Source organism: Nicotiana tabacum, chromosome 13, assembly GCF_000715075.1.
Source record: "Nicotiana tabacum cultivar K326 chromosome 13, ASM71507v2, whole genome shotgun sequence".
NCBI classification, from domain to species: Eukaryota; Viridiplantae; Streptophyta; class Magnoliopsida; order Solanales; family Solanaceae; genus Nicotiana; species Nicotiana tabacum.
Window position 1 is genome coordinate 92,343,274 of NC_134092.1, and position 72,089 is coordinate 92,415,362.

A 72,089-nucleotide genomic window follows, 5' to 3' on the forward strand; every position below is an offset into this window, starting at 1 on the left:
AAAATCTAGCCGTTTGGGCTGAAAATATGACCGTTTTTTAAGTTAAAAAAATGGCCATTTGGCCCCCAAACTTTATTTTAACCCCAAACTTTATATAATTACACTTTTCCCCATTTCTCAACTATAAATACCCCCTCATTCTTTCATTTTTATTCACCAATTCATCAATATCTCTCAATATCTCTCAATCTCTCTCAATCTCTCTACTACAATTACTTAATTTATTGTTGAAATTTCGTGAAAAATTGTGAAGTTGTTGAATTGAAGTTTTCAAGTGTTCAACGATTTTCAATTTTCAAGAAGTTGTTCGGCAATCCGGTAAACTCGTTTCAACTCTTACGTTTTTATAATATATTTTTGTGTGGTTTAGTTTGCATAATTATAATTAATATGGCATTTACTTTGAAAAAAATGTTTGGTAAAGGAAAAGATAAAACCGGTGAAAGTAGTGGCCAACCAACTACCCTTCCCCGGCTCCCCGACCTAGAAAAGATAAGCAAGTTGAAAGTAGTCGCCAACCTAGACGTCCTCCTCCTTCCGTAATTCTTGATAGTGATCACCCTTGTTTTCAATTTACCGATAGTGAATTTTATCATAATGTTGCACCAGGTGATAGATTAGATGATGAAATTATGAATGCTCTTTATCCTAATGAAACCATCTTAGAAAATAATGAGGAAAATGAGGATGATGATGAAACTCAAGCACCGGATTTAGATGATACACCTACTAGTCCTCTTAATAACCCAAGTGATGCACCGGTCGACCCACCTGTAGAAACTCCTACTTTTAATAGAGAACCTGCTAAACGCTTAGAAACATCATTAGTTTGGAATTTTTTTACTCAAGTAAGAGAAAAAAATAAGGCTAAGTGTAAAACTTGTGGGAAATTAATGTCGCATAAATATGTAGGAGACCGTAGCGGCACAGGTAGTTTGACTAGGCACATAAAAACACACCCTAGAGATAAGGCTAGATTTTTTCAAATGAAAGCGCATCTAGAGGGGACAAGTGTAGATTCTGCGATTAACCCTAGTACAGGTTCAAATCTAGTTCAACCAGGAATTAACACTGTCACTGGAGGTATTTTATATTACGATCCAAATAGAGATCGTGAAGAATTAGCAAAGATGATTACTGTTATGTGCTTACCTTATACTTTTGCTTCTAATCCTAATTGGGTTCATTATATTAGAAGAGTGTTTAATCCTACTTATAAAGGTTGGCCTCGCGCAACAGTTAAGAGTGATATTTATAAATTCAAACATGAATATGAACAATATTTGCGTTATTTATTTACTCATATACCTAATCGGATTTCTATTACTACTGATATTGGTAGAAGTGGTAATGATTGTGATTACCTAACTGTTACAAGTCATTGGATAGATGAAGAATGGATAATGCAAAAACGCATAATTGCATATAGAATAATTAATTCGCGTCACACAGGTAAATTTATAGCTAACACTGTTGCAGATATTTGTAGATATTTTTGCTTTAGCGATAAAATAATGGCAATTTCAATGGATAATGCTTCTAGTAACACCAGTGCTATAGGCATGCTTACAACAACACTAAATCCTGCATTTACTAATATTTTCCATGTTAGATGTATTTGTCATATTTATCATTTAATTGTCGGTGATGGTATGCGAATATTAAACATAGAAATTGAAAAGGTTAGAATGGCTCTTAATTGGCTTTTTTATTCAAACCGTAGAAGTAGACTTAGAGAGTATTTTAAAAAATGTGATGAATATGGCCTTAGAGAAAGAAAGGTTCCTAAACCTTGCCCGACTAGATGGAATTGTATGTACGAAAGTTTAGTAGTAGCATATGAATATAGAAACCCAATTAATGCAACGTTTAATTCTCGGGTAGGTGGTGAAGATGATGATGAAATGCTTACCACTCAAGATTGGACTAATGTTAAAATTCTTTTAGATTTTTTAGAACATTTTCAAATTGCAACAAATGCATTTTCTGGGCAATATTATCCTACTATTTCAAACTGTTTAGTTTATATTGCAGCACTATCTGATTTGTTTGTTGAATTTAGTGAGGGTGGGGATATTTATGAACTTGCTATAAATGAAATGAAACAAAAGTTTAAAAAATATTTTTTTCCTATCCCTCCTATTTATGGTCTTGCTGCAATGCTAAATCCTACAATGAAATTGGGAGGTCCTCATTTTTGGTATTCAAATATTTATAAGGCTTTAGATCTTTCAAATGAGGAAATTGCGACACTTGCAGATGCAAAAGCTTCAATTAAGATTAACGCTCAAACAGTTTATAATGCTTATCAACTTGCCTTAGAGCATGCTAGGCCAACTATTCCAACCCCTACTTCGTCTAGCTCACAATCCTCTAAAAGAGTTGCGGGCTTAAAAGCTCTTAAATCTTGGACGGAGTTCAGGGGGTCTCAAGGTGAAAATTATGATGAAACTTCACATCTAAATGAGCTTCAAGTTTATTTGTCTCAGGGACTTGAAAAGGAGAATCCAGACGGCTCTTTTGATCTTTTGGAATGGTGGAAGGCAAGGGAAAAACATTTTCCTGTTCTTGCAAGGATGGCTCGGGATATTTTATCAATTCAAGCTTCAACTGTTGCATCAGAGAGCGCTTTCAGTCAAGCAAGACTGCAAATAGGTGATCATAGAGCGTCTATGAGGGATAGCTTGGAAAAATCAGTATTGTTTAGAGATTGGATCCGCTCGGAAAGAAGAAACTTTGGAATTGCAGAAGCACAACCGGCGATAGATGAAGCTTATGAAGAAATGATAGCGGAACTTACGGAGGATTCGGCTTCGCCCGGAAGTGGTGATGAACAAGCTTCTTTTCCACCACCACCAACGCAACCTCCTCCGAACCTTGAAGGATTTATGAGATTTGTTAGAGATAATACATAGAATAATATGTAACTTGTATTTTGGCACATCTTCCTTAGTTTTTTTCCTTCTAATGGTGGTATTAGTACCTTGTTGTGCTCATTCCATTGGGGGAAGGATGACTAAGAAAGATATGTCATTTTTTGGTAATAAAATTTATTGCTTCTACCCATGAGCTTCTTTTCGCAATATTTCTTTGTCTATACTTAGAATTATTTATATGCTACAATATATACATAATATACAATATATATACTACAAGAAAATATATTTATAAGATACAATATATACATAAGATACAATATATATACTACAAGAAAATATATAAGAGAATATATATACATAAGATACAATATAATATACTACAAGAAAATATATTATGCTACAATATATACATAATATACAATATATATACTACAAGAAAATATATAAGAGAATATATATACATAAGATACAATATAATATACTACAAGAAAATATATTATGCTACAATATATACATAATATACAATATATATACTACAAGAAAATATATTTATAAGCTACAATATATACATAAGATACAATATATATACTACAAGAAAATATATAAGAGAATATATATACATAAGATACAATATAATATACTACAAGCAAATATATAAGAGAATATATATACATAAGATACAATATAATATACTACAAGCAAATATATTATGCTACAATATATACATAATATACAATATATATACTACAAGAAAATATATTTATAAGCTACAATATATACATAATATACAATATATATACTACAAGAAAATATATAAGAGAATATATATACATAAGATACAATATATATACTACAAGAAAATATATTATGCTACAATATATACATAATATACAATATATATACTACAAGAAAATATATAAGAGAATATATATACATAAGATACAATATAATATACTACAAGAAAATATATTATGCTACAATATATACATAATATACAATATATATACTACAAGAAAATATATTTATAAGCTACAATATATACATAAGATACAATATATATACTAAAAGAAAATATATAAGAGAATATATATACATAAGATACAATATAATATCAAGAAGTGATATTTATGCATGACAATTTAGTGTTTTACTATTGTTTTGTTATTTTCTTTTTCGTCAAGCACTTTAATAATTAGATATACATATATACTACATATTAATATAGCCATGATACTACAAGAAATTGTCTTTAAAAAAAAAAAAAAAACCCGCTAGGCCCGCGAAGCCCACGAGCCCGGCCCGTTAAGCACAGGACCATGTGGGCTTAGGCCCGTCACGGGCCGGTTCCACCCATTAGGCCCACGAAGACCGGGACCGCCAGGCCCGGGACCGCCAGAGCCCGGGACCACGAAGCCCGGGACCGCGAGGCCCGGCCCGTTAGGCCCACTAAGGCCCGGGCCCGGGACAAAATACAGCCCTATTAGCTAATGACCCAAAACCTCATTATTGTTTTTCTTCAACCTAAATCTCCATTACGTGGGCCATCAGGAAAATAAATATGGGCCTTGTCCACTTCTTCAATAATACTAATTGTCTCATTTATTTTAGGAAATTTTATTACCCAATTAACACATGTAATGATAAATTAGGCACACTAAGGACTCATTTATTTGCACTTAATGGAGGTCTGAATCTTAATCATTCAGATCTCGGACATTAAGTACGTTTATTTTTATAGTCTGAATCTTAATTATTCAGATCTTAATCATTAAGTGTGTTTGTTTTTCTTACTTCACAACCACTTAATGAGTCTAAATAAGTCTGTATGATTAAGATCTATAACAGAGACTTACTGCCACCGCCTATCATTATCAACTACCACCATGACACCCACCACCACCACTCCCACCACCATCATTCACAACAACATCCAACACTCATTCACCCTCAACTATCACAACTAACCGCCCCGTCATCATCAACAACCATAGTCGGCACTGCCCATCATTATAAACTACATTCACCACCTTCCTCAATCACAACTGCCACCACCACCCGCCATTATAAACTATCACCACCCACCACCACCACTACCAATCACCACTAGCTACTACCCTAACCACCAACATCAACCAAAACTATCACCAACCACCGTCTCTTGTCGGCATTCACAAGTACTACCGTTAGCCATCACCACCAGCAACTATTATATTTTTTAAAATTATATATTTTATTGATAGAATATTAGATTAAAAAGTATTTCATTTGAATTTTATGTTTATTAATTTTCAAATAAAGATAAATTATATATATTTAGATGTTAAAAATCAAATAGTCTTAATTATTTAGTATTCAGATCTTAATACATATCTTAATATTCTGATGTGTATTCAGATTCAAATGTCTTAATCTTAATACACATCTTGATATTCAGATGTGTATTCAGATTCAGACGTCTTAATCTTAAAAAAAACAAATGAGGTCTAAGTATTTATTTAGTGCATTATCTTATAAATTATAATAAATTATTTTCTACTAGCTTAGTACTTTTTCAATAGCTACAAAATAAATTAAATTTCTAGTCTCACAATTTAATAAGTATATAGAAAACAAATTCGAGTTATTACAGTTTCATTTCATATAACACCAGTTTATTTAAATGAAATATAACTACAAAATTTTTCATAAAATTTGAAAAGTTTTTATCATAAATATTTTGACTTAGAAAAGTTTTTACTTAATGTTCAAATACGAAATATGTAAATTTCTAGATGATGAACGAATGAGTATGTATGGTGAGTATTTTAATATTTATGCACTCAAAGAGATTAAGAGCCCGTTTGGCCAAGCTACCAAAAACTGCTTATTTTTGAAAAGTACTTTTTTCAGAAGTGTTTTTGTCAAAAATACTTTTGAAAAAAAATAGTTTGTGTTTGGCCAATTCATTTAAGAAGTGCTTTTTACAATATTTGGTAAACAAATTGTGTTTGGCCAATCTTTCTAAAAAGCGTTTTTGAGTGTCAAATTACCAAAAGGATAGTACCAAGGTCTTATAATTATTTAAAAGAGAAAAATAAACTTAAATATTTATCGTAAGAGACTTTTATTATTTTTTAATTTATTTAATTAAAATATAAAATATAAAATATAAATTAAACATACATATTAAAGATTTAAATCAATATAACATATATAGTTATACCAAAGCATATAATATTATCTAGTATAATTACTTATTTTCATCATTCAGTATAAATTAGAAGTCCATTCCATAAATTACTATATATTGACAATCCACCATGAAATAATAAGCAAAGTCACTCACACATGATAATATTTCTCAACAATTTCATCTCGTTGTATCACACAACGCCTCCATATTAGTAGAAGACTTGCCTTGCATTTCTAAAGGAATACCAGATGACCCATCTCCTTCCTCAATCTCTGCAGTAATATCTTCATTAGCATAACAGTTGAATTCCTTATTGGTAGAAGAATATCGTCGGATGAAATTATGTATAGCTATTTTAATTGTAACAAGATGATTCTGAGTGTCAAACTTGAAAGATGGCATTGAACGTAAAATATAAATAAATTTAAATATATGAAAATTTATTGTTTTCGTAAAAAAATAGTTAATTATGTTTAAATTCAAATTCAAAAAGAGTAACTAATTATTAACAACACATAATGCATATTTTTTTTTAAAAAAAAATTAAATTTAAAAAAAAATTAATTATTACCTAACCTAACTAACTTTGTCCTAAATTGCCAGGTGACCTATTGTGAGACTGTCACTTAGTTTAATGTGGAGACTTTTTCTTCTTATGTTAAAAATATATAGATTATGCGATGCAATTGTAAATCTATTACCAATTTGTATGCAATTTCACAAATTAGATTTGATAATTGTTTTAAAGATTCGGGAATTAATAGCACTATAACATAAGAAATTATAAATGATTATTTGTAGGAAGAGAACTGATAATCCAAAAAGGATATAGATAATTTACTTTAATATAAAAATAGAAGAAGATAATTTGGAAAGTTACAAGACATTACACAAAGAAAAAATCAAAAAACAAGAAAAGTCAAAAAAGAATATGGGAAGTTACAATATATTCAAATATATGATATCTCTAATTTTAAAAGAATGGTAGAAACTAGAAACAAAAAAAGAAAAGTAAAAGCTTAAATTAATAAGGGATAATTTGGAAAATATGAATTTATGGTGAGGATAGTTTTGTCTTGAATAAATTAATTTTCTACTTCTACTTCTCGGAAGAAGTTGTGAGTTCTGCTCTAGTGGTGAACACCCTCCACTTCCAACCAAGAGGTTGTGAGTTCGAGTCACCCCAAGAGCAAGGCTGAGAGTTTTTGGAGGGAGGGAGTCGAGGGTCTATCGGAAACTCCCCAGACTCCACTAGTGGGATTATATTGTGTTGTTGTTGCTTCTTGAAAGAACTTCTACTGCAGGCCAAAAGTACTTCTCTGTCTTGACCAAACAAAAATTTTTTAAGTACTTTTTAGAAAAAAAGGTACTTTTGACCTCCCAAAACTTGGCCAAACAAGCTCCAAGCCTAACACATATGATATGTAAATATAAACACAATATGATACAATGTGGTTATTAAATGGTCGTAAACCCGCTTCTAATGATGACTTGCATAATTCTTATGTGCTGGACTGCTGGTAGTTCACAAAAGAAAGAAGATTCTACGTTCATATAAGCAAATGAGCATGTTATACAAAAATTAAATATTGGATTTTATATACTAAGAAGTAGATACACAAGCAACTGCATCTCCCAACTTGTCTTTGATGAGTTTTAAGATGTCAAACACCTGCATAATTGAAAAAAAATAAAAAGTAAGGAAATAGATAAAATTCAAAACAAGGAATATAAATATGAAATACATCTAATAAATTTTGAAGGAAGAAGAAGAAAAAGAGCCTTAACTCATAAATCACAAATTCGTACTAAAAATAATATAACCATGTTATGTTTGGTAATTGCTGACCTGAAAATGGCAAGATAAAACAGTTGAATTTTGGTCCAGTATCACGTATATTTTCTCAAGCAGATGCAAAAGTGCTTCTACCTGATCCCCCAGCAAATCCACCTTTAAAAACACCAATCTTATCAATAAATAATCTAATATTAAATGCTAAATATCTTACTCCATGTTTCTTATTTTAGCAATAAATAAAATTGTCCTTCAACAAATATTACATAGTAATAAATAAATAAATAATGCGAAGGAGAGAAAAAAATCTAATCAGAATCTCAAATATTGTACACAGATAAAATTGAGTTGTATAAGTTTCAATTTTCACTCCGATCCTTCACCATCTTTTCCAAAAAATATTTTTTTTTTCGTTTTCGTGTGGATGAAAGGGGAAACAATAAAGAAACCTAACTCGAAACTCTTAAATGCACGAATCTTATAGTAACAGGAAAAAGAAAAAGGCTAAAAAATATAGCAAGATGCTTAAGCATGCTAATTAATTTTTCAATGAAATTCAATATAATGTACCTCAGTTTCAGCCAATTTTAGATTCTGACATCTTGCTAAGAAAGCCTTCTTGTAAAGCAGTTTCCTTTTCTTTATTAAAGCAACTGGTTTAACAATTAAGTTGTGGAATTGGTGTTTCAGTTCCTCTACCCTGGAAAATATGTAATGTAACATTCCCATTAGTCCCTATTATATATGAGGTTGTTCTTTATCTGAAATACCAAATGAACTGAGGCTTAAGAAAAAAAAATGATAAAAACTGAATACCTCGACGATTTAGCGTCTAGATTGTGAACTACATTGACCTCAAATTTTTGAATCACTTGATCAAAATCTGCTAGCTGTGCTAAGACCAAAACATCAGATGGATTAATAACTGACATTTTATCATCCTCTACTTCACCAATATTGAGCTCTTTTGGTTCTTCAGTTTGAGACACAACACTTCTGTTTGTGTGTAGGCAATCATCAGTACTTTTTGCTAACAAATCAGGTGAAATTCCAAGACTTTGTTCCAAATCAAACAACAATTCTTTGCTTGTAGACAATTGTCTCATCGCGATCTCTAGTTTTTCGTTCACACAAGTGAAAGTGCACTCATCATCATTCAACAGCCATTCAATAGTCTCGCGCTCCTCAACCTCTTCACATTCCAAGATTTCTTGTTCATGACGCACATTGTGTTCTTCTATCTCAGAACTTGCTTTCGCCATTAGATCTTCCTCTGACTCGAGACATTTTAACAAAGAATCAAGCTTTTGAATCAGGCTTTCCTCAGTTCCATCAATTTCCACCTTCTTATAAGCAGGATTCAAATATTCTGAAATTTTGGTATGTACATCTTTCACAGCCTCAACCATGATAAACTTGTATATATCTTCTCTTATTTGAATTTCCATATAAAAATCATCTTTTTCCTCCTTCCATTCCTTAACCATTTCAAAGAAGAATACCATGTAGACATCCTCTTTCAATGTGCTCCCTATAGTCTCTGGTAAGATGTTGCCATCTTTTAAGCCCTTAATAAATGTTTCTGCATTTTCATCTTTTGCATCAAATTGGTTTAGCAAGAAAGTAATAGTACTTTTAGTGTTTTTAATTGACTCAAAATAAGCAACATTCTGGTCTTTCAACAAACCTTCATAAAGGATCAAATGAATCTCTTCCAAGATTGATATCTGCAAATTTAAATTATCCACCTCTTCATTTAGTAATTTCACCTCATCTCTCAAAATTTCACAAGCACAATCACTACTTTCCACTTTATCTCCAATGAAAGAATTGGATAAATTTTCCTTACGAAAGTTTTCTTCCTCTTTCACATGTTTTTTAGCGACTGACTTAACGTTCAGGGAGCTTATTATAGCATCCAATCTTGTGATGACATCTTTTATCATTCTGTCCAAGATATCAAGTTCCATGTCTTTCTTGTGTAAGATGGATTTACAATTTCGATCTTCGAACTGCTTCTTTTTAATTGACTCATGATTCTTAATCTTAGCAACGTAATTACTTCCACCAGCCTCTTGGTCCTCCTGATCAGGCAGTTGATGAGCAACTTTTGGCAAAGGCTCACTACACGTTCGACGAACCTTGGGCAACTTTTGGCCTAAGATATCTTTCTTGTTCATTGTTTTCCTTTCCTCCTCATGTCTACGATAGAAGGTCTCTAGTTCATGGCGCAACGCTGTTATCTCACAGATAGATTCTGATAAGTTCTCATTTGAAAATTCAAGTGGAATTTGATCACCCCTCTTCCTCAACTCTGATTCAAATCTTTGTTGGATATCATTTATGAATCCTTTTATCAAGACAGATAATGTATCTTTCTCAATGGTACACCTCCATTGCTTCTCTAAAGGAACCATCTCACCATTATCCCTTCTCCCAAATGCAAAATCCAAGGTTTCTTTTAAAATGTCTATATCAGAACTCATCTGTTGAATCACATTGTTCTTTTCAGGCCTTAATGAATGATCAGTCATTGGCTTTATTTCAGGAATATGGTAACGTCCATACAAGTCATTTTGACAACTTCCCTCATTTAGAAGCTCTGAATCAGATTTCGAGTCACTAGTTTCACCTTCTTTAGCTCCATTCTTTAGCACTAATCGCAAATCTTGGGACCCTTCACTCTTTGTTCTCTGAAGCTCAAGTTTCTCGCGAATAAAAACAAGTTCTCTTTCTTTGGATTCCAAAATCTGTCTGAGCTTTAACTCATTTTCAGTCCTCTCTGTTAATTCTCTATCTTTCTCAGTGATTAAGAGTTTCATTACCTTAATCCTTCCCAAGAGCCAATGCCTCATTTCTGTTAAGTCTGAGATGACCTTTTCGCGGTTGCTTTCAAGAATATCAGTTTCTTCTTGAACAATGCTTAGACCTGATTCTACAAGGATCACTGCTAATTCATAGAACTTTGATCTCTCGTGAAGAAACTCAATGGATCCAGCTTCAGATTGGACCTTTTCATGTGCTTTGTCCATGGCAGATCTTAGAATTCCCATCACTATTCCATCTGACTTTGATCTACAATCTATTTCACCAAACAGGTTGTCCATTTCTTAATTTCCAAAGTAAATGGAGAAATTAAATACTTCTTCTTTTTCCTTGAATGTGAATAAACAGAGAAAAGAAGTGTTAAAAAACATTGAAATTTCCATAATCTCTTAAAGACATAATCCTAAAGATCTGCAAGAAAGTTGCATGGTTTCATGTGACTTGTTCTAAACTGTCAAAACGCCCAAGTAATTCCCATGGATGCGCTAGAAGCATTATTTTGATTAAACTCAATCACATAAGTTATTCGGATAAACACTGTTTACACCAAATTAAGTAATTTAGCTATACCAATTAAAAGTTAAATAGAGTATATACCACTTAACTATACCACTTAACTATAATTATGTGATAAATGTATATATAAAAGACACGTGTCTGATACTCATTCATTTTATAAAAGACATGTGTCCTGTATTCATTCATTAGTCAAAGCTGAAAAAGTTTTTCTAATTGTAAAAGTTAATTATATCCGAGATTATTTTAAAAGGAGAAATCACGTTCAATTAGCTACATTTGATTTTATTTGAAGGTAAACATGTTTTTTCCACTCTATCAATTAAACTATTCGATATAAAGAGAGATACTACATACTCAGTATATATTACAGAAGCGGATCCATGATTTTGGCAGGGCGGGTGCACTATTAAGAAGAGGTGAATCCAGAATATAAATTTTATGGGTTCAACCTTTAATTCTTACGATTGCGTACCCATTACACTTTTGGAATTATAAGTTCAATTTTTTTTTAAAATAGTAATTTTCTTACATCTATATCTATTTTTCATGTTGAAAATATTGAGATCAGTTGAACCCATTGACTATATGTTACATCATACATTGCTACTAGTTTTAATATACACATTTTATTTAATCATATAAGATTTTACGGTGGCAAAAGAAGAATAGGAATTTTAATGTACGACAATTTTGAAAGAATAAATCAAAAAAAAAAGAAATAAAAAGAAAAAATAGTTAATTAATACGCAAAAAATAACACCATACACGCCCATCTCCCCTCTCCCGTGATCGTTTACTTTTAGAAAAAAGAAAAAAATAACAAGATTGACATAAGATTTGAACTCACAATCTCACTTAGAGAGGTACACTCAATAACCATCACATTATATAATACTTTGAGTATAAGTGCACACATATATATTTAAATATTTAAAAAAAAAAATAATATTACTTTAAGACGGGGAGCCTGAGTTCACGTACCTCATGGAACCCTAGGCCCTGGATAAGGGCCCCTGATATCTTATAGGACTTGTATTTCATCTTATTATTTTTATTTAATCAAATACTCAAAAAAGAAATATAGTATATTGTCCCCAGCTCGTACAGTTTTTTGGACCTATTACCCCGTGCAATAATATCCTTGATTCCTTGACCACCCTTAAATTCAGTACTATATGACCAATAATAATCCAACTACTCCTCAACTACAAACCTCCAACTACCTTCCAGTCACAAGCTCTTCACCACTTTTTCTACGCGCCGCCGTCCTCTGCCGCTTTCTTCTCGGCGGCACGCTCTGCTCTGGTTGTCAGCCACTCCAAAACATCGCTGAACACTTGTTCCACATTCTCCTCCGGTTCGCCTACCAACTGGTGCCACATTCCCGGGTAAACATTCAGAGTTTTGTCTTCACTAGACGCTCGCCGGTAAAGGTCCTCGACGCAAGCCAGATCGCAGACGACGTCCCCGCCGCCGTGTATGATCAGAAACGGCACCTTCACTTCTTCGAATCTCCTCTGCAGATCCCCGCATACTCTCACCAGTTCACGCGCCGTCGCCGCTCGTGGTCTCCCCAATGGCCTCCTAGGGCTTGCCACTGCCAGTTTCCTCTTCCACTCCATCTTCGTGATTCACCAATTAAAAAAAAAAACAGTTTTAAAAAAGTGAATAAAAATAGAATATAATTCAACTCCCTTACCTTGAATGAGACTTCAGGAATAGAGCCGCGAGTGGGAACAACGCGCCATGTGGGAATGAGAAATGCTGCAATGTCCAGAAGATGCTCCAAAGGCCACGGCGGTTTGAACTTAGCGCTGATACCGCACATGGCCCCGTTCAAAACGACGCCGTCAAAAGGCTTATTAAGAGCAGAATTTCCCTGCCGGAGAGTGATGAGAAGAGCAATTGCGCCGCCGAGAGATTCAGCGTAGAGAAACGACGGGAGATACGGCGGCGCGTGGCGCCGACGGAAAGAATCGAAGAAGGCGATGCAGTCATCGACAACGGGGTTAATGTCGGGTATATGAGCCACGAGGCCATCGGAGAAGCCATGGCCCTGATGATCGATTGCGCAGACGGAGAAACCGTGCTTGGCGAAGTGAACGGCGGTGAGTTGAACGAACCAGCTGGACTCGCCGGTGAATCCGTGAACGACGCAGACGACGCCGATGGGGTTAGAGGGAGGGAGTGGGGTCCACCACTGAGTGAAGAGTTTGAGACCTCGAGAATTGGTGATGAACTCGGAGCCGTGACTCACTGAGTGGCGATAATAGAACTCGTCAGGGCTTAATGACCCGAATGGGCTCACTTCGTTTGCCTCTGCAACTGGATGCTTCATTCTTTTCGTTACTTCAAAGGAAAATCACTGAAAACCTTTATAAAGAAAATAAAACTCACTTGATACATTAAATGTTATGAAAATTAGATGCTTGCTTTTCACTAAATATATGAAAATAGTACATTGCATTATAATGTTTAATGTATGAGTATGAATAGTCTATCTGAAAATTCCATTATGATATATATAATCGTGTAATTATTATTAATTAATATTTATGGCAAAATCATGGTAAAATATTAAATTTGGTATCATACACCTTGTTCTGGTTAAGTTTTTCCTCCCAAGCAGCTCAACTGCCCCTCACAAACACATTATGTATTATTGTACATCTAATCGTCAATAGGCTAATTGATAAAACAATTTTCGGCTAAAAAGATTTAAGTGAGATTGCAGGGTTAATTGGCCATCATTATTTCAAAAATCGCCAAGACTCATAAGGGAATATCTAGAGAATTTTATCTAGTTATGCAAAATTGGAATCCTAATTATTATTATTATTAGGGATATTTGTACTTAATTACTTAACATAGCAAGATTTTAGGCTCTAATTTTTTCCATTTTTCACTCCCTCTCACCCTAACATACTATCACGTGTTGGACTAACACCATACAAAATTAAAGCAAGCTCAACTTAATATGCTGCCGTCCTTAAATACGAATTGTTCCCTGTTATTATGATACATATCGCATCAAATTAAAACAATCAGTGTAGGATCTTAAAATCTTTAGTGGAATTCAATGGGAAACTTTGACAACAAAATCGGGCGTCTATCGATGGTACTAGACAAGTCGACCTTTCAAAATACTTCAATATTTTATAAAAAGGATAATTCAAAGCTTTTTTATACCAGAAATATTTTTACAAAAGAACCGGAGTTGAATTCAAAATAAAATGCGTAAAAATAGCCCAAAACATCGGAGTGTCACTAAGTCATGAGCATCTAGATATCCAGTTTAATAAAAATAGTGTCTAAGTATCAATACAGGAAAGAAAGAAAATATAGAAGGAGAGACAAGGTCTGCGGACGCCGGCAGCTACCTCGTAGTCTCCGGTACTCGATCGCGCACGAACTCAACGACCTCCGTGATCAAACACACCTGGATCTGCACATGAAGTACAGGGTGTAGCATGAATATAACCAACTCAGCAAGTAACAGAAATAAATAAGGAACTGAGAAGCAGTGACGAGCTATACAATTACAGTTCATTTTCAATAATTCCAGCAAAGAATAGACATGCTTTCACATCCGGCAGTTTAAGTCCAATCAGTTTTATACAGTTAAAGTTCAGGTAATCCAGATATAGGATATATGATCTTTCAGGAATTTCACAACAATGACAGATAGCAACTAAGTGCACCAACAAATGAAAAGGCAAGTACAGCCTCTCAGGGCAACAGTCACTCAACTAGTCATAACAGCTCAAATCACTCGGCTCTCAGCCCTCAGTACTCACACTCAATAGGTACCTGCGCTCACTGGGGGTGTGCAGACTCCGGATGGGCTCCTTTCAGTCCAAGTGCTATATCCGCACGGACAACTCACATGTTGCACGGACAACTCACGTGCTATAGTATCAATATGTGAAATCGCACGGACAACTCACGCGTTGCACGGACAACTTACGTGCCATAGTATCAATACCTCACAAACAGGCCCTTGGCCTCACTCAGTCATCAACCTCTCTAGTCTCTCGGGCTCTCGGAAATCACAAAGATCGACCCAAACAAAGATAACATAGTATATTAACAAGAATCAAGAAGAGGTTGAGATATGATACGCAAGAAAAACCATGACTGAGTACAAGACAACAATTAGCAAGTAATTCAACAAGTACGCGACCTCCGCGGGTCCCAACAATACCATCACAGAGCCTAAGCATGATTTGCAGTCAAATTTCTATAACACAGGGAGAGCATATAGCTAGTAATAAGTTATTTCAACTTTACAGTTTCACGGAATGGACCAAGTCCCAATTCCTACGGTGCACGCCCACACGCCTGTCACCTAGCATGTGTGTCACCTCCAAAATACTCACATAATCCAATAATCCGGGGTTTCATACCCTCAGGACCATATTTAAAACTGTTACTTACCTTAAACCGTGCAAAATCCTACTCCGCAATTCCTTTGCCCCTCGAATCAATCTCCAAACGCCCCAAATCTAATCACAAGTAGTACAATATAATTAATATAGGCTAAAAGAATCAATTTCACAAGAAAAATACGAAATTATAAGCCAAAATCCAAAATAGGCTCAACCCGGCCCCCGGGCCCATGCCTCGAAATCCGATAAAAGTCACAAAATCCGAAAGCTCATTCACTCACGAGTCTAACCATACTAAATTCATCAAAATCTGACATCATTTGGTCGTCCAAATCGCCAAAATCCACTCTCCAATTCTCAAGCCCTAAACCCCCAAATTTCACTTCAAAATCTCGATAATTAGGTAAGAAAATCAGTGGAGAATCAAGATTTATGATTAAAAAATGAGTACAAGAAGCTTACCTCAATAATTCCCTCGAAAATCTTCTCCAAAATCGCCTAAGTCTGAGTCTCAAATAGTGAAATAAGACTAAAATCGCGAACCCTTGCTTTTAAACCTTCTGCCCACATTTTTCGCATCTACAGACCCACTGTCGCATATGCGACGCCGCACCTGCGAAAAATTCATCACAGGTTCGGATTCCACTTGAAATCCTAGATTCCGCTACTGCGGCTACAAGACCACATCTGCGCCTATCGTAGGTGCGGAAGCCCATCGCACCTGCGCCCAGCTGCCCGCTTTTGCGACCATCGCAGGTGCGGGAAAATCTTCGCACCTGCGACCTCTGCTCAACTCATCTTTGGCCGCTTCTGCGGTTCCTTCCCTGCTTCTGCGGGCTCGCACCTGCGGTGCCCACTCCGCAAGTGTGGTCACACCAGTAGCAACATCACTTCAGTTGTTTCATCAACTCAAAAATCAAGTCCGTTAACCAACCGAAATCAACCCGAGGCCCCCAGTACCTCAACCAAACGTACCAACTAGTCATATAACCCAATGCGAACTTAGTCGAACCTTCAAATCACCCAAAATAACATCAAAACACAGATTACACCCGGATTCAAGCCTAAAGAACTTTTAAACTTTCAAATTCCACAAACGACGCTAAAACCTATCAAACCACGTCCGATTGACCTCAAATTTTGCACACAAGTCATATCCAACATTACGGACCTACTCCAACTTCCGAAATCGGAATCCGACCCCAATATCAAAAAGTCAACCCCCCGGTCAAACTTTCCAAAAAATTGACTTTCGCCATTTTAAGCCTAAATTAGCTACAGACCTCAAATTCGCAGCCCGTACATGCTCCTAAGTCCAAAATCACCCAAACAGAGCTACCGGAATCGACGTAACTCCATTCCGGAGTCGTTTTCACACAATTACGACTACAGTAAAAAATTCTAAGACTTAAACTTCCGCTTTAGGGACTAAGTATCCCAAAGCACTCCGAAAACAAAAACTAGACCTCCCGGCAAGTTACATAAGCAGAAACAGATACGGGAAAAGCAGTAAATAGGGGGTCGGGGCTAATACACTCAAAACAACCGTCCGGATCATTACAGTAGTTTGCAATTCATCTTCTTTTCCAATCTACTTGTTAGGATCCGGAACCGAGGTAGTGCTAAATGTAGCCAAACAACGTTATAATGACAATAACAAAGACAATGCGAGTTGATAATAATGATAATTAAAGCATATAAAAGAGGCACAAATTTAATGTGGTTCGGTCAAGGTGACCTACGTCCACAAGCGGAGAAAAATAATTTCACTATAACAACCGGCACACAAAAGAGAGTACAAAATTAGAGATGAACTCTAATTATCCCAAAATATATCCCCCAAAAAAAACCTCGCAACAATCACTCACAAAGAAGAAGTTCACTTAAAAGTGTTTCCCAGCACTAACTGTATAGAATATAATAAAACTCTCTATTACAAGAATACTCAAAGTGAATTTCTAATCAAAATATGGAATGATTCAAATGAAGTAAGATGACATATATTTATAGGGCAAAGTTCTTGGTCCCCAAGCAAAGAAAAAAGAATAAAAGAAAATACTTTTTTTTCTTTGGCTCCAAGCTAGAATTCTTTGGCTCCAAGTTTGAATAATTTGGCTCCAAGTTTGCTATGGACAAATTTAGGCCATATCTTACACTACTCTTTAGCTTTACATTCAAGACTACTAACCTGTATTGGGTGGTTATCAATTCTCCGGGAATAACCTTATCTTGTATGCTTCTATCTCATTTCTTGTAAAGGATAAATCTATTTGACCATGGTTACCCTTACTCTTATAAGCTATTAGGTGAGAATCTTTTTTTAAAATATGTGTTAGCTACCACTAAATCATAAGCTAAATCAATTCTAAGATCCCTCTTCTTCCCATTCAGGTTGGTTTGACCCAGAAGTACAGTAAGAAGGAATGAAACCACTAAATCATAAGCTAAATCAATTCTAAGATCCCTCTTTTTCCCATTCGGGTTGGTTTGACCCATAAATACAGTATAAGAAGGAATGAAATCACTGCCTTTCCTTCGTTATTATCATAATAACTATAAGCTCCATGTACTTATTTAAAACCATTGCTATCTTTACCTCCATGACCATTTAGATCTCCCCCTATAAAGATTTGTTGATATCCTAGAATTTCTTGAACCAAAGAATTCATATCCTCCCAACACTTAACTTTAGCTTTTGCATCTAATCCTATTTATGGAGCATAAGAACTTATAACATGGATTGTCTCCTTCCTTAATACACCCAGTGCCGCTACCCACTTCTACTAAGACTGAGCTTAATAGGAGCAAGAGACTTGGAGGAACAATCAGAATGAAATATTACTTAATCGTGGAAATGTCAAACCTTGCTCCAATAATATCTCCAATCTATTTTATCTCTACAACCTTATCTTTAAGTCATTATATAATAATAATTCTCACTCTGTTCATATTTTTATCTATCCCACAGTACTATAATTTATAACATGTGTTACCTATCTTTCTAGCCTTTTGCCATGTCCACTTAATTTATTGAAGGCACACGTATCAACTCTCCTTCTTTTTAAGGTATCCACTAATTTCATTGACTTTCCTGTCAAAGTTCCTATATTTCAGTTATCTACCCAAATCCATCTCTCTTAGACTAGCTTTTTAATCCTATTCTGTCCATGATGCGGAACCCTTTTTGCACAATATCTGAGTACAAATGTGCAAAACTCCTTACCTTCTTTAAAAAAAAAAAAGTTACCCCATTGTTTGATATCTGGCAATCTCATACATGCTATTAATTGATTATTTGGCCTAATTGAAATAACCCAGGATAGGTTATATATATTAGTATATTTTTACCGAATTGTATATATTTTATTAAAAAAATGTTGCCACTTCTTAAAGATCCAATTCTCCCGTTAAAGCAGATAACAAGTGTCCTATTTTTGTATCTTTAGAAAAAAATCCCGAATATTTACCAATGCCAAAAGCTCCATAAATTTGCTAAAAGCTTCACAACTGGACCTTTTTCAAAGTTACTACATTAGAAATAGGAGTATCATTCAAGATAAGCAAGTAACTCCTTTTTTCTTCGTTCAATTTTCTTTCAATTTGATCCGCTTTCCCTTTTGAGCCCCTCGGAAATGTTTAACTGAATTCGAAAAATATTTTTTCATTATTTTTTGGTACATTTGCAAGATATTTAATGACGATACATATTTCACTTTGAACCCCTCAAGAATATTTAATTAATGTCAAAAGATAGCTTGTAAAGATGGCAAAATAGGTGCCAGTTATTGAGATCTGCCAGTAAAGATGTAACTTAAATCATTCCCTAATCTATGGTTCTAAAGGATTAGTCTAATATAATTATAAATAGAGGATAAACAATAGTAATTAACTTAGCCCATAGCTCAGAACAGTTGCGAAGCTTAAATTGCAGTTGTCCTTTTTCATTAAACTCCAAACTTTTCTTTACATTTAATTCCATAATGGATTCTCTTTCTTCCAATAGCTGTCGTGTCTTTAGTCTTCTTCATCAGCAACACAGGCTGTAAGAGAGACGCAATTATCAGATAACTAAAGGCTTGTCGAGTAGAAATATAATCACAGTTCACAAATGCAAACAACATAACATTAATCTGCAAATGGTAAATAGTTGTTTTTTTAAGATAGACACAAACAAAAACAAAGAATTACTACTATAAATTATAATAGGCAGAAAACAATAACTGATTACAATTCAGGATACATCTTAGCTCATATAAATCGAGTAATAGTTATGAACGTTTACAGAATAAAGTAAACGTTCAGAAAATTTCATAATAGCCTGCCTGCCTGCCATCGTTCTTTATAAGTTCGGGAAACCAGACACTCCCTCTGATAAAATTGTATATCTTGATTCTTGAACAAGATAATTAGGTTTTCTAGCACCAGATGCTAGTATAATAAAAGCTAAAAGCAGGGATTCCATCCAATTAAGAGGAAATTATCTCTATCAGCCAACGGCTAGAGAGGTACAATCGCTAGTAGAAACTCTGAAAAGCGTAAATGGTACAAAGGTAAAATGCAAAGGCTTAGGATTCATCTTCAGCTGTTTCAGGACATGATATCGTAATAGCCCATTACATTGTTAGAATTGAATTGGAAAATTTATCAGACATAGCCTACATCACGAAATTGAGGTGCCTTTACATTAATATTTTTAACTAATAGTAACACATCTATCTGTTTCCAATTTCCAAATACATTCTGGTAGAAGATAATAGACAAACCAGAAAGAAGAGAACACAAACCCCCACCCCCAGCCCAGTGCCACTATTAAGATTGCAAAAGAGGGTAAATCCTTAAAGTCAAGCACCAAACAGAAAGCATGACACATAATAGAAGAGAAAATATATTAACAAAACAAGAAACAAGTATGCTTTCTTTATACTGCATACAGTGAACTTGGATTGTCACTAAAATTTATGGACAATATTGCTATGTTCTCCAAATATTTGGAAAACACACAAACAGACTTATGTTTGTACACTTCAATAATGTTCAAGATTGCTTTGCTGCTAAAACTTAAAACACAAGTAATTACTCTTAGCAAGCGTGATTGTACGGTAAAAGAGAAAAATTCTCAAGAAAAGCCCAGAGAAGACACTCAATGCCTCAGTATCATTGACAACTCCCTCTAATGTTGGATACCCACTAATCCTGCCATCTCCTCCACTCTCCACCGTTCTAAACATCTCATTACCACATTTCACTCTTTGCATATTCTTCCTGGACCTAATTTGACCCACTTGTACAGCTCGCATGTGGTCCACACCACTCCCTTATCACATGAACCACCCAAAAGCCTACTACAAAAACTAGTGATGTTCTTGTCAGACCTGGCACACTCTGGTCATCATTGGACATCAGCTAGAGCTACCCCCGTAAACTTTCCAGCACCACCTTAAAAATCCCAGATGTGAAGGTCTACTACCCATGAAAATACAAATGACCAATAGAACTAGACCCGTAACCTCATATCTGCAGATCTTCCACCTTCAAACACCTCTCTTTTTTAAAAAGTGAACTTGCTATGCTATGCACGATTCTCAGATTCCTTACATCATCAATTATCAGTGTCACCAAAACAAGTGCAAATCTATCAATTAGTTCCTGCCTCACACTATATCACTCACGATCTCAAGTCAACCAGCAAGTGCTCCATTATAGAGCACAACCAAGAATCACATTCACACCATATTAAAGTATCTGAAAATATAAAGTTGGAATACAAACCCTATCACCTTAACAGCATGATCATTGCTGGAGCTCCACAAGAAGAGGAAACAAACCCTAAGGTCATTGTTGTCTGCTAAGGTGTGTGCTATAGGTTCTAGCAAAAAGTAATATGACTTTGTGCCTTCGTAAAAAATGTCCATTCTTGTAATATTTATTTACTCTAATTTGACAATTTGCAGTGTACTCTTTCATTATGTTTCAAAAATATAGTCCTTGCTCAACGTGTATTAAGAACTTTGGTTTTCCTGGAAAGAACTTACTATTGTAGCTCTACATAGTTTCAGCTCAATGAGAAATGAGCTTATAAAATATGAGACCTGTGACCTTTGTTAGACAGTGTATGGTGGTAGTTATCTACTTCAACATGCTGTTGAAAGATCAGACAACAGGATCCAACTGCAGCTTTTCATATCAAGAATTATCAGTTGTCATGAAAAAGCTGCAGCTTTTGCAACTTTAAAGGCACTATGCATAGTTAACTGATCATAACTTAAAGAAAACGCATATTACTATAAAATATGAGCAATTAATACTGATTTTCTGATTACGTGAATATTGATTTATACACTGCGGAAATAAGGCAGAGAGGAGTGATGTGGGAATGACCTCTTGCCATTTCATCACACAAATTCCCTTAGTAAGTTCCTTCTCAAAAAAAAAAAAAAAAAAAAAGTTTTACCCCTTAAATCTATTTTTTGCTTTTTATCTGTTTAATTGTTGTTGGTCTAATATATAAGCTCAATCGATGAGCCAATTTAGTACCTGATTTAGTTTACCAGTATATCCAGTAACTTCTCAAATCACATCTTTTGCTTTCTCATGGGTTGACCTTCACAGGTAGGGGGGCTACTGGACTATGAACTCAACAATGAGTAATGTTAAAAAAGCATCTCTATTTAGCTCTGAACTGAATCCCTAATAGAGAAGCAAACTCAACTTGGGAAGTGAATACGGTGAAATAGAAAAAGTCAATGGAAGACAGTTTCAACCCTATTTGTGAGCCAAAGATTCAATTTTAAACTAAAAGAAAGCACAAACCCCAAACTAAATTATAATTGCAGAAAACCCAGAAGCAAGAAGTACCTCCACAGCAGAAACAGCAGTAGCAACAAGAAAGGATCATGAGTAAGTCCCTACAAATGACAACCAATTTCCCTCCTCCTCCACCGCTGGTATTAGAACTGCTTGGTTCATCATCCAGAAGCTTCTGATCATTATTGGCACAGTTCTGGGACTTGTTACGTTTCTTCTGACTGTCCATTCTGTGAAGATTCCACTCTAGATTCTTCAAGTAACCCAATTTGAATGAGTCCCTTAATCTCATTGATGGCCATAGATGCATCTCTCTCACTTTGGTGTGAACACTTTCTAAGAATCAACAAAATGATTTTCTTGAATGGAATAACAAGGTTGGGTGTAGACTGTGTGTACAAATATTAAATCACTACGTGTGACATGTGATTTGATATGTATATAATAATAATACTCATCTCTTATTGCCTTCCCGGAGCCCACCATTTCAACAACCAATTGCAGTTACTCTTCAAACTTTACTTACCTAATTTATCTTTTCAAAAACTTTTAAATTTGAAAACTAAAAACCAAAAAGCATAAAGAAAAATTGTTATAAATATATTATATTATCGATGTTCATTTAGTACTCCATTGTAAATAAAATTCCGGGAGAAACTTATTCATATGAGACTCCGCCGTAAATATGTTTATCTATTTAGTACTCCATTGGAAATAAGCCTCGTGAAAAAGCTTATCCTTTCGGTACTCCGTTATGGATAAATATTACCTATGGTAGAAGATTATCTATATCTAGTACAACAGCTTAGAGTAGCAGTTTACACAACAGCTTTCAGTAGCAACACAACAGTTTCCTTTCTTCTATAAATAGAGCAGAATTCAGTTCATTATGTACATAAAATTAAAGTTTGAATAATATATCAGTTTCTCTCTATACCTGTCTTTACTTTACTATTTTTATTTTATAACAAAAAGCAAAAAATAGGCTATTAATTATAGGCGAAGGGATCACAAGAAAATATAGACCTCAAATTCAAAAGTCTAATTAAAGGTTAACGGATCACCTAAAAACTTATATGAATTTTATTTGGCCATTAATGAAATGCTCATATATGAGTTAGATATGATTCTTGTGAACACCTGCTAGAAAGTATTATGCTAGATATTTATGCAAATTGAAAGAGGGGGAGTACTCCTTTAATTCTTTTCGCTTTAGTGACAATACCTATTGCAATTCTAAACTAATTGAGGTTTGACTATAGTATGCTTATTTCATTTCAATACTCTTCCTTTAGGTACCTTCAAATGATTTTGGATATTAAATTGGTAGGTTTGAGAGCGATAGTAATGCAGAAAATTGTCAGTTTGTATTGAATTCATTTCAGACAAATATTAATTTCTTATGTTCGTGAAAGGAATGCCCTTGTGAATTGTGGTACACGAGAGATGTGTAAACATAAAGTTCAAACAAATAGAGTATTAAATATTCACCATTCGTTGATCAATATTTTATTATCGAAAAGACAATAATATTTCTAAATGGTGCTAACAGTGTATTACATAATCCAAAACGGTATCATGAAATGTTCATATGAGAGTAAAAATCATTTATTAAAGATTGAAATGTTGAGACGTAACAAATTTTCTCGGACAAATTATATTGAGAAGGCAACAGTTGAAACTGATTGAAAATGGAAGGCATAATAAGGTGATCATAAAAATTGAAGGAATTTGTACCTCTGCACTTTTGCAATGGATGATGAAGATACAAAGAGCGAAATAATGAATTTGTAATTAACGTAATTTACTACTCGATCTGCGTCAATAGGGTTTTAATCTCATTTATGTTCCTTCTTTTTATCTTTTTCTTTCCCAACCTTATTTATTTAGATTTGTGACACTTGTCCTTATTAAACATTAAAGGTTCAGATTTATTAACTAAAAAAATAGTCTTAATGATGGTTAATAAAGTAATTATACCTATTATTCCAGGGGACTACTAAAGTATTTTCCCTAAAAATACAAAAACATATTTGGTTATTGACAAGTGCGTACAATAACAATAATGAATTCACTATAATTACATACAATATCCGAGGATGATAGTGTGTGCGTATATCTTATTCCTATCTTGAGAAAATAGAGTATATTCCGATAAACCCTTGGCTAAAAAAAAGACGAAAATAAAAAAAATAATAGCAACAAACAGTAACAATAAGATAGTAAGAAAATTGAAGTGAAAGAAACAATACGTAGTAATAGAAATCTAAAAATAAGCAAATACAAGACTACACTAATAGTACTAGTATGAAAAAGAAAGACGCTCCACCACTTTTCTATCGATGATCATATCGACAGAATAAAATAATGACATGTCTTGTCTAATCACCTATTCCCAATATTTTTTAAGCCAACGTATTACACCTCCTCCATTGACAAGTGCATATAAAATTAAATAATTTGAACATCCATCGAGTATTCTGCACCGAGTATGTGTGTCATTCACACACATAATGACAAAATGACACATCCGAGACATTTTCGATTATTCCCAGGTTGAGCAGACAATTCGCTGGTTGTTACAGTAATTTTTTTTCTTGTACGGTTCTCAACACTTATCCAAAACAATCACCTAATTGACTTGGAAATCCCAAGTAGGGAAAAGGAAGAGAGGAAAGGACTTTGAGATTGTGATGCATGTATGTTTTGCAAGTTGAGACTGATCAAAAGGGAAAAGATGTGGCTCCCAAACAATAAGGGAAGCCCTGCAAACAGAAGGGGAAATGGGACTGGAGTTGTTGCAATTGCTATTGACAAAGACAAAGGCAGCCAATATGCTATCAAATGGGCCACTGACAATTTGGTTAACAGAGGCCAAACTCTTGTCCTTGTCCATGTTGTCACCAAGCCTACTTCTTCCTCCTGTATGCCCCCCTCCCCCTCTCTCTCTCTATATATATATGTGTTTGAAATGAGCTAAAAAATGAACAAATTGAACATAATAACGTAAGTGGTAATTATAATTGAAATTTGGGTAATTAACCGCCGTTAGGAAACAATCTAGTTTTTCCCCTTGACCTGCGATGAATTTTCAACTGAGGGTAATTTTAAACCATATTCAGAAGTTGAAGGCAAATTTGAACTTTTTTTGTCAAAGAATTTGGACACGTGTAGTCTATTCATTTCACAATTAATGGCAATACGAGACAATTTGCTAACGCAAAGTATGAATAGACCAAAAGTGTAACGGATGGCAAAATTGAGCAATTTTCAAATATTACCAAGGCAAATTTGGACCTTTTAGTAACCTACGTTAAACATTTGATTGTGGAACATATAGGTGCTGAGCTTCCAAGATCAAGAAATTTGTGATCATCGTACTTTCTGTAGATCTTTCTTTCCCATTCATTTTTGCCCATAATGCTCCTAAGTGGCTGGCCTTGATATTGCTGTATTTGCTCTTGTAATTTCACCAATTAGAGCTAGTGGTTTGATTCAAACTCTAGGTTGAGCTAGAAATGGTAGAGTATAATTTCTGCTTTTGTATGTGATCTAATTTTCCACATTTATTTCATTGCGATGGTTGGTATATCGTTGGTACATCCATGTCCATTGTTTTCTTGGTGTTTGGACAACAATGTGAAATTGTGGTCTAGAGTAAGTTCCAAGGAGGAACAGCTTGAATTCCTTATGATGTATACTGACGTTAGCAAACAAACATCAAATTTAATATGCAGACGGAAACTGTGGTGGAGTTCACGTCGTAGATGGAAATTTATCTGCACATGGGCAAAATCTTGAGAAACAAACCAAAGAATTGTTTCTTACCTTTCATTGTTTTTGTACACGTAAAGATGTAAGCATTACTTCAACTCTTTCCAATATCCACTAGAATGCCTAGCATTTAACATATTATTCATGGAATAAGTAAAATGAGAACATCAACTTGTGTTTCCTCCAACACATGATTGAACGACAATTTTAAGCATTTTTTTAAGCTCTTCTCTTCTTTATCTGTTTTGTCTTGAACAGGTTCGTTGCTTAGATGTTATACTTGAAGACTCAGATGTAACAAAAGCACTGACAGAATATGTGTCTAGTGCAGCGATCCAGAACTTGGTCCTTGGAGCATCTAGGCATGGCTTTATCAGGTCCGATCTTTTAATTTTTCACCTAAGTTTCTCCATATTTACTTACAGATTGAATACAATAACCAAAGTAACAATGCATTCCCCTCCCCTTTCCAGCATGAGAAAACGATATCAAAGTAAACATTGTATTTGACAATTGTTCAGTCTTTACTTTTCCTAGCTCGGTCAAGGATCTGATATGAACACTAATGCTAATATCTGCCACAGACGGTTGAAGGTTACGGATATACCTAGCACTGTATCAAAGGGAGCACCAGATTTCTGCACTGTTTATGTCATCTCAAAGTCAAAGATTTCTTCTGTGAAAAATGCTTCTCGCCCAGCCCCTATGGCTTCCCCTCTTTATAAACAAATACAGCAATTGGAAGAGCAAGTTAATAGTGGTGGAATTACCCCTACTGCTCGTACCAGGGCGATCCATGGTATGAGATGTTTTTTTCCACAATGACTTTTTTTTGTACGTCAACAAAAAAACATTTCTATTTAACTTACCTCGTCAAACTACTTGTGCAGCTGGATCAGTTGTGGACAGGTCACAACGCAGGTCATTCATATCGGATGAGAGCAAAAAAATTGGGTTAGTTCCATGAAACCTGTTATTTCATTGGGGGGAGGAAAGTGGTGTTTGTGTATTGTGAATCTTTAATGATATTTCAGATTGTGTTTGTATTCTGAAGTCAAAACTTGAGAAGTTTGGTTGGACGATAGGAGCATCTGTTAGGATCGAAATAATCAGGTGTCATGCGGAAGCTAACAAAACAAACCTTGAACGACGATAAATCAAACAACAAAAGAGAAATACACTAAAAGACACACAAATAATTAATGTGGTTCGGTAAGTTGACCTACATCTATAGGCAGAGATGAGCAATTCACTATAAAAAAAAAAGAGTACAAAACATCGAGACAACAACCTCACCCAGAGTCAAACACAAGTGGCACGCTAACACTTGTCCCGAAATTCTCCCCATAAACAAGACTCTCAAACCTCATATAACTACATTGTGGATGCTACTAAATTAGAAGGAAGGATCCTCAATTTATAGAAGTCAAAAACTTTTTACTCCAAGAAAAGGGACTAGCCAAATGTGAGAGATTTATAATTTCCTTCAAAGGAAAGGAAAACTCAATTATGGTAAACATGTTGTCATTTCCTTCGAGACATAGGAAAACCAAATTTGATAAGAAAATAATGACAAATACTTAACATCATCTCCTCCAAAATGTGATTTGACGAATTTTCTGAAATCAGCAATTAGCCGAAAGCAAGGGCCTTCATTATTTTGACTGATTTTTCTGAAAGACTCAGTTTCACTAATCAAATTAGTGTTTGTTACTGAATGGTATCAGTTTTTTGATATTTTACTTTGATGAATTTGATGATTTTAATTTATCTTTTTAGAACTAGTTTCTTGTATAATTAGCATAATCTAAAGCAAACAGACCTGCAGTATTCTACTGGATCTGCTTCACATATTTTCTTTTTTCTGTATTTCTGGTGAATGATTAAGGCTAAGCAACTCTACCTTGCTCCAAAAAAAAATGTCCTGCTTAACAACTGAAATTTGCATAATATATAAAAAGCGATCTGCTGGAAATTATATTGGCGATGCCCTGTGGTTTTGATGATATATATATATACACGCTAAACCCAACAGTTTTGGAAGCAGGTCACCATTTGATAGACGAGGAATCCTCCCTTCAAGAATTTTTTCTGACCTTTCTGAAGCGGATACTGATCTATCATTCGTTAGCTCTGGTAGGCCAAGCACTGATCACACATCTTCCATGCTGTATCATGATGGCATGGATTCTGGCCGTATTTCACAAATATCAACTAGTTCAGATAGTAGCTTTGGCTCAGAACGCTTGGGAGCTCGGGGGAGTGAGCTCAGTTCTTTCAATGACTTTTCATCTTCCTCCTTTGAGACAGTAAGTTTACCCTCTTTGTAGGGAAATATGGTAGATAAGTAACTTCTTCATGAAACAGTTGATATCGACAACCTTAACTGCTCAATTACCCTTTTTTATTAGTCTTGGTTCGTGTCATGAGTCTATATTAGGGAGAACTGAAAGCAACAAAGCTAGGAGAATAGTAAGTTGAACCTAAGAAGCATGATACATTGCAACTTAATTTCTTTGATGATGTTCATTTATGTAGGAGCTCATACAAAAGCATGAATCGTTTCAACAAACTAGTTTTTGGCTAGACAATCTAAACGTACTAAGGGGAAAAAGGTTACTTATGGCACAGATAAAAGTAAAAATTCTAAACTTTAATAGAGAAGACCATATACTCTAACATCAAATGCTTAATAAAAGAAATGATTTAGAATATAAGCATGAATCAGGTGATTCAAATGACAAAAGCTGCGTGCTAATCTTTGGGTTAAAACTTCAAGATTTCCTGTCACATTTTGATGTTTTTATGGTTAATGTTAGTGTTGAGTATGTTATCAGTATTAACATCACTTTTGAAAATTCAAAGGATGATGGAGAGGCTGAAATGAGAAGGCTAAAGATGGAGCTTCAGAGGACAATGGATTTGTACAGCACAGCATGCAAGGAAGCACTGACGGCGAAACAGAAGGTGAAAAAATTCATATTGATATCTTCTCATACTTTTTAATGGGATAGGATAGTTTTTTATATATTATATGTCTAGTCAGAGGAGCTCAATGTCTGGCGGATGGAGGAGGAGAAGAGATTGGAGGAGGCTCGGCTTGCAGAGGAAGCTGCAAAATTAGCAGCAGAGAAGGAGAGAGATAAGTGTAAGGTTGCTATGGAAACTGCCGAAGCAGCTCAGAGACTCGCAGAACTTGAAGCAAAAAGAAGGGTAGATGCTGAAATGCAAGCCCTTAAAGAGGCAGAGCAGAAGGAGAAAGCATTTATGAACTTAGGTCAAGGTGATTTCAGATATAGGAGGTACAGCATCGAAGAAATCGAAGAGGCAACACATTTTTTCACTGATTCTCTCAAGATTGGAGAAGGAGGATATGGTCCTGTCTACAAATGTTATCTTGATCACACGCCAGTAGCAATCAAGATCTTACGTCCAGATGCAGCACAAGGAAGATCTCAATTTCAGCAAGAGGTATGGACAAGGTCCCGTGATAGTGAAATGACAGTGTCGAGTATTTTTATTTTTAATTATTTCCTCTGTATCTTCTTAATGCAAAATCTAACACAGGTTGAAGTGCTAAGTCGTATGAGGCATCCTAATATGGTACTACTTCTTGGAGCTTGCCCGGAATATGGCTGTTTGGTATATGAGTACATGGCAAATGGCAGTTTAGAGGAACGCCTTATGCGATGTGGAGATAAACGTTCACTGTCATGGCAGCTTAGATTTCGTATTGCAGCGGAGATCGCCACCGGCTTGCTTTTTCTGCACCAGACCAAGCCAGAACCTCTGGTGCATCGTGACCTTAAACCTGGCAACATTCTGCTTGACCATAATTATGTAAGCAAGATTAGTGATGTTGGACTCTCAAGGCTTGTTCCTCCTTCTACTACTGAAGAGGTAACACAATACCGGATAACATCTGCAGCTGGCACCTTCTGCTACATCGATCCAGAGTATCAACAAACAGGCATGCTTGGGGTTAAATCTGATGTTTATTCCTTTGGAATACTTCTACTACAATTGGTAACAGCCAAGCCAGCAATGGGTATAACTCATTATGTTTCACAGTGCATTGAGACGGGAGAGTTTAAAGAGGTACTAGATCCCTCAGTTCCAGATTGGCCAATCGAAGAGGCCCTGACTTTTGCAAAGCTAGCACTCCAATGTGCAGAACTGAGGCGGAAGGACAGGCCAGACCTTGGCAAAGTTGTCTTGCCCGAGCTTAATCGATTGAGAGCATTGACTGAAGAAAATATGGGTCAATTGTTGATAGGTGGCAGTGCTAGCCCCTCCCCCAGTCACAGCCAAGCTTCTATATCGCAGGCAAGTCGCTCATATTCATTTTTATTACTAAGGTAATAATTTTATTGAAAAGAGTTTGGCATAAAAGCCCGTATACAAGAGGTATACCAAGAAGTAGAGACCTAACTCATTCTCATAATGAATAAATTCTTCTATATCTCAGTTTGATAACTTATTCTAGGGAACTTGATGCATAGCTAGTAATGGATATTTGACTTTGCAACCATCTTATTGTTAAAAATAGTTTGAGAATGAACTATATCTTGTAGTATGCAAGATATAATGCGGACCTGACGCTGAGTTAAGGATAGTTCCTAGTGCCGTATCTTGCTAGCGTTTTGTGACAAAGCATGGAAGTTGTAATACGGTGCGAGCATGTTATGCAGGAAATTTCAAGTGAACCTCAAGTGCATTCAGGATTTAGTACAAAAAGTGTTTCAAACTCATCTGCTTCGCAAGAAAAACATTCAGGTACTTTCAACTTTGTATTGGTGCAAGGAAAAGAAAAGTGCTAGGAAGTTCAATTTATTGCTTTTGTTTCTGTTGTGCAAATTGTGAGAAGACCCGTTAAAAGTTTTCCTCCAAACTAAATCCTGCAAAAATTACACAGAATTTGAAGGAAAGTAATTTCTTCTTATTTCAGGTGTCCTTTTCCTTGCAAACAGCATCCAAGAAAATATTATTTTTTTCCTTTTGCTAAGTTTTTTTTATCTTTTCTTTCTTTTTTTGGCATTTTTTGAGATGACCCCTCTTTAATATGCAGGATCAGGGGATGAATAATTTTAACTGCAGTTATTTGTTATTCTTCTGTTGTATATAGAAGGATCGAAAGCTCGGGTGTGGAAGCCACTGAAGCTTATCACAGTTTACTGTGACTTTGTTGTAGCTTATGTTCAATTTTTGTTAGATTTCAAAGGCGGACTGTTCCAAAACACAATTCATTTGGGATTGAGAGGTAGTTGATTGAATGATCAAAGGCATAGTATCAAATAATATTTGCATACTAAACTTATAAATAGCTTTAACCTTGTGTTAGCTGTAGCATTTTAGTTCCAAGTGAAAAGTAAAAAGTGAGCCCTACACTTCTGGATAACAGTCTTGTGGATGTTCACTTAATTGATTTTTTGAATAATCAGAATTTTGAACTAGAATTGGTTTCATTATGTATACTGGAATCATTGTCTTGTAAAACCCACTTTTCTACTCCTCGACCCTGGTGGGAAAAAAGCTTGTTCCCTTGGTATGAAGCATATAAAATTTCATTTGTACTCTCTTCTTAGTTTTTCTATGCCAATTAATTAGACAACCCCTTTATTTTAACCATTATTTTAAAAGGCAGGAACGTGAGAATGGACGTTTTACTTAACGTAGGGCGAGGTGTAAGCCCCGAGACATAAGGCGTAAGCCCATGGATATTTAAATTTTTTAATTTATAAATTAATAAAATAATATAATAATTATAAAAATATATAAAGTACAATAAAAAGTTTAAGAAAAATTAAAAAGGATTAAAAAATTCATAGAAAACAAAATATCTAACATTTTTTTTTATAATAGTGCAAAAGTTACTGTGAGATAAAAATCACGATAACATCCTATTTTTCAAACAACTGAAAAATTATAATTTTTAGAATTTGTTATCGGACTACATTTTATATCTCTAAAAGTTAATGATTAATAAACTTCATCAGTATTGCGATTTTAAAAAAAATTACTCATTATAAAATTGCTTTCAAATAGCAAAATAATAAAAATTTAATAATTTTGAGAGACATAGAACTAATATATGAAGACCTATAGCAAGTGAAAATAAAATTTTTGGCTAACTATCCGAAAGAAATATTCTCAATTAGTAAATATGCACTAATATGGCTCATTATTTTGAGTTACTCTCAGGGTGTGTTTGGTACGAAGAAAACATTTTCCGAAAAATATTTTTCAATTTTTTTATGTTTGGTTGGCTTAAATGTTTTGGAAAATATTTTCCTCATTAACTCATTTTCCTCCAATTGGAGGAAAATATTTTCCCTATCAAAAAGAGGGAAAACATTTTCCAAAACTCTTCTTCAACCTTCCCCACCATATTCTCCATCTCCACCAACCCACCCCCACCCCCTACCCACCCCCACACCCCAACCCACCCATACCAACCCCCGGCCACCCCTCACCCCTACCCCCAGCCACCCCTCACCCCTACCCAAACCCCTCCCCCACACACTACCCCCACCCTCCACCCTAAATAAAAATATTATTAAGAATATTTACTTTTTATGTTGTAGATAACGTACTTTCTTTTTCATTTCAACAAAATGAGTATTTTTTTTCATGATGCAAAAAAACGTATTTTCTTTCATTTCAACAAAATGATATAGTAAAAAGTATTTTCTTTCATTTCAACAAAAAGTACTTTATTTTCATGATGTAGAATAAGTATTTCTTTTTATTTTAATAAAATGATGTAGTAAAAAGTATTTTTTTTTTCATTTCAACAAATGAGTAGTTTCTTTTCATGTTATAGAAAGAGTACTTTTTTTTTAAAAAAAGAAGAAGGAGTATTTCCTTTTTAGTTATGGAGTACAAATTACGTTATTTTTGCGTGAAAAAAGTAAAGCAACACATTAGTTCCTTTGAGTTTGTGTGAATTTTTAAAAGAATAATTAAATTCTTGAAGAAAATAAGATTCTGAAAACGTTGGGTATTTGGGTTGGGGGTGGGGAAAGCACAGGGAACATGGGGATTTGGGGGAAAAGGGGTGAGGAGAGTAGCACAAAAATTATTTTTCTAACAAAAATTTTTACTCTCTAACCAAACACTAAAAAATATTTTCCGGCAAAAGTTTTTCATTCACCAACCAAACAAGAGAAAATAAGTGATAAAACCACTTATTTTCCAAGAAAACATTTTCAAGAAAAATATTTTCCTTCATACCAAACATGCTCTCAATCTTCATATTTCTATAGATAAAATAGAACTTTAATTATTAATTTTATAAAGATTTTAAGGGTCAAAAGTGCTAATTAGGGGATTCGACATATGATTTGCGTAAAAAATTGTTAGGCGAGCCCAAGCATTGAGCATTAGGCGTATTTCGGGTCAGAGACGGATCCAGAATTTGGAGGTTCCGGGTGCCAAGCTAATCGATTTGATCAACTCGGGCGTCAGTTCGGGTTATTCATCTTTTTTATTTATATAGACAAACGATCAAACGAAAAAGTATAATAACTATAACTAATTGACGCAACCATAAAACTTCCAATAATAATATTAATATTATAAATATACATCATCTATTACAATTGTCCTCGACGAGTTTTCAGATTTTGAAAACGATCCATAATGACATAATTACTTACATTTGTGAATACATCACGCTCTATGTAACAAACTAAACAATCATTTAAATATTGGTCACCCATGTTATTCCATTCTTCATTCTTTATCTGCTTCATGGATGAGAATGCTCTCTCCACAATTGCGGTAGCAACATGTAAAATCAGAGTCAATTTCACAAGTAAATAAACATACGAATAAGTCTCTACAAGATTTGCCTCAACCAATGCTTTTGCCAAATCACTAATTCCTTGTAAGTTGGAGAACTTGGGATTACCAGCTCGCATATGAATTATAAAAGTATCAAGTTGATAACTCAAGTCTCGAATCTGTACCTCATCAAACTCATTTGGATAACATTTTGCTAAAGTCATTATTCTACCTTTATCAAAATTAGCAAAAGAATTGGTTGGATTCAAGCTAGCCATCCCGAGAAGCAAATCACTACTCACTATAATAAAACGGTAATTAAACTCTTAAAGTTGCACATCAATTACAACATAAAATATATCAATACGCAAGTAGTGTGAATAACAAACACCGAAAGACTTGCGCTTCGACTTTCCAAAAAAATAAGATTCATCCATCTTGGGAATCAAAATGTCATGCATAACACAAAATGAGGAAACATCATCTAGTAAAGATTCTTATCCACTTTATCTCATTTCTTGTAATCTTTTCTTTGTGATGTTAAGAAACTCCATGGCATTAACAATATCTTGATCCCTCTTTTGTAGGATCTTGTTCAACTCATTTGACATTGCCAAAACTTTCAACATCAAGTGAAGCATAAAAACAAATTTGAATATTGTTATCTCACTCAAAAGATATATATTTTGCTTGATTTCTCTCATTTGAGGTAGAACCTTCATATTTAATCACTTCAAACACACGAACAATAGATGAGAAAATAATAATAAAGTTATCTAATATTTTGAAATGTGATCTCCAATGAGTGTCGCCTGGTCTTTGAAGCCCGCGTGCTTGATTTAGTCCTCGCCCAGTATGAACTTCACCGGACTCAAGTAATTGCTCCAACTTTTCATCTTGAAGAAGTCGAAGCAAATCTCTGCGCTTAAAAGATCTTCCAATGACATTCAATACGTTAGTAACATGACAAAAGAAGACTTTAACATCCAAATGCTTTTTAGCAATAGCTACAAGTGTTAATTGCAATTGATGCGCAAAGCAATGAATGTAATATGCCGATGAATTATCTTTCATAATTTAAGTCTTGAAATCACTTATCTCCCCCCTCATGTTACTAGCTCCATCATAACCTTGTCCACATATTTGTGATGGACTTAGTGAGTGCTCCGAAAGCAAAGAGTAGATTGCTTCCTTCAATGAGCATGCCAATGTATCACTAACATGGACAAGACCAACAAATCGCTCTGCTACTTCACTATTCTTATCAACATAACGCAAAACAAGAGCCATATGTTCTTTGTGTGAGATATCTTTGGACTCATCAACTAATATACCAAAGTAATCTCCATTCAAGTCTCCAATAATAGCCTTTATTGTTTCTTTTGTACAAATATTGATAATATCCTTTTGGATCATAGGGCAAGTCAAAGCATCATTTTGTGGAGCATTTTTTAATATGACTTTTCCCACATCCGGATGCTTGTCCCCATGCCATCGTAAGAATCCAAGAAATAAGCCTTAATTAGTTAAAGTTTCACTTTCATCATGACCCCTAAAAGGAAATCCATACAATAATAAAAGTCTTGCCACATCAATTGATGCTTCTAAACGCACCTGATACTCACTTTTTAACTTATCAGAGTGCTTATCAAAAACAACTTGAATGGATTGATGATGATTTGATAAGTCTAGCATCTTCTTTAAACATTTATCATGGACACTATTAACATCACCAATATGTAAACAAAATCTTTTAAGACCCTTATTCCAAGCCCTAAAACTATTCTTTGTATAAAATTCCCCCGCTCTTCCATGAATAAATTTATTTTTGAACAAATAATAACATAAGCTGTGTGCCGCATCTTTCTTCACACGATACTCCAACCATTTAGAAAATTGGCCCTTGAACCAACTTGGAACAAATTGACGCATTCTTCCTCCTATTTGAGTTTTTGGAAATTAATGCTTGAAAGGTTGGCAAGGACCTTGTTGAATGTAATGTTTCCTTACTTCATCTCGTATTCGAGGGCGATAGTCCGCGATAGGTATTCTTTCTCCTGGATCGCCTTTAAGTGACCCCAAATTGAGTTCATTTATAAGATGGGAAACATTGGTATTCGCTTGGCTCAGGGATTGACAACTAGGACTTGGTTGAGAATGGTCCAACCTCGTGACAAATTTATCCATCTGAATTCAATTCCTATCAAATAAAAGCTCATTCTAGTGAGAAAGCTTTTTATGTAGCTCACTATAGAATATCGAATAATTTCTACTACTTCATACCATCAATAAGCTTAGCCAATGAAAATTATTCAACTATACCTTTTTTTTTTTGTTAAAATGAAGTTAGTTTTGAATTTTTCTTGGTAAAAAATATTGGGGATGTTCTTTCTCTTTTAGCCACAAAATTAATTTCTACAATGAAACCATTTAAGTGGCATAGGATTTTCAACAAAACCAAATAAATACATAACAAATAAATCAAAAGTGACAATAAAGTTTTGCAAGAACATTAAAATCTAACTAAATACAAAAAAAAAAAAACAGAGCAAAAATATATATTTAATGGAGAAAAAAATAGCCATAGCCCACATAGGTTTAAGAAATAAATAAGAGAAAGTGAGGAAGCTTTACAATGGTGGTTGTAGAGTAGTGACCAGTGAACACGTGTGCTTTGAAGCAGCAAAAAAAAAGAACTCAAGAGGTAAGTGTGAGAACCGGGTCCGAAAGCCAACAGACTGGACGAACAAAGTGGGGGTTGGGAACTTAGGAATTGGGATTCCTTTTGCTGGAGATGAGGTTGGGGACTTGGGAATTGAGATTCCTTTTGGTGGAAATAATTTTGGGAAAGGGGAAAGTGACAGAAGGCTTTTAGCTTTCTAGGAATATTATTTTAATTGTAAAGTTTTTTATTATTATTTTATCTTATTATTAAAATTCAAATATTTAAAATAGAAAGTGTGTTGTGTTAGTGTACTAATTGTAACCTAATGAAGCCAAAATATTAATTGCTCACGGCTGTATTCGAACTCACAACCAGCAGAAGGAAAAGATGGACATTTGCCACTGGCACCTTGGCCACTTTTGTTCTGTGGGTGGCACTTTAATTATATATATATATATATATATATATATATATATATATATATATATATATATATATATATATATATATATATATATAGAGAGAGAGAGAGAGAGAGAGAGAGAGAGAGTTTTCGCCGAAGCTTGCAGGTGGTGTACCACCCCGAACCATGTACATAGATCCGCCCGTGTTTCGGATGTATAGTTGGACACTTGGAGCGTAAGCCTCACAGAACAAGTATCACACATAAGCCTCAGGGAATTTTGATAGTGTTTCGCCCAAAAGTTAGCCCCGAGGCGAGTTCCAAGAAAGCCTTTTAAAACATTAATTTTAATAAAACAATATAGCTTTTCCTCTAATTTGACAAGTTTGTAACATCTCTCCTCTAATTTGGTGTTTATTGCATTGATCTCCATTATTTTTTATTCTTATGTATTCTATTGGTTGTTCAGTTTGTTCTATATTTCGAATGCGGTTAGTCCTCTCTATTTGGACCAATAAAGTTTTTCCTCTAATATTGATTTTTTTTTTATTTATTAAACCATATAGTCCAAGAAAAGTAAAAAAGGAGGAAGGTTCATAACTCTTCTCCATCTGCTACGAAATGGATTTAGAGGAAAGTTGGGAAATGTGAACATGAGAGCCGATGTTGTTTTTGGGCATTACTAATTGGTCAAACAGAGTTGGCGTCCGTTTAAATAATACTTGCTGAAATTTTGACTATTATACCTCCTCATATATATCGTTAAAAATAATAAACATAAGTAACATTAACAAGACATAAATAAGTTGGAAAGATATTGTGTAAATATATGAAGTAAAGTTAATCTATATGGACAATGAACCTAGACTTACACAAACGACTCCAAGTAATTTGTTCAGCGTCATGGCAAGATGAAGGGACTGCATCTTTGCCCTTAGCTTTAGTGAGTGCACGTTGCACGGGGAACATGCATGGAATCCGGAACCAAAATGTTAGGTTTTTGGACTCAAACTACAAAAATAAGTGAAAAAAATCGGTAATCTTTTTATATATAACGCATGAAATTCATACGATATACCTTAACGACACGTTTGTCCGTTAAGATATAATACATAAATTACATGCGCTATACCTATTAATTGACTGACCCACAATAATTGGTATACAAGCGCATTTAATAAATGTGCTATACCCTCCAATTATTGTACCTCTCACACAGAATATTTCCTTACTCAAGGAGCTTCATTCCTTTTTCAAAAATTCATTCTGAAAAATTCATTCTTCAGTATCCCTTTTATTTTTCTTACTCATTTTGAAATATTTGTTTACTTAACCTTTTCTGCATTTTGCCATAATGTCTGAAGAGCAAAAAATTAGGGTTGCATTATATTTGGGGGGGGGGGAGAGGGGGAGGGGGAGGAGGGGGTTGAGGTTGTCGTGGAGAATAACTCAGTACACTATAATTTTTCTCCACAGTGTATTGTTAAGTTGCCACTCACATTGGAGTACGATAGATTGGTATCTTTGATATGTAAAAGATTGAGTGTGAGTAGACATTTTATTAATATTAATGTAGCCAGAAGATATTCATATTCGCTTACTCCGCAAGGGGTTGCTTGTTATGATGAGTTTAACATCGAAGACGATAAAACTTTGAAAGATTTTTTGAGGACTCCGGATGAACACTGGGAACTTCTTGTGATAAAAATGCTGGAAATATACGTCAAGTCTGAAGATGTCCGCAATATTGAGGTTCTGCAAAATAAGGATAGCCCTCAATTATTTGGTGGTGTTTTTAGAGTAGTTTTATCTGAATAGGTTACGTTTGAAAGAGCCTGGTCAGATCCAAACTTATCTCCATGGGCGAATGAGGCGCGAGGACATAATTTTTCTCCAAGTTTATATAATTCACACGCCGAGTGGTAAATTTTAATTTTTCTTGTTCTAGTATGATTTTTTATGTATCATATTCGTACTAACACTCATATCTTCCAAAGGAGGTACCAGCCATATATGAATTTTACAAGTTATGAACCAGCCAACAGTTGGAATATGCCTAATTTTGATGGTTTGGATCATGCTGGTCCATCCGCGAGTCATCAGCAATTTGATAATGTACATCATGGGCTATCAACAGATTATGAATTGTAAGTTAAGAGATAAAGTTAATATATAATGTTGGGATGACTTTGAGAAACTCATTATTTTATTGGTTGTGCAGTGAAAAGGAGCAATATGAAGGTTCTGTCCTTACTCAGTTGCCCGAAGACGATATATTTAATCAGGATCTGGCAGATGCACAGAGTCAGGAAGATGATAGTGATTATGATAATAACGTTGATGAGTCTGGAGATGATACACCATTCCCTAATGAAGGTGACGATGATGAGGAAACACACTTTGCTGATGAGAATGAGAATGAGCAACCTGATTTGATGAGAGAGCATGATGCCACCAGTGAGCATACTCCATATATGCAGGCTCTACCTCCCGTTAGACCGAGAGTGTACGAGTCCCATTTGCCCTTTCATTCAAGGGAGATTCCCTACCTTGATCAGTTTCCCAATATGCCGGATGTGAATGCCCTCACAAGGAATCTTGATGACATTCAGACAGCAATGTGAGATGAATCTAGACCAATAGAGCTGTCAAAGAATATGCTTTTTGCTGATAAAGCGCACCTTAGTAAGGCGGTGCGAATTTACAACATAAAACACTATCGTGAGATCGAGGTTCATGAGTCATCTACGCAAGTATATAAGGTTATTTGTCATAAATGGTTTCAAGGTTGTAGGTGGATGCTGCGTGCGAGAAAGTTGAAAACAAATATGTGGATGGTGGAAATATACATTGGCAACCATATTTGTGATATGGACACATTCAATAGGAATCATTTTAACTTGAATGTTGACTTGATTTCTATTGTCTTGATTCTACACATTGAATCGTCCATAAGGTACAAGATTAAAGAGTGTATAACATCTATCCACCAAGTATATGGCTGTACCATTACCAAAAGAAAGACATTTCTCGGGTGTAAACATGCGTTTGAGATTGTTTATGGTAACTGGGATAAGATATTTGCCGCTCTACCCAAGTACGTGGCTGCTTTGCAACACTTTAACCCCGGGACTGTTGTTGAATGGAAGTTTGAGCGGAGTTCGGGAATACCAGAATACATATTCAGATATGTGTTCTGGGCTTAAACCAGCCATTGATGGTTTTGTGCATTGTCGGGCAGTAATCTCCATCGATGTCACACATGTCTATGAAAAATATGATATTAAGATATTGATTGCCGTTACAGTAGATGCTAATGGAAGCATATTTTCCCTCGCATTTGCTATTTGTATCAATGAAAGTCAAGAGACTTGGACATGGTTTTTGAACCACTTGAAGGAGCACATTATCAGATATCGTTCAGGTATTTGTCTAATATCTGATCGGCATGGTGGGATTTTAAGTTCTGCACAGACTTTGAATGCATGGAAAGAACCATATGCCTACCACCGTTACTGTGTTAGGCACTTGAAGTCCAACTTCCTGCGGGCTTATTCGAACAAGAGCTTACATGATTTAATGTGGATGGCTGCAACATATCATCAAGAGTGTAAATTCAAGATGCGAATGGAATTGATTAGGCAGGAAGACCCATGAGCTTATCATTGGTTGATGCAACATGAGCTTGATAAGTGGACTTTGCATAAAGATGGTGGCAGAAGATAAGGAATTTTGACTACAAACTTGTCAGAGTCTTTCAACGGGTTGTTGAAGCCTGTCCGTGGATTGCCTGTCACTGCTATAATGCAGATGTCATTCAAGCAGATGGCGGAGAGGTTTGTTAAAAGATCCCGAAGTGCATCGCCCTTGTTGGAAAGAGGTGTTTAATTTATGCCACAACCAATAAAATGATTTGAGAAATATAGGAAGCGAGCACAGTGGTATACATATTGCAATATTGCAACGAGCAAAATATTTTTGAAGTTCGTACTGGTTTGCATCAAAATCGTGGTAATAATACTCACACCATCAATGAATTTAGCAGATTATGTTCGTGTGGGAAATGGTCGATCTATCACTTACCATGCTCACATGCCATGAAGTGCTTTCAACATGCTAGTTTTGCTGCGACGAGGTACGTTGATAAAGAATACAATGTTGCTGCATACGTAAACACCTATAGCGGCCACTTCCAACCAGTGGGTGCTGAGCATTATTGGCCACCAGAACTATTTAAAATAGTGTGTAACAAGGATTATGTGCGTCGCCGACAAGTACAAAAAAGAACGCGGATACAGAACCAAATAGATGTTGGTGATACCATTTATGCACGTAACTATGGTATATGTTCCCAAACAGGACACGATCACCATAAATGTCCTTCAATCGATTTGGGAAGCGGTGGTAATTTAGCTCCCGATGGTAGTTCATCCAATGTGCCCAATTTTTAAGGATAAACTTAGTGATTTGTTACAGTATATTTTGTTGTACTAAATGTTTGTAATGGTGATGCTTGCAATATTTATGAAATAAAATTAAGTTTCTAATAGTCTTAAATATAATTGATAATTAGCATTGAAGATTCAATACAATAATTAAAAATAACTTCAAGAAATAAATAATGATTTTCATTCGCCATTATCGTCATTGTCTGGCACTATTTCATTGTCATTGTCTTCATCTTCTTCGTCAACATCTTGTACACATCTGTCTGGACCGAGGGCATCATAATCTAGGCCTCGGTTGACACACATTTTTTGTATTTCATCGCTATCATCAATAAGACCACTTGCTTGATTTCAACAATAATATGGGACTCCTACGTCCAACGTCTGCAGTAGAAACTTTGGTAGTCCCTCCCACTCGACATATGTTGGAAACACAGGATAATTAATGTCTCTATGTAATTTTTCATTCTCTAATAAATTCCAATACTGATCCCCCGTTCCTTACAGGTAGTTAAGATCACTCAGTTCATGATGAACGGCTAGTGTCTTTTTCATTTCTAAAATCTCCTTCATTAAATGCCGAATCACTTCTGGTTATCTTTGTATGTGTTTGTTTGGAATGTTGCAAACAGTTCTTGTGGTACAACTAGCCCATGCCAATGGGATAGTACTTCATAATCACAACTTTTTGAGTAAAGGGGAGCCCGTTGTAGTTTTTCACCCCAAATTCGCATACCTTGAAGCTTTGTAGAATGCGCTTCCCCCTCAATAATGTGTCCTGCTGCTTTGAGATCAGTATGTATATTGATAGGCTTATTTTTCAAAGAACGTAGAACACCATACCACTTGTCATCCACCAAATCAGTATAGCAACCTAGCATGTTTTTTTCAAGGTAGAGATCGATTGTGTTATGACATGTTCCATATGGATTTCTTGAACTACCTTTACCTTTTTGCCTCTTCTTATACCACTTATTAAATGTTAGTGGTATTTCTGAAATGGATGTTGTAATAGTTTTTGAAAAACTAGAATGTTGGTTCAACTTAAAAAGAACTAAATTGCACGAACTTGTACGTTAAACATAGCGCATCAATAATATACGTTATGTGTAATATCTTGTCGACCTGAAAAAACCTGCACGAACTTGTGCCGTAAAGAATCATTTGCACGTGAAACATAGAGCATCAATAATATGCATTATGTGTATTGTCATGTCGATATGAAAAAGCTGCACGAACTTGTACTGTAATGAATCATTTGCACGCGAAACATAACGCATCAATAATATGCATTATGTGTATTGTGACGTCGACCTGAAAAAGCTACACGAACTTGTACCGTAAAGAATCATTTGCACGCGAAACATAACGCATCAATAATATGTGTTAAGTGTTGCAGTAACATATGGAAGGATGCGATATCTCATGGTTATCCAACAAATGTCAGGAAACTCGCACAATGAATTCACTAACTAAGGAACACAATTAATACATGTTTAGAGGTGTAAAGAGAAAATGAACATTTGTTATTATCTGGACATGTTTCTGCTATATTAACTCCCAAATTGCAATACAAGGCCACGTCATGGGAAACTACAATACTAGGAACAAAGTGAGCTACTTACGGGGTAATGTCCTAAGTGACATGAAAGTTATACTAAGATGGGCAAACACAAGATCTTCCTATGACAGATGTGTAAGGATCTCAAATTACAGAGAGACTTTATGCAGACAAGTGACCATCTCAATTGACATGTACACATATGATAGGTGCTGAGACATGCTCTTATTTTAGTGTACAGTGAAAAGGGTTTATGACAATGCTCACAAAGAGAGTAAAGTGACTATTCAACCTATATAAGTCACATGCACATGAGAGAGAGAGTGGCTCAAGAAGGATCTTGACACTAGGCTACTTTACATTGGATTTGATACCACATAGGGAAACAATATGATGGTGCATGCATAAGCACAAGTGAGCAAATGTTATCCATTTGAATCAAAAGGTTCTATAAGAAATTCATCAGGTATAGTACTTTATTGAGAATTTGGGGAAGCAAGTGGGAAGTATTAACCTAGGGTTGTGACTTAATTCAAAGAAATCATTATAGAACTCAATTCCTCAAGAGGTTGTAAGTAACTTGATCCTATTAAATATCAACTATACCTACTCTCAACATATTAAAAGTACTTGCATATAGTGCCCCTCAATCATAATCTCAGTACTCTCACAGTGCCTGGCAAGATGACCATGGATCCTCTCACACACACATATACACACTCTCAGCACTATACGAGTTCCTTAACATAAGTCCCTCACAGATAATGTAACATGTGCTCGCACTCACAAGGCCCAAAGACCATAGGTTATCACCTGACTCCGAGGGGCGGATCCTAGCCCAAGCTCTGATCGGATCAAAATTGATTATCATTATAACCTAGCCCAATATGGCCTGGCGTACGCATCACCTCATTCAATACCACTCAGCCCAATATGGGGTCTGATGTATGCGTCACCTCAGTATCAATATCAATACGGCCCTGTGGCCCCAGCTCAGTCATTCATCTGCTCGTCAATATGCCAACATCTCACAGTATCAAAAGTAATATACCACACGAATCATGCCAACATACCACGAATCCAATCAAAACCATGTCACACAAGTAAGGACGCGAACAACATGTGAGATAGCATGTAAGAAGTATATAGAGATGATGATATAATATGTGGATTATCATGACTGAGAAGTATGACTACGGCTAAGGCAAATGACTCAACATAGCAAAAGTATATCTATCATGCCTCAACACATAAGAAGTTAGCCTAGACATGATTTGTAGCATGGATGATAGCTCACATAGTCATATAAATGGAGAAAATACGATATCAAAGAAACATGATAGCAAGGCAAGGCATATATGGCCTAAGAACTACTGGGATCATGAATAATCCTGGTATACGCATATATGCATGTCACCTAGCATGTGTGTCACCCCCAATACATAACAAATACTATAGCCAACGGGGAGTTACCCTCAAACCAAATTTTAAAAAGTTACTTACCTCATCTGGGCTGGTCTTCAACCTCGAATCATGTCAAAATCTCGATCTAGCCCTCAATCGTACAAATCCTAGCCAAACATTATCCGAGGAAGTTAAATAATGTCATAGGAAGAGATCCCAATCCATAGAGCTTTGATCTTTGAAAAATTTCTAAAATGTTAACCTGGGACCACATGCCTGAAATCCGAAATCAATACCAAAATTCGATGATCCATGATATTCGGATTAAAGTATGTATATTTAATTACCTCGCATTTTACTCATGTTTCATAGATTTTGAATATGTAATGTAATGATTTATGCTAATTCGTAGTATTTTTATGTGTAGGAATCATCCGGAGGCAATTTGGGACGAAAGTGTGTGAATTGAAGCAAAAAGGGGACGAAACAAAATGAAAGAAAAGCCACAAAGTAGCGCCCAGGGTAGCGTGAAGCGCTACATGTGGCGCACAAATCAGAACCTCCAAATTTCCAGTGCTAGGGCTAGCTCCCCATGCTACCCTGGGCGCTGGTGATGGGATTTTGTCCTATTTCGCCCGGGACTTGATTATTTCGACCCCAAGACGCCCTTAACTCGTATAAAAGCAAACCTAAACATATTTTGGCAAGAGGGACATCACTTTGAGAGAGAAACACAAGTAAGAAACACCCGGGAGCACGGAATTCATCAATCTTCCATTCTTCTTCTAGTATTCATAGCTTTATGTTTAAAAACAATATTTTGATGATTGTTATGAACATGAGTGGCTAAGAACCTCATTATTCTGGGGGTTATGGGTCGTTCTTTACTATTGTAAATTGACGGTTGATTTTTTTCTTGACTTTATCATAGTAATTTATTTATTCAATCTTGCTATTAATTATTTTATTGCGTAGCTAACAATAGAGTACTATCTACGAATTGATAGTTGAGCTCGAAAGTGGGAACTATAAATTATATATAGGATTAAATAGAGTAAGTTCTTGAATCCGAGCATCGGAGAATAGATTTGTGATTAGCATATACATATTCTAGTTGCCTTACTTGGTTATTTTTGCCGAAAATATACATGTGTTCTTGTCAAGTTTGATTTTATAGACATATAGTCTTAGGTTAGCTTGAATAGGCGAGCGAAGCATTGAAAGAACTTCATGAGCATAATAAATGTCGCTAATCAACAAGGCATGTGATTCAAGTGATTACATCAACCTAAAAAATGCAATAGGAGAGACGTCAATCCCATAACCCTGGAATATACCCATCTCATTGAATTCTTTCTAAGTATTTGTTTGCGCTACTTGCGATCTTGTTTTGTTGTTTGCTTATTAGTTCGTAGTAATTTAGTTATAAAAATCACAATCATCTTCTTCACAATCACTTGAGCATTAAATTTATAAATAGCTTAGATTGAACAATAGTGGATCATAAATCGTCGTGGGAACGATACTTTCTTATCACTTTATTACTTGTCGACCGCATATACTTGCGTGTGCGTTTAGACCCAACAAGTTTTTGGCGTCGTTGTCGGGGATTTAGAAATTAGTTGTTTGTCTGAAATAAGCTCTTATTTCTTTTTGTTCAAGTGTTAATATGTTTGACTGTTTCTGACTCTACAGGTGTTCACCTTGAATGCTAAGAAGAAGCAATAGTTTGAACAACCTTCCTCCTCCTGATCCTGAACCCGAAAGACTCTTTCACAGGTTAAAGAGGGAGGCGGAAGAAAGAGAAAGAATTGCAGAGTTGGGTATTGTATTCCAACCACAGCTAATCGAGATGGCAGAAAATTAAGAAAGACCAGTGATTGAGGCCGCAAGGCCTAGTCTCGCGAATATGACTCAGGCTATTGTGAAGCCTGATATAACTGGGTACTTTGAGATAAAACAGTACATGGGGTAACTGATTCAATCCACACGGCTATTTGTGGGGTTGTCAAGGGAAGATCCCCAAAGGCATATATAGAATTTCTCGGAGATTACAGATACATACAACTATCCGAACGTCTCTAAGGACTATGTTAGACTAACTTTTTTCCCCTTTTCTCTAATGGGGGAAGCAAAGGAATGGTTAAACAAAGGGCCCACAAACTCAATTCTTACTTGGGATGATTTGGCACGAAAATTCTTAATCAAATTTTTTCCCACTAAGAAGACAAAGGCATTAAGGATCTAGATTCTTGGGTTTAAACAACGAGATGGTGAGACTCTTCGTCAAGCTTGGGAAAGATATAAGAAACTACTCAGAGACTGTCCATATCATTGTCATACTGATGAGGTATTGGGACATACTTTTGTGGATAGATTGGACGAGACCTCCAAATTAAATCTAGATTCAACTTGTGGAGGAAGTTGCATACAAAAGCCATAAGTGAGATTCAGACTCTGCTAAACAGTTTCACTTCAAATGATCATGACTGTCAGGGAGAAGGTGACTCAAGAAGGATGATAAAATAGAAAGCAGCAGGTACACTCGAGCTGGATGAGATGTCAGCCGTGCGAGCGGAGATTGCTAAATCGAAAAACCAAATGGCTAAGATAGAAATGGGTCAAGGGCATCAGATGCAACAGGTTCAGAGGATAACCATATGTTGTGAAATTTGTGAAGATGGTCATATGAGTAACCAATGTCCGGTGAATCTTGAATCTATCTATTATGTGGGCCAGCAAGGTAGAGGTCCAATGAACCAGAATAGTCAATATGGGAACACCTATAATCCCAACTGGAGGAATCACCCGAATTTCTCATGGGGTGGGAACCAGACCACTCAAAATCAATATAGGCCTCAAGGGAACTATAATAAGCTTTAAAAGTCACCTCAACAGATAGAAGAAAGCACTAATGATGTTGAAAAAGCTGTTGATTGACAACCAGCAACTTCGTATAAATAATCAGTAATTGAGGACTGAATTTTGAAATATAGAGAGGCAGATTGGGCAATTGGCTGCACATCGAAATACTCTACCTGCAGGGGCCCTTCCCAACGATACAAATAAGAATCCTCAGGTAAATGCTATAATTTTGAGGAATGACAGAGAATTAGAAGAAGTACCAAAAAGAAAGAAAGAACAAGTCACTCCTAAGGGTGAACTGATTCCCACAACTGTGGGAGAAGCTAAGAAAGAAACTAAAGAAAGTGAAAAGACTCTGATTGCAAGTCCACCACCTCCTTTCCCACAAAGATTGAAGAAGAAAAGTGATGACTGGATGTTCAACAAATTTCTTGATATGCTGAGCCAAATTCAATTAAATCTCCCATTGGTTGATGTGTTACGTGAAATACCGAAATATGCTAAGTACATCAAAGATATTGTGGCTAAAAAAATGAGGTTGACATAGTTTGAGACAGTGATACTTACTGAAGAGTGCACCTCGAGGATTCAAATAAAATTACCGCAAAAGTTAAATGATCCGGGGAGCTTCACCATACCTATTCGAATTGGTAAGGTCGAGGGCCTGTTTGGGAGCTCCAAGGCCAACCACTATCATGTTGCAGCTTGCTGATAGATCTATTGTCCACTCCGAGGGGGTGATAGAAGATGTGCTACTACAAATTGGGCAATTTATTCTGCCAGCAAATTTCATTATACTAGATTGTGAAGCTGATGAACACGTCCCCATCATCTTGGGACGACCTCTCTTAGCCACCGCTGATGCTGTGATCAAAGTTCGTGAAGGAAAAATGATTCTTCGGGTTCATAATATGGAAGCAGTCTTTAATGTGTACAAGACAATTCAGCTGCCAAGTCACTATGAGGATCCAACTATAATATCTGTGATTGAAAAAGAAAAAGAAAAAAATGATGTGGGTGCATATCTGGATGACTCTCTAAAGAAAGCACTTATGTTGTTTGATAACATTGACTTGGATAACGAGGTGAAAGAGATGGTGCATCATCTAGATGCATGTGCTTACATCAAAGGACTGATCGTTTTCGAGCCTTTAGATAGACCAATTGAGCCACCCCCAAGACGTCTATCGAAGAATCTCCTAAATTGGAACTCAAGCCCCTACCTTCCCATCTCCATTACGCCTATCTGGGTGTTGATGAAACCTTACATGTTGTTTTATCTTATGAGTTATCTATTTTGCAGGAAGAAAAGCTACTTCGCGTACTTAGAGAGCACAAGCGGGCAATTGGATGGACCATGGATGACATTCGTGGTATTAGCCCAGCATTTTGTATGCATAAAATTGTCATGGAGGATGGACACAAACTGAGTGTTGGACACCAACGCCGCTTGAATCCAATCATGAAGGAAGTGGTAAGAAAGGAAGTCATAAAGTGGCTCGATGTAGGTATTAACTTCCCCATATCTGATAGCAAGTGGGTAAGTCCAGTCCAGTGTGTACCTAAAAAGGGTGGAATGATGGTGGTCATAAATGATAATAATTAATTAATTCCAACTAGGACTGCCACTGGTTGGAGAATTTGTATTGACTACCGGAAACTGAATAATACTACTAGAAAAGATCACTTCCCCCTTCCCTTTATTGATCAGATGTTAGATAGGTTGGTCGGAAAAGACTATTCTTGTTTCCTTGATGAATATTCCTTCTATAACCAGATCTCAATTGCACCATAGGGCCAAGAGAAGACCACCTTCACTTGTCCTTATGGCACATATGCTTTTAAGCGAATGCCATTTGGGTTATGCAATGTACCTGCGACTTTTTAAAGGTGATGATGGCAATCTTTACTAATAGAGTAGAAAAATTTGTTAAAGTATTTATGGATAATTTTTCAGTCTTCGGACCATCTTTTGATGAATGCTTAACGAATTTGAGTAAAGTGCTTTCTAGGTGTGAAGAGACGAGTTTGGTGCTGCACTAGGAGAATTGCTATTTTATGGTACGAGAAGGAATTGTACTCGGGCACAAGGTGTACAAAGATAGGTTGGAGGTGGATAAGGCAAAAGTGGATGCAATTGGAAAATTGCCGCCTCCGATCTCTGTCAAAGGAGTCAAAAGCTTTTTTGGGCATCTAGGTTTTTATCATAGGTTCATTAAAGATTTCAGCTCCCTTGTTTAGGTTGCTTGAGAAGGATACGCCTTTCAAGTTTGATGAACACTGCTTGAAAGCATATGAGGAGTTGAAAAAGAGATTGGTGACTACACCAATTATCACCGCCCTAGACTGGGGAGAGTCTTTTGAGTTGATGTGTGATGCAGTGACATGACAATTGGGGTCGTATTGGGCCAGAGAAAAAAATAAAGTGTTTCACTCAATTTACTACACTAGCAAAACTCTAAATCCAACCCAAATAAATTACACAATCACAGAAAAAGAGTTGCTAGCGGTAGTATGTGTGTTTGGCAAATTTAGGACCTACTTGGTCGGAACTAAATTCATCATCTACACAGACGATGCAACCATCAGGTATTTTGTTTGAGAAAAAGGATGCTAAGCCTAGACTAATTCGTTGGGTTCTTCTTTTGCAGGAATTTGACGTGGAAATCAAAGATAAAAAAGGGACAGAAAATCAGGTGGCCGACCATTTGTCGAGCTTGGAAATGCGCGCACATGTTGAGGAAGGGGGTGAAATTCAGGAAAGTTTTCCCAATGAGCAATTTTTAGCCATTACAACTAGCCCAGCCCCATGATATGCTGACTATGTGAACTTTATTGTAAGTGGGGTGACTTCGTCAAAGTTATCTCCGGATGGTAAGAGAAAATTCATGCATGATGTTAGGCTTTGTCTCTGGGATGAGCCATTTTTGTTTAAGCAGTGTGCGGATCAGCTGGTGCACCGATGTGTTCCTGAGGAGGAGATGGAAGAAATTTTACATGATTGCCATGCATCACCATATGGGGGGCACCATGGTGGAGATAAAATGACAGCAAAGGTGTTGCGGTCGGGATTCTATTGGCCTAAGCTATTCAAGGATGCATATGCTTTTATGAAAATGTCTGATAGGTGTCAAAGGATGGGTACAATCCCGAGAAGGCACGATATTCCATTGAAAGGCATACTTGAGGTCGAAATCTTCTATGTTTGGGAAATAGACTTCATGTGGCCGTTTCTAGCATCAAATGGCCATCAATACATCTTAGTTGCAGTTGACTATGTGTCAAAGAGGGTTGAGGCTGTGGCTATGAATGATGCTAAAGGGGTAGTGGGATTTATGAAGAAAAATATATTCACCAGATCCGGGACTCCGCACGCTTTGATCAGTGATGGAGGTACTCACTTTTGTAACAAACTGTTGGGCAATCTGTTAGCTAAGTATGGGGTGAGACACAAGGTCGCAACTCCTTATCATCCGCAAACTAGTGGTCAAGTAGAGGTCTCAAATAGGGAGGTGAAGCAAATTTTGGAGAAGACAGTGAGAGAAAGTAGGAAGGACTGGGCTAGAAAGCTAGATGACGCTCTATGGGCATATCACACGGCATATAAAACTTCAATTCGCGCTTCGCTGTACAAGTTAGTTTATGGAAAGACTTGTCACTTGCCTGTTGAGCTTGAGCACAAGGCATATTGGGCAATCAAGAAGCTCAACTTTGATATGGATCTAGCTGGGGAAAAACAGATGTTGCAACTGAATGAGCTCAAAGAGTTTTGACTGCATGCATATGAGAATGCGAAGTTCCCACGAGGATTTATGATCCACTATTGTCCAATCGAAGCTATTTATAAATTTAATGCTCAAGTGATTGTGAATTTAGTTTGTGCATTAGAGTTATTTTTAATTAGAGTGGGAATGGGTATGTGTTGTGGGTATGGGTTAGATGGTAATGTAAATGGATGTGGGTCGAGTTAATGGGTTACTAATTTAACTAAAAAAATAGAAAAATAATGCTGATAGTCAAAAAGAAGAAAATTACATACCTCATAATCTTACTAATTCGTGCTAGTGGGGATGTAGAAGTGCTTAATTGAAGAAAGGGCTATGTTTTGTATGGTTTGTGACGAGTGAACTGGTTGAGAAGAAAAAGTGCTCGATTCTTGAGTGTAGTGTACTAAAGTGCTTAGGAGGGTTGATCACTATTCCTAAATGTATCCTACCAATCCCTTAGCCTACATTACAACCTTAAAGTTCTAATTGATCCTAGATTTGGCTAGCTTAGATTAGTAGAGATGTACACTACGGGCAAACTTATGGTACGATGACGGGATGCACATGAAATCCTTTGTGAGAGTGGGTGAATTTTATTCAATTGTGTGATGTCCTTAATTTATGTTCAATGTCATATTTGAACATGTGGACTACTTCTATATTCACTATTTTTTTTGTGGGAGAGGGCACTTGATATCATGATGGATTGGTAATATTGTAAACTTCTCTTGTTGGGTGAGTGCACGTGTTGAGGGTGCTTAGTGGTAACAAGTTGGCTCTTGAGGTAGGGTAGTTGTGGATAGGTTGTTTGAATTGGTTGAATTACATTGTATATACTTGGGCATGTTTAAAATAGGAAGAATGTGAATTTCATATGTTCATTCTTGATTGCCGGTATCGACCATAGTCAAAGGTAAAGTGTTTGATTGAAAAGAAATTTGAATTGCTCTTTCCTAGTGAGATGTACATTGTTGAAGTGTAGGTATAGTTCCATTTCTCGAGGGCGAGCAAGAGTCTAAGTGTGGGGTGTTGATATTCGGCTTAAAGTATGTATATTTATATGCATATTGCCTTGCATTTTACTCATGTTTCGTAAATTTCAATTGTGTAATGTAATGATTTATACTAATTCATGGTAGTTTTATGTGTAGGGCACCAGGACTAGCGCCCCACACTACCCTGGGCGCTGGTGATGGGACTTTGTCCTATTTCACTCGGGACTTGGTTATTTCGACCCCAAGACGCCCAATACATATAAAAGCAAACATAAACCTATTTTGGCAAGGGGGACGTCACTTTGAGAGAGAAACACAAGTACCAAACAATCGGAAGCACGAAATTCATCAATTCTTCTTCTAGTATTCATAGCTTTTATGTTTAAAAATAATATTTTGATGATTGTTATGAACATGAGTGGCTAAGAACCTCATTATTCTGGGGTTATGGGTCGTTCCTGACTATTGTAAATTGACGTTGATTGTTTTGCTTGACTTTATCATAGTAATTTATTTATACAATCTTGTACTTAATTATTCTATTGCATAGCTAACAATAGAGCACTATCTACAAATTTATAGTTGAACTCAAAAGTGAGAACTATAAATTGAATATAGGATTGAATAGAGTAAGTTCTTGAATCCGAGCATCGGAGAATAGATTCATGATTAGGATAGACATATTCTAGTTGCCTTACTTGGTTATTTTTGCAGGAAATATACATGTGTTCTTGTCAAGTTTGATTCTATAGACATATAGTCTTAGATTAGTTAAATAGGCGAGCGAAGCATTGAAAGAACTTCGCGAGCATAATAAACCCTGCTAATCAATAAATTAGATGAGTCAAGTGATTATATCAACCTGAAAAACGCACTAGGAGAGGCGCCAATCCAATAAACCTGGAATATCCCCATCTTATTGAATTCTTCCTAATTATTTGTTTACTCTACTTGCGATATTATTTTCTTGTTTTCTTATTAGTTCGTAATAATTTAGTTATAAAAATCACAATCATCTTCTTCACAATCTCTTGACATTAAATTTATAAAGAGCTTAGATTGGACAATAGTGGATCATAAATCCTCGTGAAAACGATACTTATTTATCACTTTATTACTTGGCGATCGCGTATACTTGCGTGTGCATTTTGACCCAACAACTCATAACCTTCCGAGTCCAAATATATAATTAATTTCTAAATCCGGATCCAAATTGATGGTCAAAGCCCCAAAATACACTCTTAATGTGTAGAGAAAACCCCCAAATATTTTCCTTAGATTCATAAATCAAATGCCAAAATTAGAGATAGAATCATCAATAATAATTAAATTCGAGTGAAAAACACTTACACCATCCACATGGGTGAAAATCGCCTCAAAAAGTGCCCTAATCCGAGCTCCCAATCTCAAATTATGATAAACTGAAGCAAAACCTCGAATATAATATGTTGCTAGGAATTCAAGCTTCTGCGGACCCAGCTTGCTTTTGCGACTCCTCTTCTCGCTTTTGCGAGATTCATTAACACAAGCCTTCATCGCATCTGCGGTCCTAATGTTGCATCTGCGACACTATAGATGTGGCTCCTTAAGTGCAGAATCGCAAATACTCAATCCAGCCTAGTTCTACTGGTGCGCACCTCCATCCACACGTGCAACTCCGCACCTGTGACCTTACTTCCACAGAAGCAGCCAACCCTAGGCCTCACCAACTTTACATATGCGAACACCAAACGCGCAGGTGTGACTTCGCATCTGTGACCAATCCTCCACTGATGCGGCACACCAGAACCAACACTCATGTAACTCCAAAATGGTCCAAAATCAATCTGAAACACATATGGGGCTCACGAGACCCGTCCAATCATACCAATAAGTCCCAAAACATAACACAGACCTGCTCAAGATCTCAAATCACATAAAATAACATCAAAATCATAAATAGCATCTCAATTCAAACTTAATGAACTAATCAAACTTCCAACTTTATGCTAAATCACGTCTAACTAACTCGGAATGACCTTAAATTTTGCACACAATTTCCAAATGACGTAACAAACTTATTCCAATTTCCCGAACAACAATTCAAACCCGATAGCCTCAAAGTCAACTCCCGGTCAAACATGTGAACTCTCCAATTATTCAAATTGCCAACTTTTGACAATTAGAGCCAAAACCATCTAGGAACATCCAAATTCAAATCCAGACATAAGCCTATATCCAAAATCACCATATGAACCTATTTGAAACATCAATATATGAATTTGTGATTGTTTATTCAAAAGTCAAACCTTGATCAACTCTTGCAACTTAAAGCTTTCGAATTGAGAATTACCTTTCTAAGTTCACTCTGAACCTCTCGAAGATCAAAATCAACCATACACATGAGTCGTAATGCATAATGTGAATCTACTCAAGGTCTTAAACTTTGAAATAAAATGCTAAAGCTCAAAATGATTGGTCGGGTCTTTACATTCTCCCCCACTTAAATATACGTTCGTCCTCGAACATGCCAAGAGTTGCTCTAAAGTTTCCAAAAATATTGTATAACTCATCATACACATGTCCATGGGTGATATCATGTCACCTAAATCCCTATGATCCCGTTAACACAATCCTGACTGGAAATTCTTTCTTCAACCTTAGCTTGTGATCCTTAAAACCAAAGTCTGACTTCCCACGCTCTTTCTCAAATCCGATTCTTATATATAAACATTGCACCGATCTCAATAAGCTACAACAAACCATAAATGTATTCTTGAGACAAAACCACATAATGTACTGCATAACTCATATGCCCATAGCAATATTTTTCGACCAAAATGGCTATTCATTGCCAAACCCGGCACCAGTAATATACCTCATGACAACTAAAACCTTATTCCAACTTTCGCAATACTGCAAATGATGAAAGAAATTTGTAGAAACTCATACCCACCTGTCAAATCAAAGAGTCATGGAGCTCTCTCGCTCAACAAGAACCATTGCCAAATTCTGAGCTGGTTAGTGACATTCTTCTTCCAACATACATTATACAGATTTGATCGTACTGATTCTAGGTCTAATAAACTTGTCTCACCCAGTACAAGATTCTCGACTGACACGCCACATAAATACCATCAAGACTCTCATACGATGCGATCTGTGCACCAACAAGTAGCCGCTCGAACATGATCAATAATGGAAAGAGAACCAAAAGGGAACTATCCAACAAGTCTAATAGATACACTATTAAGACCATAATCCTATGAATCCATCCCTTAAGGTAGAAACAAAATAAACAGAACGAGCATAATGAATTATATCCAACACAACCATATTACGGCCTGCAACCAGATCCACACTTAATATCGTTGTGGCATGCAATCCGACCCATATATATCAATCCATACGGGGATAACCATCAAGCCATACTTCTCATACTCGCAAAACATATGTATAACCACAACATGCACATGTAGTGCATACATATAACCATGGGGAGGCAGATAGGATAACGCTCTACAGAAAAGGCCAAGCACGACTAAGGTGCAATAAGCAGATCAATATCTCAAGATCCATCTCGCTCAAATATCATCACAAACCCGGAATACAACCACAACATGTGTGTGAATAATCAAGTCATTTCACAACCTGTCATAACATAAGGAAGTAACACAAGATTCATATCAAGGCAGGAATAACATTGTAACGGCCCAACCAATCATTATGAGTGTTATAGCCTTATTCCCCCATTTATTGCTTATTCTTTGCTCAGTTGCTATTATGTGACTTGCCGGGGTAGTTAGTTTGGTTCCGGAGATGTTTCGAAATGAGTTGAGACACTAAGTCTCAAGGTTATTAGCTTAAGTTGAAAAGGTTGACCGGATATTGACTTATGCGTAAATGGCTCCGGAATAGAGTTCTAAGAGCTCTGTTGAATGATTTTGGACTTAGGAGTGTGTCTGGATAGTGATTTGCAGTTTTGTAGTTGATTTTGGCTTGAAATGGCGAAAGATGGAAAATTAGGAGTTTGGAAAATTGAGGAGTTTGACCGAGAGTTGACTTTATAGTTATCGGGCTCAGATTTTGGTTCCATAAGTTGGAATAGGCCCGTTGTATAATTTATGACTTGTGTGCAAAATTTTAGGTCAATCGAACTTGATTTGATACGTTTCGTCATCGAATGTAGAAGTTAGAAGTTCATAAGTTCATTAGGCTTGAATTGATGCGCGATTCATGGTTTTAGTGTTGTTTGATGTGATTTGATGCTTTGAGCGAGTTTGTATGATGTTTTAGGACTTGTTGGTATATTTGGTTGAGGTCCCGGGGCCTCAGACCTCAGGTGGATTTCGGATGGTTAATCGAGTGAAATGGGACTTTGAAGATTGCTGAAGCCTGCTGGTGTTGTGTGTTCTAGTTTCCTTCTATGCGATCACGTGTATAGGTCTGCAATCGCGAAAGGTCATTATTCACTAATGGAAATTTCTTCTATGTGATCGCGAGGTGAGGTCTGCGATCGCGTAGCTTGAGCAGTTAATATATCGCTAACGTGTGGGCGTAGTCGCGTTTGCGAAGAGGAAATGAGGAGACTGGATTCACGCGTGGTTGTTATTCACGATCGCATAGCAGTGTCTGTGATCGCGTAGGTCAGTGATGGTTAGTCATCGCATTCACATGGGACTTTTCGCGATCACGTAGGGTTAATTTTTGGTCATCTTAGTTTTGTGCTTCGCGATCGCGATTGAGGACTTCTGGGAAGAATTTAAAGTCTAAAAAATGAGGGTTTGAGTTTATTTCACAATTTGAGTTTGGGAGCTCGGATTGAGGTGATTCTTGGAGAGATTTTCAAAGGAGTGATTGGGGTAAGTGATTCTAACTCGGTTTTGGTTAAATTACATGAATATATCATTGTTTTTATTATTTAATTAGTGTTTTGGGTTGAAACATTTGGAAATAATGGAGAAAACTTCTTAGGCCGAATTTTGGGGATTTGAGTAATTTTGGTATGGTTGGACTCATGGTTGAATGGGTGTTCAGATTTTGTAACTTTTGTCGGATTCCGAGACATGGGCCCAACAATTAACTTTTGAGTTGACTTTTGATTAAGAACTTAGCATTTTCATATGGAATTGGTTCCTATAGCTCGTGTTGATTGTATCGAATTGTTTATGGCTAGATTCGAAACGTTCGGAGGCCGATTCGCGAGGCAAAGGCTTATTGGAGTAGAGAGTTGCATAGTTTGAGGTAAGTAACACTTCTAAACTTGGTTTTGAGGGTATGAATCTCTGAAATTACGTGCTATGTTATTGATGTTTAGGTGACACGCATGCTAGGTGACGGGCGTGTGGGCATGCACTGTAGTAATTATGACTTAGTCGATTTTGTGGGACTGTGTTGTCACCTTATCTGAATATTATTACTGTACTCTATGTGCTAGAGCATTTGAGCTGTGAATTATGTTAGAAATCACGTTTAGGCTATGTTCTGGTGCTATTGGGACCCACAGTGGTCGTTCTTGCTGTTGAGTCTTGTAGTTATATACTCAGTCGCATTCATCATTGCATATCATATCTCAGTATCTGTTATCATACATTGTCACATCATGTATCATTGATTTGGGCTGGTTGGCATGTGTGTTGTGAGCCCGAGATACTGGAGAGATTGATGATTGAGTGAGGCCGAGGGCCTGTTTATAAGTGATATTGATGGGATCGGCCTGCGCGCCGCAGCGGGTACTATTGACTCACGATGGGATCGAGCTACTTGCCGCAACACATATTATTGATTCACGATGGGATCGGGTTGCTCGCCGTAACAGGATTTATTAGCGCTTGGGTTGGATCCACCCCTCCGGAGTCTGCACACCCACAGTGAACACTGTTGCTATTTATTCACAATGGGATCAGGCTGCACGCCGCATCACGTATTATTAATTCATGATGGGATCAGGCTGCACGCCGTAGCAGGGTTTATTAGCGCTTGGGATGGATCTGCCCCTCCGGAGTCTGCACACCCACAGTTAGCACATTTGCTATTGATTCATGATGGGATCGTGCTGCACGCCGCAGCGTACAGTGCTGAGTGACTGAGTGTGATGAGTGAGAATCGTGACAATCAGGTTGAGTACTCTGAGTGTGTGAGTGCGCGAGGCTTCCATTGTGTTGCATCACATATGATATGCATATTGGCATATAGATATAGAGATGCCATATTACTCATATCATTCAGACTAGACATATTTTATCTGTTTTGAGTTTAACTGTTAAACCTGGAAGCATGTCTACATTCCTGTACTGGTACCTGCAGATTATGAGTTTCTCTGAGATATTATGGTCATATGTTATGTAAATTTTTGTACTGTTTAATTCTGTATTTGGACCGTATTGTTTGGACTCGTCACTACTTTCAGTCCAAGGTTAGACTTGTTACTTATTGAGTTAGTTGTACTCACGCTATACCCTGTACATCGTGTACAGATCCCGGTATTTTCGGGCACGGTGGCTGTTGATCTTGGAGTTTCAGTTGTTCGGAGATTTTCGAGGTAGCTGCCTTGGCGTCCGCAGACCTTGACTCTCCTCTCCTATCTCTCAGTTTTACTTATTCTGTTATATTTTCTTAGACAATGTATCAGACTATGTTATTGTATAGATGCTCATATACTCAGTGACACCTGGGTTTTGGGAAATTCTGTATTGAGTTGTGGCGATTTCATCCAGTTTTATGAGATTTTTTACTTACTTAAACCTATTTCAGTATATTTTGAATTTAAAAATGTTGGTATGTGTGAGTTGTCAGCTTGCCTTGTATCATGATAGGCGCCATCACGACATGTTGAGTTTTGGGTCATGACAAACATCTACTCCGCCTGATGACATACCTATAGAAAATGTTGCACTGAATGAGCTAATCCAATCTAGCGTAGAATACACATTCTCATTAGGCCAACCAATGAGCTTCCAATTTGGTCATTCCAAAATAGGTCCATAGCCTTCCATAAGCCCACAATGACCTCACACATCAGCTGTCCAACCCTTAACACTTTTAAAGTCCGTAACCAATGAAATAATCTGCCTCCACGAAGATGAAATCACTAAACCTCGAGAACACAAAATCTGCATACCTGATCTCTATCTCTCCCACTTAATGACTGATATATCACGCATACATAATCGCCTCACAAGAATTACTCCCATAAACATTCCGCACCAAGTGGCAAAAATCTAAATATCCACGTTTACCACCCACACGATCTTTGTAGTACTAGTCAAGCCTCCGCAGATAAAAACACAACGCATCTTCCACAAAAAATGCCTTTCTCAAATGACACAAAAACAGTGCTAGCATTTTGTAATACGAGAATCCTATAATCAACTATGAATTACATGTAGGATGAACACTCTATCAACCATAAACCTTCCACTGAACTCAATTTAGGATAAAATCACAACACGCAACAAAATTATTCCATGCCTGTAGAAGGCACCAACCGCAAGTCGTGATCACAATCATCGCAAACTCTTTGGAACCCAAATGCACATATCTAAACCAGCGAACTGAATCCCTCTAGATCACCTAAGTCATGTAGACTGCCAAACCCAACAGTATTACCACAAAACACCTGTAACGCCCTACAATACCAAAAAGAACTGATCATTTCTACTACCATACTGAACCAAACCACTGTTATGCTGAACCAACTCTTTCAGATTACTTATGACCCGCCTTCAAGGCAACACTGCTCATTCCCAGTACAATATGGTCCTCAATCAAAACCTCATCCCAAGTGATCTCCATATGAAATCTCGTTGTCCTAAGACTCGTAAGCCATTGTGTTCCCTCTTATACGTCCAGTAGCACCTCGAACCGAAATACCTATTCTGAAGAGGCTGTATCTGAATCTGAAGTTGTTTCTTCTACCTCTCAAACATTGCTTCGTAGAACTAATAATGATATTAGAAACATTCCAAGTCTCTACCACAATCCACCGCAAATCTCAAATCTTCAATCACACATAAACTCAGAAATCCTTAGATATTACCTATTGAGTCTTGAATCCATTAGAACCATCTCAAAAGTCACCCACTGACTCCTAGTCCTAAATACATGACCAATCATGCCGAATGATTAGTGCTCCATTAGCACAAGAATACTCCAAAATGAAATAACTTAGCAAATCCTTCCCTTGCTCACTACCTCCACATAAGAATATCAAACGTGTATCCTTCCACAATCTCCATATATTACAAAGGTGAACTATAACACGCACCCAAAAATTCCTTGCTCAAATCATACTCAAAGTCATCCTCCTTAGATCAGATCTAATCCCCAAGCGTCCCTTAGTCCAGAATCTATAACAATGCATGTCCAAATGACCTAATTGTCGATGGTAGACTTCTCCACTTGGCGCTAAGTCACATTCACATAACTCAAGAATTCATAATGACCGCTCTCTTTAACTGCCATTCTCCCACACTATTACTCACCTAAGTTCCTCATAATCTCATGCTGGTCCAACCATAATGTATCTCAATTCGTCAGCCCAAAAGCACACTCAATTTCTTGAAAATTGGTCCATCTTTGTAAAGCTATCTGAACCCATATTGTAGCACATACACTCCACTGGATAAAAGGTAAAACTCTTCATAGGAATCTCATAATAAATCATGCAACCCCTAACTTCCTCACATGAGATAGCCCACCTATGTGACCTCATAACAACATCTTTCCATAGCCTGTCATACAATCAATAACTCCTCCCGAGTTCACATCGTCCACAAGCTGCAAAAATTTATTTCACTCTACCAATGAACAACTAGAAGACCCTTCATCACATCCCAATTGAAGACGGTATGCACAATGATAATCAAGCATTCTCAATCTCTCAGTAGCTCAAGTAACCCTTCTCATCAAATTCGAACTCTCAAAATGTAAGAAGTCGCCACTAATATGAAATGCCCTCAACTCTTCATAACGAACCCAAGTAGCATCAAACTTCCTCAAAATCCGTGGCAACCAAACCACAAAACCAATAATCATACGCCCTCTCTTCCACATCCGTATAGCCATCTTTTGAAATAAATCACTCAGTCTTTGATGCTCATTCTCAACCTGTTAACAATCAAACACTGTGAAACTTTCCCAATAATGCTGCCTTGAATCATGATACATCTCTGTAATACCTGGACGAATAGGCTACCATAACCATAAGCCTCTACAAGGATCGTCTCCCTCTAATCATAAACACTGAAATGCAAATCCGACCCGAAAGTTACAACACACCATCCATACTAAGGACCACCCCTTACCACTACTTCACACACCGTGCTCCTAAGGATGAGCAAATAAAAACCATCATACTAACGATCCTTAATTCTCTCAAATAAAGATGACCGCACAACAACACAAGTGAGAAATCTACTAAACTCATAAATACTCAATCTCGCAACTCTATCAACTAAAGTATGAACATCCATAGCCCAACACCTCACCTCCACAGAAACAAATGCCAAACTCCAAATTGACAAATGAATAATCTTTCTCATGGGGTTGTTACTTCCACAAGCTTACAAAATCATACCATTCTGCTCCCACACCGTGTCAAGACCCATGCGTGAATTATCACAATACTCTGTATAAGGCCCCGAATCAGTAGGCAATGCCAAATCTATGGCCACAATAGATAGCAACTCATCTACAAAGCGACAATAGAAATCTGATCTCATCACATGGGGAAAAATATCCCACACCACATCAGTATCATCATTAAAGCTCGTCGGTATCTATCTGATATCAAGTACTCAAATTAGCGCACAAGATGAGTAGGAAGAAACTGAAGGTACATGCTTCAAGCTGAGATGAAATTGCACGACAAGCTAATTCGAATACAGCTCACTTCCTATCACTGCTATCGGCAACACCTGGATCCGCATAAAAAGTACATGGTATAGTATGAGTATAACCGACCCCATCTACTCAATAAGTAACAAGCCTAACCTCGAGCTGAAAGTAGTGACGAGTCTGGTAAGATCCGGTGCTCACTTTCCACAAACAATAATAGCATATAAAGAAAAATAACTCAAATAATTACTTTCTCAGCTTAACGCATCAAAGGGTAAAACTAGACATGCTTTTCAGATATAATAGTCAAGGCGTCAACTTCCACAAAATTCACTTAGATGAGTATTTAACAAGATAAAACTGTCATTTCAAGCTCTAAACACCAAGTAAAGATATCTAATACCAATTAGCATGAGGAATAATACAACTCTATGCCTGCATGTCATATATACATGCCAAATCAACAAAGAATCACAGTTTAAATATCATGTATACCCACTCTCAGCACATTAAAAGTGCCTGGCACATAGTAACCCTCAATCATAATCTCAACACTTTCACGGTACCTGGTAGGATGCCCATGGATCCTCACACACACACACACACACATACATATACACACTCTCAACATTGTAAGGGTTCCTGACATAAGTCCATCACACAACACATAACATGTGCCTTCACTCACAGGGCCCAAAGATCATAGGTTATCACTTGACTCCGGAGGGGAGGATCCTATCCCAAGTGCTGATCGGATCAAAGTCAACAATCATCATAACTCAGCCCAATATGGCATGGTGCACGCCTTACCTCATTATCAATACCTCTCAACCCAATATGGGGCCTAGCATACGTGTCACCTTAATATCAATATCAATACGACTCTATGGCCCTAGCTCAGTCATTAATCTACTCAGATCTCAATATGTCAATATCTTATAGTATCAAAATCAATATATCGCACGGATCATGCAACCATGCCACGAATCTACTCAAAACCATGTCACACAAGTAAGGACGCTAACAACATGTGAGATAGAATGAAAGAAGTATATGGTGATATAACACGCTGATATAATATCATGACTGAGAAGTATGACTATGGCTAAGGAAAATAACTCAACATAGCAAAAGTGGCCCTATCATGTCTCTACACATAAGAAATTAGCTTAGACATAATTTATAGTATGGATGACATAACTCATGTAATCATACAAATGTAGAAAATACGATATCAAAGAAATATGATAGCAAGGTAAGACATATAGTGGCCTAAGAACTACCCGAATCATAAATAATACCGGTGTACCTAGCATGTGCGTCACCCTCAACACATAACACATAACACATACCATAGCCTACGGGGAATTACCCTAAAAAAAGTTTAAAAACGTTACTTACCTCATCTGGGCTAGTCTTCAACCACGAATCGCATCAAAACCTCGATCTAGTCCTCCAATCGCGCAAATCCAAGTCACACATCATTCGAGAAAATCAAAAAATGCCATAGGAAGCGATCCCAATCCATAAAGTTTCGAACTTTAAAGAATTTCCAAAAAGTCAACCCAGGCCCACGTGCCCGAAATCTAAAATCAATACCAAAATCCGATGATCCATAACCTGCCGAATCCAAATATATAATTAGTTTCCAAACCTGGGTCCAAATTGATGGTCAAAATCCCAAAATATACTCTCTTAAAGTGTTACAACCCAAATTCGCATACCATAGATCACGTCCTAAGTTAGTCGATGTAAATCCAAGAAGAGATTATCTTTGAGATGATAAAAAGTTAATCCTATTGGTCTTAAACGATACAAGGGTGTATAAGAGTGGTTAACAAATATTAGAAGTTAAACGAATCAAGGATGTTGTAACCCGTATTTTCGGGTAACACTTGAGGTGATTAACTGTCCCAAGAGGTCTTGTTTTAATGTATTTGAATCATATAATATCCGCATCATAAGTCTTGAAGTCAAGCGAGTTATGAAACAAAAGTCGATAACAGTTGTCGCAACTTAGGTTTATAATTTTACTTAAACTTTAGGTCAAATGTTACTGTATTTTTCTCCCAATGTGCTTGGAATTATGGGGTGATCTACCTATCAAATTGAAGATCTATGAGTCTAGTTTCCAACGCATTAAACCGTTCGTTGATACGATCTCGGAATAGAGAGATATTCACGTTTTCGCGAGAGTGCGCCAAGCTGCTCTCTATGGGGCCCACAAAGGCAGTTTAAGACATATGGACATATATAAGATACCTCAACCCCGTTTTAAGTCATTATTTTTCAGTATATTCAGACCTTATAACCCTAAAAACAGTCTCTCAAGGTTCTCTCATGATCCAAGACCCAAACAAAGGGCAAACAACACAAATCAAATGTCGGGAATCCCGTGGCGCTAGTAAGTTTCTTGTTCTTCTTGTTGTTGCTGATTTTTGTGTTGTTCCAGCTCGTGTGGGAGGTTGTTTTAAGTGTTTTATGTCCTGTAAATACACCTTCAAGTTTTTAATATCAACCCTAGGTGATTTCAAGTCTTCTAAAGTAATTCTAGTGCCGAAAAACCCGAATTAATTGCTAGTTTCGCTTCCTTGTTCTTGTGGCAGAATTGAAGGGATATTTCGTGGAAAATTAAGGTCAAATTGGAGTTGTTATTTCTGTTTAAAGGTAAGGAACCTCTTACTCTATATATATTTAAGATTATCCAAGTTGCAGCTAAGTCGTTGAAGCTAGAACTTGTGAAATATATATCGAAAAGCTTGGTAGTAATGTTGTTTGTTGGTGGACTGTTTTGGAGGCTCAATATGATTATTAATGATGTTGTTTGGGCTGTTTGGTGATTGTATTGACTTGTGGGAAGTCATATAAATAGGGGAGGTGCTGTCCGTTTCATCGTAAAATAGGTTGTGGTCGATACATAATAGTTACGACGCTTAAACGATAATGATAGTGTCATTTGTCTTATTGTAGACTAAGGAGTCGTGATATTTGCATAGCTTGAGGTTGGGCAGTATATACAAGGTATGTGAGGCTATCCCCTTCATTCTTTTTCACGACTCCGATTGTACATAATGTAATGAACGAGCTCCCAAAGATACTCTACTCTTAGAAGCTAGCAGTACTTACATTGCTGCCCTTCTTATGAAACGATTGGTATTGATGTTACTTCTCTTATTCTTATATTATCAATGTTGTTGGTAGTTCCTGATTCTTATAAGTTTCTTGATGAAGAGTTAATCCTAATAACGTGTACGAAGGATACCGACCTTACGTCACTCCGAAAGATTCAAAATGTGATTCCAATGAGTCCAGCATGTATCATATATATGTATCTATTTTACTCTACCGAGCCGCGCTATAGTTGGCCGGGTATGGCACCTATTGTGCAACCACTGATCAGTTGGGTTTTACTGAGCTCCACGTGGCCGGGTACGATTCTACCGAGCCCTATGATGGCCGGGTACGTTTTACCGAGCCTATTATGGCCGGGTACGATATGATGATGGTGATGCCCACAAAGGCGTATGTTTTAAAAGTTTATGTATATATATATGTATGTATCATGTATTTCATGTCAGTAGCCCTCAGAGGTACCCAGATGTCACAGGTTGTATATTCTCTATCCATGTTTACATTACTGTTCTTACTTATGCTTTCTTGCCTCACATACTCAGTACTTTATTCGTACTGACGTCCTTTTTATTTGTGGACGCTGCATGTCGTGCTACAGGTCCTGATAGACAGGTAGACGTAGCTCCCGCACCACAGTAGGCTGTCCAGTTCAGCGGTTATTGGCGAGATCCTTTCTCCGGACTTGCCGTGGTCTTGGTATGCATTTTTGTTATAGACCTTATGGGTATGTCGGGGCCCTGTTCCGGCAATGTTGTAGCACTTATGTTCTTTTAGAGGCTCATAGACAGGTGTCGACTTATGTATGGTTTAGAATGCCTTTTCGGCTGATTTTTGTTGTATAGTCTTTCATGGCATCATGATAGCTCGTACCTTATATATAGTTTCTTGGCAGTCTTGTCGTCCCATGTTATGTATGTTCATGACATTATCTTTCATTTTTGGATGTTCATGATCCATGTCTACTATTTATATTGATCTTGTCGGCCCTTAAAGATAATAAGGAAGGTTAGATAAAATGTACGTTGGTGCTCGGCAAGTATGGCCCGGGTGCTAGTCATGACCCTCCAGCTGGGTCGTGACAAACTTGGTATCAGAGCAAGTCTGTCCTAGGGGTTGTCTATGAGCCGTGTCTAGTAGAGTTTTGATTATGGATGTGTAGCGCGCCACATTTATAATCAGGAGGCTACGTGACATCTAGGGTTGTTACCTTCTTCCTGAATCTAGATCGTGCGTAGAGTTGAGTAGTAAGTGTTCATATCTAATATTCACCTTGTTTTCTTTCAGCGATGCCTTCGACTAGGAAGCAAGCGATTAGTAAACGGCTTGATACAGCTGTGGGAGAGGGTAACATTCAGGTGCCTCCAGCCAGAGCAGGCCAAAGTGAGGCTCAGAGTGAGATGCCGTCTCATACCTCTCTGTCTCCTCCCGAGGATATTAGGAGGCACCCAGTACATCCAGTTCCTCCGTCTGGCACTACAGACCATGATATGCGCAGTGCGGTGCAATTGTTGACTAGCTTGGTAGCTGCTCAGGCTCAGAGGCAGAATACCGGTGCTGCTGATAAACCGGTTAGTGCGAGAGTTCGTGATTTTATTAATCTAGACCCTCCAGTGTTTACCGGATCAGACCCCAAGGAGGACCCACAAATATTTATTGATCAGATTCATCGTACATTGCGGGTTATGCATGCTAGTGATACGGAGGCAGTAGAGTTGGCTTCTTATCGGTTACGGGATTTAGCGGTTTTCTGGTATGATAGTTGGGAGAGATCTAGGGGTCTGAACGCTCCTCCAGCCGTGTGGAAGGAATTTTCTGAGGCCTTTCTTCGTCACTACTTGCCAGTTGAGATATGACGAGCTAGAGCTAATAAGTTCTTGAACCTTCGACAGGGTAATATGCGTGTACGAGAGTATAGTATACAGTTTGATTCTTTAGCAAGGTATGCTCCCCATATGGTGTCAGAGATGAGTGATAGGGTGCATCTGTTTGTGAACGGGTTGGGACCACATCTGATAAATGAGTGCACAACAGCCTCCTTGGTAGAGGGCATGGATATTTCCCGTATTCAGGCTTATGCCCAAACCCTAGAGGATCGTAAGCGCCAGCAAAGGGCAGATAGGGAGCAGGATAGGGGCCAGCATAAGAGGGCAAGATTTGCAGGGTATTCTGATGAGTTCAGAGGCAGTATCAGGCCCCAATCTTCGAGGAGTTCGGCGCCACCTGTAGCTAGTGCTCCTCCACAGTTTCAGAGGCCTCGGTATGATCGATTTACCTATTCTGGTTCAGGTCAGAGTTCGAGGGCATCAGGCTCACAATTTCATAGAGATACTAGTCAGATGCCAACACCTCGTTGTGATCAGTGCAGCAAGGCCCACTTTGGACTGTGCCGTCGAGGTTCCGATGCGTGCTATTCTTGCTGACAGCGTGGCCATATGATGCGGGATTGTCCTAATAGAGGAGGTGGTGGTATGGCTCAACCGACTGGATCTGTGTCTGGTTCTTCCTCATCAGTTCAACCTCCAGCACAAGGTTTTCAACAGTCGACAGGTCGTGGTAGAGGTAGAGGTTCAGTGCCGAGTTCGAGTGGTGCTCAAAATCGAACCTATGCTCTAATAGGTCGACAAGATCTCGAGTCATCTCCGGATGTTGTTACAGGTATATTGTCTGTGTTTTCTTATGATGTATATGCGCTAATTGATCCAGGATCTACCTTATCATATGTTACACCCTTTGTGGCTAATAAGTTTGGCATTGAACCTGAATTGATAAGTAAACCACTTGCGGTATCCACTCCGATAGGAGATTCTGTGATTGCTAGAAGGGTTTATAAAGGTTGCACTGTGATGATTTGTAGTCATCAAACCTCGGCAAATTTATTTGAGTTAGAAATGGTTGATTTCGATGTGATAATGGGAATGGACTGGTTGGCCTCATGCTATGCAAATGTTGACTGTCGTACGAAGATGGTTAGGTTTCAGTTTCCTTGTGAACCCGCCATTGAATGGAAGGGGAACATTGCTACGCCGAAAGGTAGGTTTATTTCCTATCTTAAGGCAAGGAAGATGATCTCAAAAGGTTACATTTATCATCTTGTTCGCGTTAGGGATGCGGAGGCGAAGCCGCCTACTCTACAATTAATCCCCGTGGTCAATGAATTTCCAGATGTTTTCCCAGATGAACTCCCAGGCCTTCCTCCTGAAAGGGAGATTGAGTTTAGCATTGATGCATTGCCTGACACTCAACCGATCTCTATCCCTCCATACAGGATGGCCCCGGCAGAGTTGCGAGAGTTGAAGGCACAGTTGAAGGACTTGCTGGATAAGGGTTTCATTAGGCCTAGCACTTCACCTTGGGGTGCGCCAGTCTTGTTCGTGCGGAAGAAAGATGGGTTGTTAAGGATGTGTATCGATTATCGACAGTTGAATAAGTTTACAATAAAGAACAAGTATCCACTTCCAAGAATTGATGACCTGTTTGACCAACTCCAGGGTGCCAAGTATTTCTCCAAGATTGACTTGCGTTCAGGGTATCATCAGGTGAGGGTTAAGGAGAAGGATATTCCAAAGACGGCCTTCCGGACAAGATATGGGCATTTTGAGTTCTTGGTGATGTCGTTCGGGCTAACAAATGCCCCAGCAGCTTTTATGGATCTCATGAATAGTGTATTCAGGCCCTATCTTGATGTGTTCGTGATCGTATTCATTGATGACATTCTGGTGTATTCTCGTTCGGAGGCGGAACATGCGGGCCACTTGCGGATAGTATTACAGACCCTTCAGGATCATAAGTTATATGCTAAGCTCTCTAAATGTGAATTCTGGCTGAACTCAGTAGCATTCCTTGGCCATGTGATATCTGATGAGGGTATTAGTGTCGACACTCAGAAGATCGATGCAGTGAAGAATTGGCCGAGACCTACAACACCGTCAGAAGTCCGCAGCTTCCTGGGGCTAGCAGGATATTATAGGCGGTTTGTAGAAGGGTTTTCCTCTATATCAGCACTATTGACTAAGTTAACACAGAAAGCTACCAAGTTCCAGTGGTCTGATGCTTGTGAACATAGTTTTCAGGAGCTAAAGAATCGATTGACATCCGCGCCAGTGCTCACTCTCCCAGAAGGAACAGAAGGTTATGTGGTATATTGTGATGCCTCAGGTATAGGTTTGGGGTGCGTATTGATGCAACGTGGGAAGGTGATTGCTTATGCATCAAGACAATTGAAGAAGCATGAAAAGAATTACCCGACTCATGATTTGGAATTGGCTGCAGTAATATATGCTTTGAAGATATGGCGGCACTACTTATACGGCGTCCATGTTGACATCTACACAGATCACAAGAGTTTACAATACATCTTCAAGCAGAAGGAGTTGAATTTGAGGCAGCGTAGGTGGCTTGAATTTCTGAAAGACTACGATGTCGAGATATTGTACCATCCCGGTAAAGCTAATGTTGTGGCAGACGCTCTCAGCCGTAAGTCAATGAGAAGCTTAATACATATTGAGGCAAGTAGACAAGGGTTGACCAAAGAGCTTCACCAGCTGGCCAATATGAGAATCAGATTGCTGGACTCTGATGACGGAGGTGTTACTGTACAGAATACAGCAGAATCATCTTTGGTAGCCGAGGTAAAAGCACGACAATATGAAGATCCTACCTTAGTAAGATTGAGAGAGGGAATTCAGCAGTGTAAGATTACAGCTTTCAAGATCGGAGGAGATGGGACACTGAGATACCAGGGCCGATTATGTGTACCTAGTGTGGCAGGGTTGCGAGAGAAGATTATGATTGAGATTCACCAGTCCCGATATTCTATCCATCCTGGCTCGACAAAGATGTATCATGACGTTAAGGAGCAGTATTGGTGGGATAACATGAAGAAGTCTATTGCAGAATTTGTAGCCCAGTGTCCTAATTGTCAACAAGTAAAGATCGAGCATCAGAAACCTAGTGGATTGATTCAGAATATAGAGATTCCGACCTGGAAATGGGAGGTGATTAATATGGACTTCATTATTGGATTACCTCGCTCTTATCATAAGTTTGACTCCATCTGGGTGATAGTTGATCGACTTACAAAATCTGCCCATTTTCTGCCAGTTAAGACAACTTACACGGCTGAAGATTATGCGAAGTTGTATATCAAGGAGATTGTTAGGCTTCATGGTGTGCCGGTATCTATTATATCAGACCGAGGAGCTCAATTTACGGCTAACTTTTGGAGGTCTTTTCAGAAGGGTTTAGGCACACAAGTAAATCTCAGCACTGCATTCCATCCGCAGACTGACGGACAGGCTGAATGTACCATCCAGACGCTTGAAGATATGCTACGAGCATGTGTTCTAGATTTCAAGGGGAATTGGGATGACCATCTGGCACTTATAGAATTTGCCTACAATAATAGCTACCATTCCAGTATTAAAATGGCCCCGTATGAGGCACTGTACGGGAGGAGATGTAGATCACCAGTTGGATGGTTCGAAGTCGGTGAGACAGAATTATATGGGCCAGATTTGATTCACCAAGCCATTGAGAAGGTGAAAGTGATACAAGAGCGACTGAGGACGACACAAAGCAGGCAAAAGTCTTATTCCGACGTCCGATGTCGTGATCTGGAATTTGAGGTTGGTGATTGGGTTTTCCTGAAGATCTCGCCGATGAAGGGTGTTATGCGTTTTGGGAAGAAGGGTAAGTTGAGTCCGCGGTATATTGGGCCGTACAAAATTCTTCGACGAATTGGACAGGTTGCTTACGAGTTAGAATTGCCATCTGAATTGGAATTTGTCCACCCGGTATTCCATGTATCTATGTTGAGGAAATGTATTGGAGACCCTTCTCGGGTCGTCCCTATCAAAGATGTACAAGTTACAAAGGATCTATCATATGATGAAGTGCCAGTGGCTATATTAGATCGACAAGTCCGCAAGCTGAGAACAAAGGATGTAGCTTCCGTGAAAGTATTATGGAGGAACAAGAATATAGAAGAAATGACATGGGAAGCAGAAGAGGAGATGAAGTCTAAATACCCTTACCTATTCCAGAGTGAAGATAACGAGGATGCCGGGGGAAAGAAGGACGCATTATAAGGTGAAATGGCTCTATGAGGTAAGCAATAGCTTGTGAATACTCTTTTTTTAATACAAAATGGTGATATGCAGATAATGTACATATCCATAATGCTTTGTATAGTCTTGTAAGGCCATAGGTTGGGTTTAACTGCTTGCAAGTTTGGCTAGTGTCCATTTTATGGGGGAAACTCAGCCGGAAATCTCCGTCGGAATCCACGATGAGTTAGACACCCCATAAACCCTTACATTCGAGGACGAATGTTCCTAAGGGGGAGAGGGTGTTACAACCCAAATTCGCATACCATAGATCACGTCGTAAGTTAGTCGATGTAAATCCAAGAAGAGATTATCTTTGAGATGATAAGAAGTTAATCCTATTGGTCTTAAACGATACAAGGGTGTATAAGAGTGGTTAACAAATATTAGAAGTTAAACGAATCAAGGATGTTGTAACCCGTATTTTCGGGTAACACTAGAGGTGATTAACTATCCCAAGAGGTCTTGTTTTAATGTATTTGAATCATATAATATCCGCATCATAAGTCTTGAAGTCAAGCGAGTTATGAAACAAAAGTCGATAAAAGTTGTCGCAACTTAGGTTTATAATTTTACTTAAACTTTAGGTCAAATGTTACTGTATTTTTCTCCCAATGTGCTTGGAATTATGGGGTGATCTACCTATCAAATTGAAGATCTATGAGTCTAGTTTCCAACGCATTAAACCGTTCGTTGATACGATCTTGGAATAGAGAGATATTCACGTTTTCGCGAGAGTGTGCCAAGCTGCTCTCTATGGGGCCCACAAAGGCGGTTTAAGACATATGGACATATATAAGATACCTCAACCCCGTTTTAAGTCATTATTTTTCAGTATATTCAGACCTTATAACCCTAAAAACAGTCTCTCAAGGTTCTCTCATGAGACCCAAACAAAGGGCAAACAACACAAATCAAATATCGGGAATCCCGTGGCGCTAGTAAGTTTCTTGTTCTTCTTGTTGTTGCTGATTTTTGTGTTGTTCC

The 72,089-nt window shown here is 37.1% G+C and overlaps 5 protein-coding genes across 7 annotated transcripts; 1 reads left to right on the top strand and 4 right to left on the bottom strand.

Annotated features, from left to right (window-relative positions):
* Nucleotides 1–7,438: 7,438 nt before the first annotated feature.
* Nucleotides 7,439–12,308, bottom strand: LOC107801529 (WPP domain-associated protein-like). Of its 3 annotated transcripts, none has more exons than XM_016624876.2 (5): nt 12,173–12,308; nt 8,663–10,928; nt 8,417–8,546; nt 7,901–8,002; nt 7,439–7,723 (listed from the first exon to the last, which is right to left on the bottom strand). In XM_016624876.2, exons 2-5 carry the CDS (start codon nt 10,897–10,899, stop codon nt 7,655–7,657), a joined length of 2,538 nt encoding a protein of 845 aa, XP_016480362.1. In that variant the 5' UTR covers nt 10,900–10,928; nt 12,173–12,308; the 3' UTR covers nt 7,439–7,654. The 3 variants fall into 3 exon arrangements, 2 of the variants coding, with proteins under 2 accessions (XP_016480362.1, XP_016480361.1); XM_016624875.2 differs by having other exon boundaries at nt 8,663–11,001; nt 12,173–12,304; XR_012698075.1 differs by lacking the exon at nt 8,417–8,546 and having other exon boundaries at nt 8,663–11,001; nt 12,173–12,304.
* On the bottom strand, nt 12,045–13,655 carry LOC107801530 (caffeoylshikimate esterase-like). Its single transcript, XM_016624877.2, has 2 exons — nt 12,891–13,655; nt 12,045–12,813 (listed from the first exon to the last, which is right to left on the bottom strand). The coding sequence occupies exons 1-2, from the start codon at nt 13,527–13,529 to the stop codon at nt 12,445–12,447; spliced, it is 1,008 nt and encodes a 335-aa protein (XP_016480363.1). The 5' UTR covers nt 13,530–13,655; the 3' UTR covers nt 12,045–12,444.
* An 11,220-nt stretch (nt 13,656–24,875) lies between these two features.
* Nucleotides 24,876–31,699, top strand: LOC107801528 (U-box domain-containing protein 35-like). Its single transcript, XM_016624873.2, has 11 exons — nt 24,876–25,307; nt 26,121–26,239; nt 26,416–26,534; nt 26,742–26,956; nt 27,048–27,111; nt 28,205–28,466; nt 29,023–29,124; nt 29,200–29,628; nt 29,725–30,483; nt 30,849–30,933; nt 31,226–31,699. Exons 1-11 carry the CDS (start codon nt 25,085–25,087, stop codon nt 31,240–31,242), a joined length of 2,394 nt encoding a protein of 797 aa, XP_016480359.1. The 5' UTR covers nt 24,876–25,084; the 3' UTR covers nt 31,243–31,699.
* Nucleotides 31,700–33,752: 2,053 nt separating this feature from the next.
* On the bottom strand, nt 33,753–34,220 carry LOC142168229 (uncharacterized). The gene has a single exon (XM_075228886.1). It carries the CDS (start codon nt 34,218–34,220, stop codon nt 33,753–33,755), a length of 468 nt encoding a protein of 155 aa, XP_075084987.1.
* Nucleotides 34,221–34,448: 228 nt separating this feature from the next.
* Nucleotides 34,449–35,232, bottom strand: LOC107762707 (uncharacterized). The gene is made up of 3 exons (XM_075228887.1): nt 35,058–35,232; nt 34,659–34,949; nt 34,449–34,561 (listed from the first exon to the last, which is right to left on the bottom strand). Exons 1-3 carry the CDS (start codon nt 35,230–35,232, stop codon nt 34,449–34,451), a joined length of 579 nt encoding a protein of 192 aa, XP_075084988.1.
* Between the last annotated feature and the right edge of the window lie 36,857 nt (nt 35,233–72,089).

Bases quoted from the DNA above. Each gene is read 5' to 3' on its own strand.
- LOC107801529 (XM_016624875.2), bottom strand. From the start codon at position 10,953: ATGGACAACCTGTTTGGTGAAATAGATTGTAGATCAAAGTCAGATGGA. The intron at 8,547-8,662 runs GTATTCAGTTTT...CATATTTTCCAG, and splicing joins CTAGACGCTAAATCGTCGAG to GGTAGAGGAACTGAAACACC. The intron at 8,003-8,416 runs GTACATTATATT...GTGTTTTTAAAG, and splicing joins TAAAATTGGCTGAAACTGAG to GTGGATTTGCTGGGGGATCA.
- LOC107801530 (XM_016624877.2), bottom strand. From the start codon at position 13,529: ATGAAGCATCCAGTTGCAGAGGCAAACGAAGTGAGCCCATTCGGGTCA. The intron at 12,814-12,890 runs GTAAGGGAGTTG...TGAATCACGAAG, and splicing joins TTCCTGAAGTCTCATTCAAG to ATGGAGTGGAAGAGGAAACT.
- LOC107801528 (XM_016624873.2), top strand. From the start codon at position 25,085: ATGTTTTGCAAGTTGAGACTGATCAAAAGGGAAAAGATGTGGCTCCCA. The intron at 25,308-26,120 runs GTATGCCCCCCT...TTTAATATGCAG, and splicing joins CAAGCCTACTTCTTCCTCCT to ACGGAAACTGTGGTGGAGTT. The intron at 30,484-30,848 runs GCAAGTCGCTCA...CATGTTATGCAG, and splicing joins GCCAAGCTTCTATATCGCAG to GAAATTTCAAGTGAACCTCA.
- LOC142168229 (XM_075228886.1), bottom strand. From the start codon at position 34,220: ATGGCTAGCTTGAATCCAACCAATTCTTTTGCTAATTTTGATAAAGGT.
- LOC107762707 (XM_075228887.1), bottom strand. From the start codon at position 35,232: ATGGCTCTTGTTTTGCGTTATGTTGATAAGAATAGTGAAGTAGCAGAG. The intron at 34,950-35,057 runs GTAACATGAGGG...TAACACTTGTAG, and splicing joins ACAAGGTTATGATGGAGCTA to CTATTGCTAAAAAGCATTTG. The intron at 34,562-34,658 runs GTTCTACCTCAA...TGATGTTGAAAG, and splicing joins TGAAGTGATTAAATATGAAG to TTTTGGCAATGTCAAATGAG.